Below are 72,089 nucleotides of genomic sequence, written 5' to 3' on the forward strand. Positions count from 1 at the left end.
GGCCTCCTTTTTCTAACTGGTAATTTATTAAGAAAAAAGGACCACATCTAAAGCAAAGTCAGTCTATGAAAATCCAAAGGATGATTAACAGTTTTGATTTCTTAATGATTTCTTATGAAAATACTTAAAACAGTGAGACATCCATTCCCCTGGTCTATTGAAATGAATGTGCTATATAGCAAGATCAATTACATAATCCTCTTATATTAAAAATATCTTATAATAAAAATAAACTCTCATGAGCATAAGGAAACTCAAACAATAGTTCCCTAATATCCTTATATGCAAATCTTTACAAATAGGCACATTTGGTATGATTATTATAAAATTTTATAAAAACAAGTAGCTTTGTGATATTTCACAAAGAAAAAGAAAAACCAAATGAAATGAAATATCTTAGGTTTTCTGAGCTATGGGGTAGAGGGATGCAGTTTACTGTCTATGAGATTTTTATGCAGATGACTGTAAAAGTTTTCCATGTCTAACTATTCTAACTCACAACCTAGCTAGACAGGCTATGGAAATAAGAGCAGACTTTGCAAAGACCATCACATTTCATCACTCAAATACTTACTGGTACAACCAAATGCTTTCTAATTGGGAAAAATCTTAAGTACAGTATAAGTATACTTGGATTAAGAAAAAAAGACAATGTAAGGAATTATTGCCTATGGTGTGGAAACAGTATTATTAATACTAACCATTTTTTTTCACTAGCCACATTAATGATAACCACTTCTAGATATGGCTAACTACCAAGTCAACAAGAAGTACAAAACATTGTAGGTCCTACAGAACCCTTGAACAAAACAAACAAGCAAAAACAAAATGCATTTTAAAGGCTCGCTGGTAAGAGGTATACCAGTGTTGAAGGTGATAGAAAACTCTTTGCTGTGTGTTCTGAATGTATATTACACATTGTGAGATATCAGATGGGAACCATAGAAAGAGAAAGCAGTTGTGAAAATATAACTTGAAAATATGGTGAAGCATGTATTTGTTTTCTTTTTAAATTCTAACAGGAGGAAACTAATTTTTAGACTCGATAACATACACACACACACAACCATTTCTTCTACCTCCTAATTATGCATTAGTTTGGCTGGCTGCCTGAAAAAATACAGGCAGTCAAAGGCTTAAATAAATGGACCCCTGTATGTATTTAAATGACTAGATATATTGAGCTTCTTTTTTCTTTTCAGAATTTCTCAGAAGATTCTTGCTGTCAAAACGGTTTTTGACGAAAATTTTATCTCCTGTAGTCTAAACATATACTAAATCTTTCTTAAAACAGCAGCAAGTTCTTAATTTCCAGTAAAACATCCACAGCTCTTTCTAGAAACTGGAAGGAGTGGAAACAGCTGCAGACCTACTTTGGTCAAACACTTTTTTATAGAAATATATATATATATATATATATATATATATATATTTTAATAGAACCAAGTGATATAAAGTGACATACCAAGGAAGAATGTATTTACAAACAGTAAAAATAAGCTACTGTGTAAATAATATGCACGAAAATGATTACGATGCCTTTGTAGACATTCTGTAAGAGGTAGGTGACAAGGGGGAGACTGCTCTGCCATCTTCAAATGTCCCCTGATCCTACATTCATCAGTGTTTTTGTATTCTTGTAGGCCCAGGGGATGTTCAATAACTCCCAAGTTTTTCTATATTCCAAGGTCACCACTGTCCCATGAAGCAGTGCACATCTTTATTTGGTCGCTGAGAGCAGATTCTGCCCATAATCGGACTCCTGTTGACAATGACCCTGAAGTGTGACTTTCCGTGCTTTCGGTTGACCTCGTGTTCACCACGACTGTGTCAGTGATGAATCATCCAGTTGTCTTTGCAGAAGATCATAACCACAGGCTAACATTTCTTTAGCAAACATTGCTTAAATGCAGAAGGCCTCTGAGAGAGAAGACATCCCTTTGCTAACTTCCTGTTTCCATCCTGGCACTGCACCGTCCTGGTGTGCCAGCCCGTGTCACAGGTTCTAGAACAGGCGAGCCAAGGGCCCGTCACCCACTGCAGCTGTGGAGTAGGCGATCCCACTTTATTGCTGCTGTCGCTAGTGACAGAGTTTACTTTTGGAGTGGACTTCTTGGGAACAAAAAAACTGTAACGGACATCTAAGGCTTTAGTTGGGTCTGTTGCAAGAATCTGTACGATTAGAATTTCCTTCGTGGCTGAGTAGCCCATCCCATGTAAGAAGTCATCCCTGTGGCTCCAACCACTATAGTTCATGACTGTTCCATTGATGTCAATGATGGTTTCCGAAGTGGAGATCATGTACTTTCCATTGATAAGGTACTCACCGTTTTTCTTCTTCAGGGCTAAGTAGGCAGTGAATCTAGTCTGGTCTTTGGCTTTGAACTGTCGGACTTTAATGTGAGTCGCGCCTTCCGGGATCCTCACAACATCAGTGTAACCCTTGCTGGAAGCAGGAATGTCCACAGGGGAGAGAGAAAAAAAGAAAGGGGAGGAAAGAAAAGTAAGTAAATGTTTAACAAACGGATAAACAAATAGAAATTCTCTAAAAGTCTCACCTTACCTTAATATAAAGTTTTAATGTATTAAAAAGCTTCATTTTAAATTGCCTTCAAAAATTAATTTTCTTAGAACAAAATAAAATTGCAGTCAGACTATCACATTGTATACATTTGTATTATGATGTTCAAAATTAGGATGATGTTAGCAACCTGCCTTGGTTTTAAAAATTATACTACCTTTAGTTAAAGATTTACACAAAAATCACACATCCTTATCAAATCTTATCATCTTTACAAAGCTACTTTAGGTTTTTTCTGGCACAAAATGCCCGTAAACACAAACCAGCAAAAATCTACCCTCAATTAATCTCATAGAAGTCTTTCAATGAACGTTCCTCAAGCTTGTTTGCATATTAAGATCATGTGAGGATCTTTTAAAAATTCCAAAGCCTACAAATTTAAATCCCCAGACGCCAGAACAGTTAAATCCCCATCTTTCAGGATGGGTCATAGGCAGCAGTCCTTTTAGAGTTCCCCACACTGTTCCAAGGTGCAGACTAGTTGGGAAACCACGGATTTAATTATTTGTTGGGCTATAGACAGGTTAGAGGCTCTGACTCCATTTCTACTAAAACTCTGGATTTCCTGGGGCAAGACAGAAAATAGAACATAAAATTCTTTAACTGCGTAACCGTAGCTTACCAGAATCATCAAAGGACAAAAGAATCCTTAATGCCTTAGCAAATTTCCCTGAAAGCTTAGGGTCTGCAAAGTGTTATGGTCAATTGAGCGATGCTTTATGGTGAGTGACATATGAGGTAGATCTCTAATGACCCATCATCTGCTCAGGAAAATGGGCAAAGGCATAAATATCTCTGATACCCATAAGGTTGCAGAAAACACAAGGACAGAAGGTTAATTAAGCACCAAGGGACTAGACCAGTAGGGAGGAGTCATCTTTTGCCCAAATCTTTGCCTAAGTAATTTCACATTAAGGTCCTCATATGTTTTACTTTCCTAGTTATTTAAATGGAAACAAATACTTTACTTGTGCAGTTTGATGGATGTGTGTGAAATTTAATTATTCACTTCTGAATTCTTACTAAAGTTTAGAGGATACGGGATAACGGATTCATATATGTAAAATCCAAATGTGTTACCCACTCAAACATTTCCTCTGAATTGGAGACGAGGCTTATCCCCAGGGAAGGCCCCTTTCTATCGGGCATCTGACCTACCATGATGGCCAGACAGGTGTCAGAGCTTCCTACTGTGTTGAAGAGAGAAGACGCAATGCTGATGATGCTGCTTATCTATTCAATTTGATTCATTAGCTTTTTTTTTTTTGTTGGTCGCACAACTTAGCTTGCAGGATCTTAGTTTGCCGACCAGGGATTGAACATGGGCCCTCAGCAGTGAAAGCCCGGAGTCCTAACCACTGGACTGCCAGGGAATTCCCTAATTTGATTCATTATCTTAATTTTTCTAATACATTTGGACTAGATTCTGTCAGAGGATTTTTTTTTTTTTTGAAGTATCTAATATTAAGAGATGAGATGTTTCTACAATGGCTTCAAACAAAGCCAGGAGAAAACATTCCATCTTACCTAAAAAGTCTATAACGTGGAGATGTTTTAAAGTATTTGCACAAGTTCACTCCAGAGCTAATGAGTGGCAGTTCTAGGCCTCTCGACTCACACTTTATGCTCCTTTTACCACGTCCCCATTGCATGAATCCCTTTCCTCCAACAACTGTACTTCATAACAGTTAAAATAAGTTCTGGTGACGTTCAGAGTTTAAATGATACCAAACAGAGTGTCAAGAAAGCGAAGAATATAGAGTAAGGGAATTAGATGGGAGAGCCTTTTTTTTAATCCTGTTCTTAGAGTCTGACTCATGTTCACGAGAATCGCTGGGAACTCTTAGCACTGCGCAGGCCTCAAACTGAGCTTCCAGAGCCACTGGGAAGTATGAGGATTCATGCCCTGATTTCTTTTCTTTTTTTTAAACATCTTTATTGGAGTAAAATTGCTTTACAATGTTCTGTTATTTTCTGCTGTATAACAAAGTGAATAGGCTATACATATACATATATCCCCATATCTCCTCCCTCTTGCGTCTCCCTCCCACCCTCCCTATCCCACCCCTCTAGGTGGTCACAAAGCACCAAGCTTCTCTCCCTGTGCTATGCGGCTGCTTCCCACTAGCTATCTATTTTACATTTGGTAGTGTGTATATGTCCACTCTCTAAACTTCGTTCCAGCTTACCCTTCCCCCTCCTCATGTCCTCAAGTCCATTCTTTACATCTGCATCTGTGTCTTCATTCCTGTTTTGCCCCTAGGTTCATCAGAACCATTTTTTTTTTCTTAGATTCCACATATATGTGTTAGCATAAGGTATTTGTTTTTCTCTTTCTGACTTACTTCACCCTGTATGACAGATTCTAGGTCCATCCACCTCACTACAAATAACTCAAGTTATTGTTTCTTTTTATGGCTGAGTAATATTCTGTTGTACATACGAGTCACATCTTCTTTATCCATTCATGTGTTGATGGACACTTAGGTTGCTTCCATGTCCTGGCTATTGTAAATAGTCATGCTCTGATTTCTTGATGTTTTAGTAAAATAGTTTCCCTTTGTACTCTTTATTCATTTTCTTTGCACCCTTCTTGGTATTATTTACACTTTAGACATTAACCAGCTTCCTTGGCTACCATGAATGAATGCAGATGTTTTCATATAACTATGAAGTATGAAGTGTGGCTGGCAAGGCAGGGGAATCTTCTTTTCTTCAGGGCTAACTCCCCAGTACAAGAACAGTACCTGCCATGAAGGAATACATGCATTCTTACATACTAAGCATGCTGCCATGGAAGGGACATTCTAGTGGGGTGGGGCTTAGACCCCCAAACAAAATATGTGACAATATTTGTTGATTAAGAGCTGTGAAGAAACAGAGTAAGAAGATAGAGGAATGACAAGGATGGGGGAGAGATGCTCCTATTCACTTATGGAAGCCACCACCTTTTTGGGGGGCGGGTAGTGGTGACATTTAACAGACATCTAAAGGAATTCTAGAGGAAGCACTGCTTATTAAGTGTTAAAAATTGTTCCAGGCAGAGGAAATAGTGCACATGCTGCCACTTGCCATGTTTGAGGAGTGTTGGGAAGTCCAGTATGTTAGCGCAGAGCAAGGGAAGTGGCCAGTGTAGAAGGGACTCAGAGCGGGGCAGAGACCAAATGTTTTAGCATCTCACAGGCTATGAAGAGATCTCGGACACTGACTCTAAGTGAGAAGGTAGCCATTGGAGGGTTGAGCCTAGGAATGCCACCATCTGACTTAGGTGATAAAGTGATGGCTCTCTCTGCTTTGTGAAAAAGAGTCTGTGAGGGGCCAGGGGCCAGGAGACCCGTGGGAAGACCGCTGGATTTGTCCAGGCAAGAGACAATGACTACCAGATGGCAGTGCTTCTGCTTGTGCGGTAAGGGGCAACCAGATTCTGGACATATGTTGGAAGTAGGACTGAGAGAATGTGCAGATGGATGGATGTGGGGTGTGAGAGAAAATGAGGTGTGAAAGATGACGCCAAAGTTTTGGTACTAGGCAGTAGAAGGATTGAGTTGCCCTTTACTGACATGAAGAAAATTGAGGGAGGAGTAAATTAAAATTAGGATCATATTTGTGAAGAGGTTTGAACTTAGTGCAGTAGTTTAATATGCATTATCTCATTTGGTCCTCACAGCAACATTCACTTGCAAGATAATTACTATTATTTCCATTCTACTCTCAAGGATGCTAATTGTAAAGAAGTTGAGTGACTCTTCAAAGATCACATAGCTAGTGAATTACTGAGCCAGAGCGTGATTGCAAATATTCCAGCTCCAAGATCAATGTTCTCTTTTATCGATCACACTAGGCCAAGATAATTTATATAGGATACTCAAACAGGTCATTTGTACCACATACTATAATCTTGGTCAAATCAATTTGCAAGCAGTTATGTGGGATCCTGCTTGTTGCTATCATGAATGTCTTCCTTCCCCTTTTCAGGTGACATCAAATATGCGGATATTTGTTGTAAATAAAAAAGCTTAATGCTAAATTTAGCATTATAAAAAGAGGTTTATAAGTTGATGTAGGAAGGATACACAACATACAGTACATAAGGTAAGGTATTATTTTTTAAAAAAATAATTTTATTTCTCATTTGGTTCCTGAATTTTTACCCTTCTTTCTTTTTTGGTTTCTTTTTTTCTTTTTTACAAATGGCCTGTGCATCCTATTTTTATGACCTAAGCTATAGCCTCTACTTTGGCATTTATCAGCCAAGTAAAACTGGGTAAGTCTTAAACTTTCAGAGTCCCAATTCCCTCATTTGTAAAGCAAAACGTTAGACTGGATCATTTCTAAGGAGCCTTGAACCTTTGAAATATATTAAAACACAGGATATAATTGGACTTGCAGGGGTTTTGACCTAGATGGCCCAACACAATTAGATGAATAATTATTATATCACTAGCAAATAGGATTAGTAATGCATATTTTAATACAGAATAAATTCTCCAGCCATACTTTTTTTTTTTATCATATCAAAGGTCATTTCTAGTTTTTTACATTACCATGGCATGCGATTGTTTTAAGAAATTCTTATTGTTGACTTGGTTTGTATATTCCTCTCCAGTTAAAGACAACACAGCACATATATCAGGAATACAGGTGAACCTGACCAAGACCACTTAGCATAAGAGTGGTCTGGTGAAGAGGAAAAACAATCCTGCATTCCAGCAGACTCTTTAGCTGACTCAGCCATCCTAGCTGATAGTATAATATTTCACGCCAGAAAGTGGTAAAGCAAGAGTGTAATCAGGACCATAAGAGGAAGCAGAAAACTGACATTATTCTTTACAGAGTAGATATAAACCAGGATAGCTGTCTCAAAAACAGGCTTGCCATCTACACTACTGCAGATAACTTACATTTTGCACTGAGAAATGTTTTCTCAATAAAACTACAGCCTAATGAGAATGCATTTGTAAAAACACAAAACAAAACAGTAGTTACGTTGGAAACCAGCCATCTCTTCCTAAATGGTGTTTCAGAAATAACAGATCTGCAAGATATGGCTAAAGTGGAATGTCACAGACTTTTTCTTTGCCTTTTTCACACTCTGTAAAACCTGGACCCACGGCTACTGCAGTTAATCTGCTCGCAGAGGTGCCATGGATTTCCAGTCGGCATGCAGAGCTCATTTCATGTCCTCTCCTTCCCTTCACTTCTCATATTCATAATGTGTAACTAGGTCCTGGCTAGATGTCCTCCCACAGATAGCTTATGATGTAACACGAGTTCTCCTTTATCAATTTTGCAAGAGTCTAAAGCTTCGTTCAGATCAGATAAGGGCAATCGTTCTCTCACGTTACCTTTTTTTATTGAAGGTTCCAATCACCTTTGTGCAGCTGGAGTTGTCTCCTCCACACACTCCGCACTTGTCATACTGCAGCTTCGAGCCAATGATGCCGTCACAGCCCGTCCTCACGCACTTTCCCCGGACGCAGACGGAATTGCTGTATGGCCTGCATTCCGTTCCATCGGTCACCTGAATAATGAGAAACACGTTAGCAGTGGGAAACACTTGGGCCTGCGTAGGTGGGTTCTCTGATAAAATTGCAAGTTCTAATTTGGGAGTTTTAAGTTTGATTGGAATGGTTAGTACTTTGGAAACTAAACAACCAATCAAAAAAAAAAAAAACAACCCATAGTTTCCAGGAGTATCCAACTGAAAAATTCTTGACATATTGGCAGAAAGAAGAACTGGGATAGATTGGGGTTATGCCCTTTCTCTCTTCTTTATCTCTTGAGCTTAATTCCGAATGTGTTAGGAGACCCGAGGTCCTAGTCTCCATTTCTGTGTGGGTAACACGTTCCCATGGTATAGTCTTGCCTTTTTATTGCTAGAAACAATCTTTCACTTAGTGTGGGACTGTCTGTCACTTGTGTGGAGAGCAGAATACGAGCAGGCTCACAAACGCAGACATCCTTTTTGTTTACACAATTGTTTTTTGTTAATTAATTTTATAGTTGATTTACAATGTTGTGCTAGTTTCTGCTGTGCAGTTAAGTGAATCAGTTATACATATGCATTATATCCACTCTTTTTTAGATTCTTTTCCTATATAGGTCATTACAGAATACTGAGTATAGTTCCCTGTGCTATACTGTAAATTCTTGTTAGTTATCTGTTTTATATATAGTAGTGTGTATGTGTCAATCCCAATCCCAATTTATCCCTTCCTCTCTCCCCTCTTGGTAGTTTGTTTTCTATATCTGTGACTCTATTTCTGTCTTGTGCATAATTGTTATTACTATAACAAAATTGAAAATCTACACTGGACAGTCACAACCTTGTAACGGTTGGAAAGCATTCCCTATTGTGTTGAACTGTGAGACACTGAAGTAGAGACAATTTTGTGTAAAAAAGAAGTCTGGGAAGGTCAGAGAAAAGTACTTACTGGAAGAGACTGAATATTTTTGAAAAAAAAGAATTAGCATATATTTAATAAGCTAGTTACAAAATACTATGTATATGGACTCAGTGGTTTGTGCATATAAGTATGTATAAGTAACATATATAGTCATATGTGTAAACATACATATTTTGTATTTGTGTATATACAAAACTCTTTCATATAAGTGTGTGTATATGAGGGTGCATATGTGTATAAAGTGAGGTAGGGTATTCTTCAACAGGTTAACAGCTCTCTAAATGATTATATTTCCAGGTAATATTTTTGCTTTTATCTCTCTATAATATTTTTAAATGAAAATGTATTATTTTTCAATAAAAAGATAAAACATTTTAAATGTTACATAACTTGGACATTAACTTATTTTTCAATAATATGTCATAAATATCTGAAGACCAGTTACAGGGATGGTTTTAAATATAGCACCTATTTGCAAATTAGATAAACTGTTTTAAACTGCCGCATAATGTTGCTTGTGAGAAATGAAACTTCAATAAGTTAGAAAACGCTCTTCTGTGGAAAACAAGGGATAATTTCACATGCATATATTATAAATGTGTATAACTAAAAGGACATTGATTCATTTTAAAGGTGCAAGACATTTTAAAGTCTAGGTCAGGGATGATGATCTTGAATCTATCTTCATGAATCACCAAAGAAATTCTTCAGTAAAAGATGACAGAAAAATAGAAAACTTTCTTGTTTTATAGTCCCCTTTACAAATGTACCTAGGGAATACTATTTTGAAGTTAAGTTTGCAATTCACCTTCTTGACAGAGAGTTACACTTTTTCAAAAATAGCTTTTAAAACATTTACTTGTTCTGTTTACAAAATCCTTTTGATTTATTGTAGCAAGTTTGAAAATATAGAAATTACAGAGGTGAAAATGAAACCTTCCAAAACCTAGCCACCCCCCCCAAATAATGACTGTTTACATTTGGTATGTGCAGGCTCCATTCTACCAAATAATTTCCACCATGGACGCCTACTGTTTCTGGACCGTCTGCATGCAGTTACCTTTGGAGAAAACACTACGTAGTAGCCAGTGCCCTTAGCTCTGCAGGTCAGTTTGCACACATCTCCTGGCAGGATGCCTGCATATTTGGGAACCCATTCCACAAATGTTTTGACTCCTTTTGCATCAGACTGATATCCATTTTTGGCCTCACACTGCTCATGACGAAAAGATTTACCTAAAAATCAAGCATGTCACATTATTACTCTCTCTGTTCTGAAACTTAGATATATTCTTGTTCATTTAAATACATTTAAGGAGATGATAGATGATATATTTTTTTTCCAGAGTCTCTCTACACCAGTGTTGAAGGATTTTCATCTTCAACACAGAGTTGAAAACAGCAATTATTTTCTTCCTACTCCCTGAACACTCAGTTGTTTATAATAATAATTTAAAAATCACTCATGTATTTGTTATTGATTTGCATACTGGTGGAACTGTGCAGTACAAGATTAATAGGCTATTTCTCCAGCCTCCGCTATTTAATACTGCTAGAATACAAATTACACCCGACACATGATGGTTGCTGACACTTGGGAGCAGCGTACCATTGGCTGGGCAGGGTAAGACACTGCAGGAGCGGTAGATGGCCCTCTTCCCTGTGCAGTAACGGCCATTGTTTCTGGGCGCGGGGTTATTGCAGTGGCGATAGGCAAACTGTACTCCTCCCCCACATGAGCGAGAACACTGGCCCCAGGAACCCCAGGATCCCCAGCTGCCATGGCTCGATGTCTAAAACAGAAAATAGAAGATATTTTAGCTGAGAAGGGAGGAAAACATTCAAAATGTACATTTGGAAATCACATGCATTCAATGACTCAGTGGAATGTACATTTGGAAATCATTTGAATTCAGTCGCTCGGTGGACACTTCATCACAGTTAAATTTTCACTGAATTTAACATGGTCACAGGTATTGAACACTCTGGAATTACAATGTGATTCCAAATCTTGGCAATCCACCTTTTCTGTCCCCTACCCCCCAGCACTAGAGTGTCTGAACACTTCACCCTAAGTACTGAGCACACTGCAAGGGTTGCTCGTGGCTTCTTTGGACCTTCTGATACCGCACATTTCTGTTAATAACCACCGAACCATGGTTCACTTTGCGTCCACCCTGATATTGCATCTTTAAAGAACTGTGTGATGCTAAAGATTCTGTATGATTCCAGGTTGATTATGCTTCCATCTTTTCTCCCTCTTTAGCACTGAAGTTCTGCAGTCCCTTTGTTGACATCACACGTCCCACCTGTGACAGATCCTCTGCCACATGCATAAATGTATCTGACCTGGGCTTGGCTTCATTACACCCTGTAAAGAGGAAATGGGACAGATACTGAAGAGCACCCACATCACAGGGAATGAAGAGTCCTGTTATGACATCCCAGGTTTATTGCTATAGAAACACGGCAGGCAGCAGGAAGCTGAGAGACTCCAAAAGGAAGATACTAGAAATGCCTTTGCCGAGGGGATTCCTGAAGAACTTCCTCTGGTTGTATGTGTCAGGGTATCTGCGTCAGGGTATCTGAGGATGCTTGCTTGTGTGTTAGTCTTGAAAGGCACAGGCAACACGCCTATGGCAACACTCTTCTAGGGACTTTGAAAATGTTATGAGTGAGAGGGAACAAATGCTTTGCTTGGACCTTGACAGTGAAGGTGTCAGTTGCTGACATGAAGCTGGACCGGGTGCACAGGAAGGGAGGAGGTGTCTCCCTGGAGCAGGTGTGGCTATTATAGTTCCTGAAGTTAGATTAACTTGCCATGAGGGGGAAAGCGTGACCATTTTGGAGTTCACCAAGTATGCATGAGGACCACGTGTCAGCTTTGCTGTTACTTCCTTACCGAATTTAAATAAAGGTATTCCAATAACTTTACGAGCAGTTTGAAAGTAAACTCCCAAGCGGTAATTTGGGGCCCTACGTGGGGTCTCAATTAGACAGAATCTGGGCTGTCTACTTATTTGCTACAGGATATAACCTGAGATCTGCATTTTCTCCAGTAACTGACAGCTGGGGATGGCTCTTGCAGGTAAAGGAGGGAGCTGTAAATAGATACCTCAAGGAAAAATATTTTAACTAGGAAATAGAGCCTTCTGTGGCCAGTCCCCACAGGTGTCACAGGAAGGTACATCAGACCTTAGGTCTCCAGGCCCTGCATGACAAGAAAATCACTTACTGAATAATATTTTTTCTTGGTCTTGTCCACACACTTGCCCTGCAGGCAGATCCTCCCTTTTCCACATGGTGTCCCTTCCACGGCTGGCAGCTTCTTGGTCAGACACACCATCTGGCCCTGGCGCACCACGGCGCACCAGAGGCGGGCGCACACGTCCATCCCGGGACACACCGAGTACTCGGGCCCGAAGGTCAGGTTGCACTGCTGGCTGGCGTCATAGGTCTGTCCCGGCAGTTCCTCGGGGCCCAGGATCTGCTTGCGTGGCAGGTCTAGCAAACAGTTACCTAAAAGAATAACCAAGATTGACCACTGTTCTGTGTTTCTGTTTCAAACCTTGAAAATTATGGATCTGAAAATGCAAGGCTCCAGCTGGTGCTGAAACACGATGCATCTACAGATCTGCAGTGTGATGCCCTGGGGAGGGGACTCCCTGTGGATGAGGCTGAGCGCCTCTGTGAGCTCACCAGCACCCACTAGGATTTCCCATGGATGATGTGCTCTGGGGCATACATAATGATGTGCAGTGGTTTGATTAAATAAAATTATTTCATAATAATTAGCTGTGAAAATAGTCATTGTGCTGAGGGACTAACAGAAACTGGGTTGGACCTAGAGGAAATAAGATAGTGGGTATAATAACAATAACAACAACAATAATAATAAATAGGTGTTTACAACTTTGAGAAACAGAGTTTGTCCTTGCACCCTTTCTATATCCCTTTCTCCACTTCCAACTACCCCATTCTTTTTTTTTTTTTTTTTTTTGCGGTACATGGGTCTCTCACTGTTGTGGCCTCTCCTGCTGTGGAGCACAGGCTCCGGACGCGCAGGCTCAGCAGCCATGGCTCACGGTCCCAGCCACTCCGCGGCATGTGGGATCCTCCCGGACTGGGGCACGAACCCGTGTCCCCTGCATCGGGGGGGACCCATCCCCCATCCATGTCACCTTTCCATTAATTCCATAAGTAATAAACAAGTGGATGCCTCATTCATTCCTGCACTCAACCAGCATTTGCTTAGCACCTACAATGTTCTAGCAAACATACTAGATATTAGGGATACAGAAAAATGACCCAGATCTGCCCCTAAAGGTCTCCCAATAAACTGAAGGAAATAAAGTCTTTCTCTTAGACTGAAAGAATTTTAATAAAGAGCTTTCAAGCATCACATATCAGGAGCAGTGGGAGGAGAAAAGAAAACATCTTTGATAACTTGGGACTAGGCCCATTTTTTTACTCTTTGCATCCTTTTTCTCCCCTTTGTATCAGTTATTGAATGCAGTTGATATTTGTTGGGTCTTTGGAGTGTGTCTGTCACAAACAAGTTGGTGCTCTCAGTACGTAGTGATGTGGGGATTATAAAGGGATGGCGGGGGAGGTCAGTAGAAGCTGACATAGAACAGTGCAAATTCAGAAGCTGAAATGTGCCTCACCTTCCCCGAAAAGCTTCCCTAAGAAATCCCTTCCCAGTGAGTTAACTCCTTCAACTTCTTCTCTTCATACAGGAGCTTACATATTGCCCATCAGTTCTGGTGTTTTTCTGTCTACTTGATTTTAAGATTTACACACTGATTATTAACAATACTAAAAATAATTGGGGCTTCCCTGGTGGCGCAGTGGTTGAGAGTCTGCCTGCCGATGCAGGGGACACGGGTTCTTTAAATGTATTAGCTTATTCAATCTTTACGAGAACACTATGAAGCAGATTCTTTCATTGTTTTATTTTGCAGATAAGGAAACTGAGGAATATAAAGATGGATCAGTTACCCAAGGTCCCATAGCTGTTAGGGTTTTATGCTCAGAGGCCCATCCTGCCTCTGCTGAGCATGTGGATAGATTGCTTATTTTATTGCTAAAGGGCAGGCATGTGTAGGGATCCTTTAAATGGTAGCTAAAGGAAGAAACAGTTGGTCTAAAGTTTAATTCTGGCAAAACACTAAATGGCTGAGTGTTCTTGGCCAAATTAGTTAACTGCTCCCTAATTTATTTTTAAGATCTGTGAAATGTTTCTCTCCTCACTGTGACACTGGAAGGGTAAAATTAGCTCACAGAGCTATAAGGGGGGACCAGAAAAATAGAAAACAATCCTATTGGTACTATGCCCAACATATTTAACAACATTTCAGATGTATTCAAGTCATTCTTTTTATTCAACAAAAGAAAACCATGTTTAAATCTTACTTTCCACTGAGAAATGGAATATTCAGCACATTTTAAGTATACTGCAAATGTTTTTACAACTACACTCAAGTTTCTTCAAAGCGAATACCTTGAAATTTGTCAATCTGTGTTGGAGGCATTATATGAAAATGAATAAAGAGCAAAGTTCCTACTTAACTTCTGAGCCAGAACGTTTGAAGAGGTAAAGCTTCTTAAGGCAAGCCAGAAAAAGCATTAAAAATCAGTATCCAGCCAAAGAGAACTTGGGGAGAAAAACATTAAGTTAAAAGAAAAACATCAACAGCAAGTCAATAGGAAGGAATGATAGTAAAACCTCACTAAGCTTTGTTTAGAAGATAAAGTGAGATGAGGCCCTTTGGAACTCCGGGAAAAGCATTATCTTCCTTGCTACATAAAAAAGAGCCTGTGTAAACCAGGGAATGCATAGCGGACTGCTGATGGTAGAAGACTGTCAACAGATCTCTGAGGCAGCAAGAATGCTTTCCAGTTCTCCAAAAGTGCTGTTTGAAGAAACTTTTCTCTTTTTTTAAATTTTACTGAAAAGCACAGACTGTAAGACTGGTTAACTAAATATTAGCTGGGAAGTCTTTAACATGTGTGGGTGCATGTGGCATGGGTTGACCTCGTTTCTCCCATGCTGAAATAACTCAGCACCTCTCCGTGGATATGCGGTCACTGATACCTCCTCTACCTCCCTGATGATGTATGATGTGTGAAAAGAAACGTACAATGCAATTTGGAATCGGCTTATGACAAAGGAGGCTCCAAGATGTGGCCTCTCTTTATGAAGCTCAATACCAAAGTATAAGTTTTAAAAATGTATAACATATTTACTTGGCTATTAAAAAAGAGAGATATCTTAGCTCTATGGTTTTCCCTTAGAGGTCATTTGGAGATGAACTTTTCTTACTTAAAATAAAATGACTTATTCAGATTTGCTATTCATTTATTACTTTAATGCTCTCAACATTAGGATTTGTTGCTGCATTAGTTTCTGTTAACAGTGAAATCTACAGTCTATCCACTCCATCTATGTGTTGAATTATGTCCTTTGGCAATAAAATAGGTACAGACAGTGCTACCAAAGGGGAGACTTGGGCCAAGGGACAACCATAAAAAAATCAATATAAAGCCTGATTTCGAATCTCACGATATGAAATATTTAAGATTTAAGTAATAGTGGGTCGGATATACACTTTTCATCTAAAAAATATGTACAATTTGGGGGAGGGCTGAGAGAGGAAATTGATCAGTCTTTTAGAATCTTTTATATTGACCTCTAAAAGTGTCCAATCTATTGTTGACTTTTCTTAATCTGTTTTACTTTTATTCTCAACCATATCTTCACATATTTTAAAATTTATCTTAGCCTGAAATCCTGTCTGGGCTTTGCTGCTGACAGTTTGTCTGTTTATTCTGTTCCACAAAATTGCCAAGTTCTTTTTCCTTTTCTCTCCTCCTCTTTCTCTCCCTCCCTCCTTTCCTTCCTTCCTTCCTTTTGTTTTAACATTCTGCGTATATAGATGGATTGTTTCTAAAAGAAAGACAATGAAAATGTGTGCACATCACATATTTGGTTTCACCATCCATGTTAAGTTAAATGCTAAGTTAACTGTTAGGTTATAAGTAAAGTAGAAAATTTAAAAAGTAAGAGCCAGTGATCTGAGATGGATAAATAAAGGAAAGAAAGTGGTAGTCTCTCTATGGCCACAAAGTACACTTGGGGTGATGGAAGGTATGCCATGCCTCCAGGAAATGGAGCAGAAAAATCTTTGTTTTTTTATATCTGACTTCTAGCACTGTTTGTCTTTCATATTAATGATAAATGAAACATCAGATGAAGGTTGGTTGTTCTTTATTCTTCTCATTCCCCCGACCCGCCCCGTTTCTAGCACTGTAGTTATTTCTGTCTTCTCTTCCTTTTTAATACACGCACACTGAAAATAAGAATTGGCCCAAACAGGGAATCCCCTGGTGGTCCAGTTGTTAGGATTCTGCGATTCCACTGCCGGGGGCCGGGTTCGATCCCTGGTCAGGGAACTAAGATCCCGCAAGCTGCATGGTGTGGCAAAAAAAACAGAAAACGAATTGGTCCAAATATCCTTGGCCTAGGAAAAATCAATGAATATAACTAATGAAACTCATTCAAAGAAGGCTCACAACATTGCAAAGTTTCTTCTTTTAGCATCATCTCCCTGGTCTTGCAACTCTTTTCTAAGGTCTTTATTTGCATGTTTAAAAGAGTCACTGATGCATTATGGGTTCAGTGACGAATAAACTAACTTGGGCAATGACAAAGGCACAGACAGTGGTTGCTGACCAAAGTAATTCAAGGGATCTGTTTGTAGTACACTGTTTAGCAGATGTGATGCCAAGGAAATTCGATTAAAAATTCTGTGTTAAAGGATGAAGCATAGCTTTTTAAACATATGGGTCACTGTGGACTTAAAGAACATGTTTTACTCACAGACCATGTTAAAGAACATATTTACTGTGAAAATAAAGAGAATACCATCATGGGCCTTGAATTTTATGAGTAGGGCCTTAAAAACTGAATGTTAAGATCTTATTACTAGCTTCACTGTCTACACTTAACAAAGGATTCAGAGAATTGGTTTTCTAATACCACTTTCTCTCCAAAGTTCTGTGTTCAGTAAGTGGCTGTAAACTTAGCTCTTTAAATATGAATTTTTCAAAGCTGTCTTTAGATTTTCCTTAGCAGCCTGTGTCTTGGGTGTTCTTGAGCTGTGTCTGCTTAGGCAGTGGTCCTTCTTATCACCTGGCACTGTGAACTGAGGGATCCAGCAGACAGGGCTATTGTTTTTGGCTTCATGGTTACTAAACATTTGAGAAAAGAAATTTAATAACTGTTTTTGCTGAACAGTTTCTCTGCCAGTGCTTACCTTTATTTTTGAGGATCATACTCCTAGCCAGCTTGCCTAGAGCTAACTTGTATAAACACGGCAGGAAGTCTGCAAGTATCTTGGCCAGGCTGAGTTGGAGGAGGTAGTCTCCATAAGACATGGCTTCTTCCTTTCTGAATCACAAATCTGCAGGCCCAGTTATTTTAGAATGTGCACACTGACTTTTCAACCATAACCTAATTGCTGCATATTTCTTGTTGGAACTAAAACGGGAAACACTCAATATTAGGAAATTTAAATTTGGCAGTGGTAGAGTGCTACACGTCTGGCTACTTATGGCTAATAATTTTAAAAACAAATGAAATGATTCAAATTTAATTGTACTCTAAGACATCATTTCTCCAGCATTGCTGGAGGTGGGAACAAGACAGATAAGCTATTACATAAATGGATTCTCTAGGTAATGTAGTCTTTAGACACCACCTAAAAATTGTATCCATTTTGTGAGACTATCTACCTAAAAACATCAATAGCTTTGCTGCCTTTTATATGAGTGTCCTAATTTAACCTTCCTAAATAACAGAAAATCACTTCTTTTCTGAGTATCAATTATTGTATCCTGCTGAAATCTTGAGGGATTTCAGCAGGATACAATAATGGGGTAAGAGGGTTTCTGACCTTCTGGAACATGGTGCCAGACCACTGTGCTTTTACTGTTTCAGGGCTACTTTTTACAGCTCTTCTGGTTTCTCTCTTATTGTCAAATGATTTTACTTCTTTCTCTCAGCTTACCTGTCTGGCATCCCCTATGCACCCAAGTGACTAATTTTTTTTTTTTTTTTTTTTTTTTGCTCTAAATAGTTAGTGGCCTAGAAAATTAGAACAGAAAAATAGTAGAACTATTTCTACTACATATGAATGAATGGGCTCTGCTTGCAAATGTGAGTAGCTCCCTACGAGTAAATTGAAAAGGTTTGATGATATGATATCAGCTTAGTCTTCGAACAAAGATGTATTCTGTTTGCGTTTTTGTTTGTTTCTCCATCATCTTGGGCTTTGACTGTCCCCTTGGTTCTCTCCTAAGATCTGGAGTTGAAATGTCAGAACTGCCACCATCTGAAAATCCTGTTGATTAGTTCCTATTGTCATACTTTGGCTTTAACTGACTTAAGTCAGCTTTTGGTTGCAATCTAAACGTTATTAAATTATTTAAATTCAAGTGTAAATGAGAGTGCTACAGAGTGTATTGTAGCTTCAGTTCTGCGTCTGTTTTGAAATGAATGTAATTGAACTTTGCCACTGTGTCACAGCTACAGTGCCTTTCTTAGATTCTCATCATTCTGAAATTTCTTTACCCACTATATGCTACTGATAAAATTGAAGTTTTTGGTGGGATGGGGCAGTTAAAACACAAGACTGCCTAACCAACACATTCAAAAGTGAGAGAGCCTAGGCATGATGAAAGGAATGAATGAATGAATATATTATGAGAATTTCCTGTCCGACAAATGTTGGTAACTGAATTTATTTATTTATTTAACATATAAATGGGGAATTCAGATGTGATTTCCTCAGTGCAAATGAATAAGACCTATTTCTAGCAAAAGTATGGTTTTGGCTGTTATCTACCATGAGATCCTTTGGAGTAGACACAGAAAGATGTATAAAATTTGTTGTAAAATTTAAAAAAATCTGAGTGTAGATTCTTTTAAATACAGAAATAATGTTTAAAAAATGAAAACAATACTGGGAGCGTCTTTACTGCATGGAAAGTAAAATCATGAATTCCACAAACATGAAATAAATGAATCATTCCAGAAATATGGCAATAGGAACAAAATTCTGCACAGCATTGTAATTAGCTGACCTAATACTTACACAAGGAAAAAAAAGTTGGTTCAATTTTAGCCATAAGTATTTGCTGCCTTAGCAACTAAATCTGTTCATTTAGTGATTCAAAGTTTAGCTCAACCTTTTGGAATGAGTAATGTGTGATTTTGAAATGAAATATTAATGTTATTCCATTTTTAGGAAACTTGAAGAAAAACAGTAAAAGTAATACTAAGAGTGGAAACTAAGATTCCACCCAAGAGGAACGTTATTAGATATGGACTTGATCAATGTAGGTAGGCAGGTAATTAGGTAAGCATTCACTCCAGGACTCTATCAGCATTTAATCAGCATTTTAAACTGGGCTAACTAAACAGAAAATTACCACTTTATATTAGTCTAGGAAAAACCTAATACATTGATTCTTGATATTGTTTCTGAATCATCAAGATATTAGGCCATCATTTCAACTAACAAAGAACATTTATTTTGTATTTAGGGAAATTTTAAAGCAAGATGGGTGTGGATTGTTTTCAGGAATAGTAAATGTAAGTAGCTGAGAGTAACTAAAGCATTACCAGTTCACCATTAACATAGCAAAAATGAGTTTATGAACATTTTGGCTACAAGATAGCAAAGAACTGTGTAGTGGAATTTCTTTTTGTCTGAAAAAAACTGAATTTATTAATTGTTGTGTAATTATGTAGCCAAAGCTCAAGATGGCCAACTCACTATGAAGTTACAAAAAATTCAAGCCATAAACTTTGTGGAACAAGGAAAAACAGCTATTGGAGATTCTGTTTATCTAACTTTGAACCATACATCATGAGATAAATTTGTGAACAATTATCATGATCAAGAATTTCTGTCACATTCACTTCAACCACCAGTTTTAGAAAGAGACATGTTTTAAGAGAAAAAAAAAAAAGGAATGAGAAGATGTCCATTTCTGTAATATGAGAAACTTGAACTCTGTGGTCTCTGAAGATCTCTTCCAACTCTACCTCATCTCTTCTCCTGTGTTTCTAATATTTTAAGGTAACAAGGAATGCTAGGAAATTAGCAACAGCTTGTTTCAAAGATTACTTAAGGGTCAGAATTTATTATTTCTAAAACTGTGACTTCCTTAGTATTTTTATATAATTTACAGCACTAATCCTAGATTTGCAGAACTTAATAAAATGTGCTGTGCTCTTGAACTGTACTTAGGGGATAAAGCCAAGGATTTTCTTTTGAAATTCTTAAACTGTTTTCTCACCATTCAGATTGATTTTTCTATTCCTGTTCTGCAGTTTTCACTCCACTTTCAGGAAAACAGGCTGTCAGGATGAAACCAAACTTTTTAGTGAATGCAAATCTAAAGAGCTTCCACTTTTGGTTTTATGTCGCCATAAAGAGAATCTGACAGAACTGTCACCTACATTTTAACCACACCCCTATAATAAGGATGTAACAAATAATTCTGAGAGTCATATTAATAGCAGGGAAGCAAGATTATCTGCCAATGTTCTCACAGTAAGCTAGTGGTGAAAGAGGGAATAAAAGCCAGGCTTTCAGGGCACTGGCTAGGCATTCTGTGTGGTCTCCCACATTGCTTCTCTTTGAACTTTGTAATTCAAAAGCAAAAATACCATTGCCATAATGCCACTGAGGACGTTGGCATTACACACAAACAGACAGTCCCCTTGTTCCTTTTTCTGACACTTTCTAAGCAACCACTGTCTTAGAGGGTAAGGTGAACATCACGAGGACATAATGAAGTACAACTTGCAATAATTCCAAGTTTTGTTTCTGAGCCTATGGAACTATACATACCATGGCCATCATCCAGGAATTCTGTGATGGTGGCTGAGGTGCATTTGGACCAGGGCTTGGATGCATCAATGCTGGTTAGGATGGAAGACATTAAGCGCTTATCTTCTGTGGAACCGAAATTTTCTTCACAGAATTTGGAATCGTCATGAGAGAGGCCAAGTAGATGTCCTAAGGGACAGAACAAATGAAGTGCAAATAATGAGTGATTTTTGTATTTCTACTTTTCTGTGGCAATTATACTCGCACTTGACTTTTTTCCTCCCAATTGTATATGAGTTTATTTTAACTGCCTTTTCACACAGAGCCTGGACCCCCAGGTAAATTAAAGCTGCATGTAGTCAGAGTGGTCACTTCTGGTGAATATTTAGAGGAAAACTGAAAAATTACACTAGAGTAGATGTTCCTATAATCCATCTGGATCACACATGCTCAAGGATATGTAGAAACAGGCCTTATTTAGAATCTAGAATTTGCAAGGCAACTGTGGGATTATGTCATAGCCCTCACTACATATTATTTTGAATGCTTGTCTAATTTTCCATCTTCTCTGACAAACTATAAGCCGCAGGAGATCAGAGAGCATCCCCCAGCCTACCCCCGCCATCCACTGTTGAAAAAAATCTGTATTTAACTCAATGTTCTGCAAGTTGCAAACACTTAATAGATGGTATTTGAATGTCAGTGACTTCTATTTTCTTGGCCAAGTAAATAGGTAGCCATAAAAGAGATGACTAGAGGAGAAAAAAAAAAAAAAGATTTCAAGTAAATTTCTGTTTCCATGCATATGTAAGCTTGCTTCACTCCCATTTCTTTTAGTTATTTAGTGAGTTGTGAAGGTATACTAGTCCCACAAGTAAATGGTATATTTTGAAGATATACTCACTTACACTTAAAAAATGTCTAAAGCACCAAGATGCCCATTACAGAGTGTTAGCACTTGGAGAGAAAGAAAATACTGAGAAGGTAAGTGATTGTCCACAACTACTCAGGTGGTGCTTGTGCTTAAGTCTACCAAACACGCTCTGTGCAATCCCACACTGCCTTTCCCATTCTATCAAGCTAGGTATTATTTCACAGAGTACATACCCCATTCTTATAATCTGACTAAATTTTTTTGATTACATAAGATTAATTTTCACATAGTCTAAAGGTATAATGCATTCTCCAATAAATTTAAAATATTGTTGAAAAAAATCCAGGACAACAGTTTGGAGAGACTCTAAAAAGGTAGACAAGTCATCCTAGTAGTGTTTTCTGCAAAGCTTTATAGAATCATACACAAACCACCAAAAAAGAATGTGGAAAATACCACAGAAAAGTGATTACTGCATTCTCCTTGGGTTCCTAAATGCCAATGGCAGGAACTTTGTCCATTCTGCCAAGAAAAAGTCCAGTGAGCAACAGTAAAACACAACAGAGATGAAATTTTTTATGCCAAACTACTGCTGGCCAACTTGTTAAATCACTAACACCTCATAACAAAATTGTCCACTGAGCAGCTGGTTGATGTTGTGGTTGAAGTTAAGTGGCCAGGGCTCGGTGACCTTCTAAGGCTCCACATTTTGATGCTATTTATGCAGTTATGTACTTCAGTAGCATTTACTAGGCTAGTCAGTTCTCTGTGGGAAACCCTCTCACCACCACTCACTTTCTATTTGGTCAGGAGCATAAATGCCCATCATGGTATGTAAAATATCTTCCAAGTAACATGCAAAAGAAGACTGGAAGCAGCTCGTCCAATTTTGGGGTGGTATGTTGAGTTTTTCACCGCACTCACAGAAGAATAGAACCTTTCATTCATGTCCTATTCAAAACTGCTAGAAGTTACTTAGTACATCACACACTGTTGAGAATGTAGAATGTTTATCAGCTAACACTGTGGCATTAGTGTGGAAGCTTCATACTTGAGTTTTTTCCCCCCTGGCATAGAAGAGAAAGGGAAAGTGGCCTAAGGGGACCTCTATAATATGAATCCAGGTTTTCTACTTTAAAAAATGTGATCTTTGCACTTGATTTCATAAGATATTTATATTTATTTAATGGAGTAATAGTCTTTTCCTCCAAATGTATCTAAATAAATAGCACTTTTTATATGCCTTTGTATTACTGCATCAAGAGATATTCCCTTCATTTGGAGGCTAAATTTTAGATTTCCGATTTAAATACAAGCCAGGTGGTAAACACCAAATTCGCTTTGAGGGACCTGGGAGAGTACCTCCATTTTTTCTTTTATACAGAATGGTGAAGGCTGTAATGTTAAATATCAATCATCTAAGCAAAGCAATTTATTTTAAGATATTTTGGTCTCTTTTAATGAATCTTTTGGCATGCTCTCTGGCCCCTAAATTGCTAATTTATCAATGTAATTTACTTGTTGCTGAAGATACATACAAGAAATGCTTAGATGGCCATCAGAAAAAATTGCCATTCTGGGCATGAACACATCTCAGTTCCACTTTAACAAGAGCTGAGACGAGATGTGAATTTTGTAAGATCTCCAAGAGTCAGTCAGAAAGGGACTGCCTGAGGGTCAGTTGAGAGAGACAGACTCCTTGGAGGGAGGAGGAAAGTTCTGTTTTCCATGAAGAAAGCTTGTCAGCTGGCTGGGAGAGGTATGCTCTCCCAAGGACAAAGAGAGTCATGGGCAATGTGAAGAACGTTTAGGCACCCAAAGAAACAGGCAGCCAGTGCCACAGGAGCTGGAACCAGGGCACAGCAAGAGAGACCCATGTGATTTCCCTTCAGGAGCTGAAGAGGAATTGAAATGGAAGAACAATGTGAGTGATGTCTGGAAGCTCTTCTGGAGAGACGTGACAGGCATACTAAAGGCTGTGAGCGGCCAAAGAAATGGCATTTTCAAATGTGATTCCCCCAATCATTAAGCTAGGACACCTAATGTCAGTCTGAAATCTGCCAATATCTTTGAACCCTGAAATGACAAGTTACATATAAAAGCATATGCTATTTTCAAGGGACACTTACATTAGAGATCACACATTATGATATTCAAAGCTTATTAACAGAGAAAATTCTGGAATCTAGGAAATTTCAAATGTAATGTCATGGCTGACAACAACACATTTTAAGGAAATGCTGTGAAGAGCTTAATCAGAATTTATCACGATGTCACTGATTGCCTAGGAGTGACTTTTCCAGTGAGAGACTGTTCCTAAATCATCCACAGAAATGTTTAAAGATTAGAGATTAAGGATTTCTCCCACAAGCAGCCTTGGGCAGGATTAGTGCAGCTGAGATTTAAACACGTGTGCCACAGAGAATAAAACAATGTTGGAGAAAATATTGACAACTTCTAAAATAATGTATTGTTTTTTAATCAAAATGTATTTTATGATGAGTTTTTAGAGCAATGCAGACCAGAGTTAGTTGAGGGGTGAGGTCTTGGAGGAGTCAGGGCAAGGGGTTCCAGAAAGCCACAGAGAAAGGCGATTCTTTCCCTTGAAAGACAGAGGAGATACTTCTTTCTCTAGTCCAGGTATAGGAAAAGAGGAAGATTCAAGTCAATTTGGAAAAGGTAAAGGAAGAGATCTGAGGAAGTTCAACCAAGCTACCTTAGTAAAATAGGATGTGAAAAATCCGAGTGAGAGGACAGGGCTGATATGGATTAAGGACCACAATTCAAGGTCTGGGTTTAAAGCAGAGGTCCCAAAGACTCACTGCAAGGAAGCATTAGCATTTGTATTTGGAACGATTTGTAAACAGTAGACGTGCAAAAGATTGAAGAGCGGTTTGTTGGCCTTAATGAAGTTAGGCAATCTTATTTACAATAATATCTTTCTTAGTGAATCTTTAGTTCTTGACTCCTGTTATTGGAAGCCATTTCTCGCCTAAAATCCTGACAGAATTAAGGACTAAACACAGCTATGTAGTGGGTGAGTTTGTTAATGGCATTTGTATATTCACACACTAAATTTTTTTTTTTTAAGTATTACAGAAGTCACAGTAAAATTTAGAGAGTAATGCAGGGGTCCAATTCAGTATTTTCCCAAGTGATGCAGCCTCCAGCATTGTGTGTTGCTGTTTGAAATCATTAGTAAAACTCAAGGTGTAAATTAAACGGGCTTCTGTATAAAATACTGACCTACTATTTTTTTAAAAAAATTTTTTAACATCTTTATTGGAGCATAATTGCTTTACAATGGTGTGTTAGTTTCTGCTTTATAAAAAAGTGAATCAGCTATACATATACACATATATTAATAGATATTAAATCATGTCATAAATACAACAGTCCTGCTGAGTGCCCGTCACACAAAATAACCTCAGGAAGGAGTTTATTTGAATTATGCTAAGGAAATGGGTTTCATGGTAAATTACATTAAAGCAAAGTCTGTAGGGTAGGAGTCTGAGTTTAGTGTTAGCTCAGAAATAGCAAACAATTAGTCTCCTGATAATTTTTCTAGGACAGTAATCGTCTTTTAAAATTGGTAAATGGGTGACATTTCATTAAATAAATTTCATCTTGGACATTCACAATGTAGATTTAAAAAGCATCTTGTCTCCTTAAATTCACAAGTGAATCTGGTGTTCTAAAATCTGAGATAATGGACACCCGGGTAAAGACACATTACTTTAAAGGAAAATGTTGGTTCAGCTTCTTATCCAACTCAGTTATTACCGTACAACTAGGGATGACTTATAACATTAACCTCAGGAGGGAAATTGGGTTGTTTTTCTAAACTTTGGTCTGTAAATTAAACAGAATTTCAAGCTCTTGTCTCCTGACCCCAAACTGACCAATAGACAAGGAGACACAGCACCACATCTTTAAAAAATGTCACAAGAAGCTCTGTCATGTGTTTACTTAAGAAAGCACTGCTCAGATGAAGCATCTGTCTCTTAATGACGTGATGTTTTTATTTTTACTTAATTTTCCAGTTAAGATTATTGAGATGCAGGAAGGTCTTGCCAGAGGTTGAAAAGAGAGTCAAAAGCTCACATGGGATCAGAATCTAGACTCCTTGGTGAAGGAAACCAGGAGCTCCAATAATTGGATCCTACGTGTCTATTCAAACGCAAATCCTTATGTAGCAGTGATAAAACTTTTAAAACTTCCATTTCAAAACATTAAACATAAACGCTAAACGTTATATCAATGATGTAATTTAGAAGGAAGAAAACAAATTTTTTCACCTTATAAATAGCTGTGTCAATAACCTTTTGAATCAAATTCAGGATTATCTCCTTCAAAAGGAACACTAGTAAACCATTATAGGATAGTGTCCAAATCTTGGGCTCTATAGCCAGATGAACTGGGTTCAAATTTTCCCCGAGCAGTATACTAGTTGTTGACCTTAGACAGGTTTTGAAACTTCTCTGTGTATCAGCGTCCCCTCTTGGGTGACTCATTAATAGTACGTACCTCATGGGATTTTGTGAGGCTTAAAGGATATAAAAGATGCAAAGTGCTTAGAATACGTGCTTGACAAACATAAATACCCAGTGATAGTTAGTTAACTTCATTGTTCTCACTAATATCTTGGTTTTGTTATAACTTTACTTATGGGTATTCTAGTCTTTGATAAATTTTGATATTACTAGACACTCTTGATTTGTGAGAGAAGGCAAAATTTTCTATTCATAAAGGAAAAATCACTCATTAAGTGTGTGATATATTTATTTTATGCCACCTTCAACTTGTTGGCTTTCCACACACATGACAGACAATCTACAGGCCTCCCCTAGAGAAATACGAATTGGGATTTGATTTAAAAACAAACCAACTGATACTAAACGCTAAATCTTTCAATGCTGCCTCCGGACATGGAGCAAAGACCTATTCCCACCTTTCATCTGGGGGCCAAGAAAGACACAGTGTGGCATTGCTCCAAACTGGACAGAAAAAAACGCTCAGTTCATGTTGATTAAAGCTATGGGTTTGAGGGTAAATACCAAATTTAAACCTAGCTTCCTTTTACCTCACATCTCACAGTCAGTCCTGACATCTGATTCTGTGCACTTGGCTTTGGTGTATGGTGTTTCCAGGGCCTCTGCAGCTTTTCAAAACATGGGCTCGTTTAATCTAATCATCGGTGGGAGCAGAGTCACATGCAGATCAACATAACCAGAGAACCGCAGAGAATCACTCCAACTGCAGCAAAACATGTGCAGCCATACTGTTGTGTCTCGACCACTTCCTAAGCCTCCAGCTGAATATTTGGCCCTGACACTTTGCCTGATTTTAGCTTAGGAAGCATTTTGGAGACTTTCATGGTGGAGAGATTCACTTAGCACATTTTATAATCAACTACTCTAAGGTTAAGCTTCGACCTGTTTGCAAATTATGGATTTCATTAGTCTAAATAAAATCAGATTGCTCCCCCTAGCACATTAGAAGCTGGCCTAACATCAGTAAAATTATTATGTTGGGAGAGCCATGTGTACAGCAGGTGAAATCTTTATTATTGAAAGCTGATAATAAAAGTTTGACAAGTTAAAAATATAAACTCCAAATGTAAACTTACATTCACTTGAAACTTGCTACAGTTCACATTTGGATTGTAAAAATTCTTACCTCCACCCAAGGTCCAGGGATGGGGGACTGCGTTCTTGATAGTTTCAAACAACTTTCTTAAACGTCCTAACAATTTACTCAGTGTTGACGTGCCCCTCACATAGCAAGATGGCAGGCAATTTGTTACTGTCTAGGCAGAGTCTAGACGCATCAAACTCTATTTTCCAGAAGCCTGTATTGACATCAGTTGACTATGCATCTCCAGAATCTAGCTCTTTTTTTGGAAAGAACTAGCAGGAAAAGAGAAGTGCTCCCGTTTACACGTGGCACGTGAAGAGTCACTTTTCAGAACTGTTCATTTAAGTCACTTCATTATGACTTTAACATCATGGATAGAAAACGTACAAGATAAGGACTTCAGGCTTGCCTCTGTTTATTGACATTTTACATAATTCTCAATGTAGGGGCATTTTTTGATGAAGGGAGTAAAAGAACAAAAAAACTTTTTATTCAACTATAATGACTTTGTATTTTAAACCACTATGTACAGAAAGAGGAAGCAGTGAGTGGGACATTCCATGTGAAATGGAATTTAAATCTGTTAATAAAAGTATTAATCAAATATATCATTTCACTTCTTATAGAAGAAATAAAGTAGAAAGATCATGGGAACAGCCTGGAAATTTTCTCCACAGCTTATGTTTTGAGCACAGGAATGTATTTACACTGTATGCATGAAGCAAATTGCTCATTTTGGAATGGACTGAAGCGAATTCAAAACACTCTGGCAAAACTGAGGTTTCACAACGTCATTTTATCACCATATGTAGCCTGGATATGTAACCTCCAAATTTGGAAAGTAGTAAATGTCTAATAAAAGGGAAGGGAGGAAATTACATAAGAAGAACAGAGTAGAATTAGAATCCAGAGCATAGTTAATTCAAGCTGATGGCTTCAAGCAACAATCTAAAAATAAAGCGCTAGAAACAGAATAGCAAGCTGCACTACCCAAGATCACACTGGCTGCAGAAGCAAAGCTCTGTAATTGTATACAGATGATTAGGAAATATTTTGTAAGGTTATCTTTACAATTTTTAAGGCTTATACTTTATGACACATGTTCACAATATTTAGGCGAAAAGTGAAATTAAAGAAAAATAAAGCAATTAGAAAACAAAGTGAATGAAAGCCAGATCCCTTTATAAAAGGGAAATTAAATCCATATCCCCCTATTCCCAGACCTTAAATTTCTCAGATTAGGGCACATGTAATACAAAAAGGGAAATTAAGTAGGCACTGTTTGATTGGAGAATGAATTACAGAGAATTCTAAAGACGTAAATAGAAATGATCCAAACAAGAAATTAAAGGGAACACAGAGCATAGTCAGACATCAAAGAGTTAGGTATGATTTTTTTTTTGCAAAGAAACCCACATTTCTCCCACGTTGTTCTCTTATAAAACTATGTCCACTATTCTTGTATTATTAAGAAATACCGTATGCTAACACATATATATGGAATTTAAGAAAAAAAATGTCATGAAAAACCTAGGGGTGAAACAGGAATAAAGACACAGACTTACTAGAGAATGGACTTGAGGTTATGGGGAGGGGGAAGGGTAAACGGTGACAAAGCGAGAGAGAGGCATGGACATATATACACTACCAAACGTAAGGTAGATAGCTAGTGGGAAGCAGCCGCATAGCACAGGGAGATCAGCTCGGTGGTTTGTGACCGCCTGGAGGGGTGGGATAGGGAGGGTGGGAGGGAGGGAGACGCAAGCGGGAAGAGATATGGGAACATATGTATATATATAACTGATTCATTTTGTTGTGAAGCTGAAACTAACATACCATTGTAAAGCAATTATACTCCAATAAAGATGTTAAAATGAAAAAAAAAAGTTCTTATTGTACATATACAGTTTTAATAAAATGTTCTCATGAGCAACTGGCTTCCTACCTCTCTGACTGCTGCCTGCCTGCATAACCTCTTGGTTTAGGAACTCAGGAGGGCTGGGAAAGATGATGCTGGAAGGTTCTTCATTCCAGTCCAGTTGCCTTGGGGATCAATGCAGCCTCAAAGAAGCTGCATTTACTGCCACAGTGGTTTTTTTACAAAGAAACCAGAGGCTGTCAATGTGTAAAAATGGATCACTAGAGGATTGAAGGAACAGCCCTTCCTTCATGGAATCTGTAATCTCTTTTTCACAAGGTCAGGATTTAGGGCTCATGATCTCATGGGCGGTCGATGCCACAATTCCACTCTGTTGCTTCTTTCTTTCTTCTTTTTTTTTTTTATTGGAGTAAAATTGCTTTACAATGTTGTGTTAAGTTTCTGCCGTACAATGAAACGAATCAGCTCTATGTATACCTATATCCCCTCCCTCTTGGACCTCCCTCCTCCCAGATTCCTCGCCCCACCCACCCCCCACATGTAGGTCACCACAGGGCACCGAGCTGAACTCCCTGTGCCATATAGCAGGTTCCCACGAGCTAGCTATTTTACATGTGGTAGTGTATTTATGTCAAACCTAATCTCCCAATTCATCCAACCTTCTGCTTCCCCACCTGTGTCCACAAGTCTGTTCTCTACGTCTACGTCTCTATTCCTGCCCTGCAAATATGTTCATCTGTACCATTTTTCTAGATTCCACATATATGCACTAATATATGATATTTGTTTTTCTGTTTCTGGCTTACTTCACTCTATATGACAGACTCTAGGTCCATCCACATCGCTACAAATGACCCAATTTTGTTCTTTTTATGGCTGAGTAATATTCCATTGTATATATGTACCACGTATTCTTTATGCATTCATCTATTGTTGGACACTTAGGTTGTTTTCATGTCCTGGCTATTATAAATAATGCTGCAATGAACACTGGGGTACATGTGTCCTTTTTGACCTACCTCCCAGGGTAATGAAAATAAAAACAAAAATAAACAAATGGGACTTAATTAAACTTAAAGGCTTTGCACAGCAAAGGAAACCATAAACAAGACAAAAAGACAACCCTCAGAATGGGAGAAAATATTTGCAAATGAATCAACAGACAAAGGATTAATCTCTAAAATATACAAACAGCTCATGGAGCTCAATATCAAAAAAACAAACAACCCAATTAAAAAATGAGTGGAAGACCTAAGTAGACATTTCCCCAAAGAAGACATACAGATGGCCAAGAGGCACATGAGAAGATGCTCAACATCACTAATCATTAGAGAAATGCAAATCAAAACTACAATGAGGTATCACCTCACACCGGTCAGAATGGTCATCACCAGAAAATCTACAAACAGCAAATGCTGGAGAGAGTGTGGAGAAAAGGAAACCCTTTTGTACCGTTGGTGGGAATGTAAATTGATACAGCCACTATGGAGAACAGTATGGAGGTTCCTTAAAAAACTAAAAATAGAACTACCATACGACCCAGCAATCCCACTACTGGGTATATACCCTGAGAAAATCATAATTCAAAAGGACACATGTACCCCAATATTCACTGCAGCACTGTTGCTTATTTCTCATCATTCCTCTACTCAGTGTGAGATGAACCAACCTCTACCTACCCAGGGCTTAGAACTTTTCTTATGGAACTTCTCTCACTCTGAATAATGGTGATTAATTACTGGTGTACTTTTTAAGTCGTCTCTGTGTCACTACAATGGTCTTGAGTATTTGAGTATTTGAACTAATTCTTCTTAGCTTTGCTGCAAAATCAGAATATTGCCTTAGGTGGCTCTTGTGTTTCTCCCACTTATTCGTGCACATACAGAGATATGTAATAAATATCAATGAAGGATCAACGTTAGGCTGTATTTTTTATCAGTGAGTTTAATAGGCATGAATAAGAGAGAGGTGAAGACATAATCCCAGCCCCAAAGCTCAAATGGCATTTGTGTTTTTAAAACACTTGCAGACATACCAGGTCTTCTAGTGCAGCCACCAGAGACCCATGCCTCATTCATTATTAGTTCACTTTCTAGGGAAGAAATGGAGACTCATTGTCTGAATCTCTTTCCTGAGATAAAAGAGACCATGGAGACAGAGCTGGGATTCCATCTTGAAGCTAAAGATGCTCAATTAATAAAGTATTAAATTGAATTGTTGTCAGTGATGCTATTGGACAGTTATTTACGTTAAGATGTTATGTTTGTGTTTTTTTGCTTAGATGGTAAGAAGAGTGTCAGTTAAGAGCATTAAGATCATGATTAATACATGTGAACTGGCATTTAAGTGCTGATTTCTATTTTACTGCTCCAATATACTGACTTATACAGTTACACTTTTGATGTGAAGTTATTTTAAGTCCCAAAAGAAAACATAGCAGCCAAAAATCAACACATTGTGAAATGTTCTTTGCCTACTAAAATTATGGGAAAAAAGTTTAATTTCTATTTTAAAATTATGGTTTTAGCTTAAGAAAACAATCTGCTTAATAAAATACAGCAAAAAAGTACAATAACTATCAAGCCATACTTTGCCTCCAAAAAGATAATGCTAAAATGTGACACATTAAAAAGTAAATGAACTACTACGGAGCGGCTAGGCCTGTGAGCCACGGCCGCTGAGCCTGTGCGTCCGGAGCCTGTGCTCTGCAACGGGAGAGGCCACAGCAGTGAGAGGCCCACGTACCGCAAAAAGAATTTTTTAAAAAGTAAATGAACTAGTTAATTAAAAAGATAAACAGAAGTGTATATGGATATAAATAACAGCCAGTATCTGTAACTTACCCAACTTGGTCCCTGAAATAATTCAATGAAATAGGCATTATTATGCCTATATTTCAGATATGAAAACTGAAGCTTAGAGACTTTAAATAATCAGACCAGCATGACACAGGTAGAAAGTACTTTAGCAAGAACTGAGCCCAGATGGGTATAATTCTAACATTTAATCCTAAGTACTAAATTAACTTCTTATATACCTAGTAGCTAGGTCAATTATTAGGAAACACATATTCCTAATTGCTGGGATATTTTTCATATTTAACTCAGTCCTAAATTTCTAGTTTTAGGATTTAGATGAGTTTCTTAATGTCACCAGGTAAGTGACATTTTAAAACCAACCCTGGTAACTGTTAGGTTTTGTTTCATTTGCTTTGCTATTAAAAACAAGACAGGAATGTTGTCCATAATCTATTGATTACCTTCTCCAGGAGCTGACTGTTATTACTCACAGTGGAATAAAACCTGATGAATTTCTGTGTAAACTGATTAGCCCTGGATGAATCAATAGAGTAACTTCTAAGGCAAACATCTCTGCATTCCATTGTCAACTGTGACAAATTTTGTCTGAGTCCTTTATGGATGCTTCAAAAGACAGTAGCACTAGCGAATTTCTCTTAAACTTTTAAATGGCACTGACAGAAAGGAAATAACTTCTGTGTATGCCTGACTTTGTTTTCCTTCCCTCTTATTAGTTAACCCTAAAAGTACAAATATAAACAAATGTAATCCCCAATGCTGCATCTGAACCAGGAGAAATCTGGAATTAATTGCCAAGTATTTTGGTTCCTGTTGCAGCTGTTACAAGTGTTTGATTTGGCCAGGGAAGAGAAAAGACACTGCATACCAATTTCGTGAGCCACGGTGAAGGCTGCATGGAGACCATCATCTTCAATCACAGCACAGCTGCGCTCGGGAGAACATATGGTCCCAACGTCTGCCATTCCCAGGGTGTCACATGAGTGATGCCCACACAAATCCTGCCCAGGAGAAAGAAAGAAATCATTAAAATCAATTTACATCCAGAAGGAGCCACCTTGTAGAGCCACTTGCTCACTCCAAATGTCAACACTGGGATCTGTTTATGGTATCACCTGCTCAGCTCTGGAAACCTTCCAAAGACAAACTAATAGCATTGACTCTTCTAAGCTTCTCTGGGTCCCAGAAGCACAGAAGGGACTCAATTACATTTTAAAAGATGTCATAAGATTGTGGCTTGTCCATTACAATAGCAGTCGCAGCCTTAACAAAGCTGTACTGTGTATATGCAGGTACATATGCCATGGATCACTTTCACATACAGTCACGCTTAGGAAAGCCTTAATATTCTGACCTAAATTCCTGCTAAATTTATTAGAAGCCAAGTCTAATAATTTGTTTTCCATCACAGGGGCAAATTGCAATCACCTATTTATGGCAGAATATAAATTTCCCAGTAATTTGGGTAAGAAACTAAATTTTAATCTATAAGGGTAATTCCTCAAAAGATCATCTCTTAATTGCCAAATTAAGTTGTAATTTCATAGGTTGTGTCTTCAGAAATGTATACACTCTTTCCCACAGTGTTTAATGTAGTGTTTTTCAACCTGATCAATTCTCAGAAAATATATGTAATATACTGTATTTATATAAATGAGCATACATGTTCTCCTGGAGAGAAATTGCATAGCTTTTAAGAGATTCTCAAAGGGGAACATGATCACACCTCGCTAATGGTTAATATGATCAAATTAGATGAAAGAGACATCAACAAGACAATTTTAAATCACGAAGCATATAGAGAAAATATAAGCCAAATTTTTTGACATGATAGATTTGTAATGATAAGCTTTCCATTAAGTGCTATTTGAGTATTAATGGACATTAGACTTTCTTGTATTTGACTCCTGTTTTCAATGAAAATTAATTGACAGTATATATATTTCTATCCAAAGCAAAAGCCATAAGTGAATAACTGCAGAAGAATTTAAAAAAAATATTAATTACTGTGAAAAATGACTATTTACTAGTTGAAATAAGTGTTCTCTCTGTTGCAGTTATTATCTTTGTATCTCCAACTACCACAATGCCTGACTTATAATAGGAACTCAACAAACATTTGCTTAATTGAGGTGAATTCTGACATATAGTCAGATGCAATGTAGACCTCACATAATTTTATTTTTTACTTTTTTTTTTGATGACATGGAGCTAATATTTTTATTCTCCCAGGACAAAGAGAAAAGATAGTTATCCTATACAGATTTTTGCCTTACTGAACATTGTCACATACCTTTAATATGCTGTATGCTAGCAAGACCTCAACAGACTGCAGGAAGCCAGCACGAGATATTACTACTACATAACTAATGCCGCCTAGTCAATGTCAACACACTCTTCTAACTTTTCTCTGCATAAAAAGCTGCATAGAAGTCCAGTTAAGGTGAATAATATTTAAAAGGGATACCCTACGATCTCCCTAGTACATTTTCAGGTCCTTATTGTGTTCCGTATATTATGAGATCCCAGCTGTGATGAATTGCACTGTGGCCGCCATATTATTATAGCTGCAGACAGTAGAAATCTCAGCCAAGTAGCCTTGGTGAATCCAGTCACCAAACCAACAATAGCCTCCCAATGTCTCCTGGGTATCCTCATATGCCATCCATGGGATCTCAAATTACAGCTGTTGAGAACAAATTAGTAGTTTTTAAAATTGAAATTGGAACACACTTTTGCATAACAATCAGTCTTTGAGATAATTATATAGTACAATACATGTTTTAATCCATTTTTCCCCCAGTCATTTTAGTAGCTTTAAGACCAAAGGCCCAGGTCATGGTTTAAGTGAACTACTGGACACTGTGGGTTATTTCTGCACATGCATATTTTTTTAAACCGTGTTTTATGTTTATCTTCACAATTTGGGGTTCAAATAACAAAACCGAAGAATTGTTTCCCCTTCTTACTTCATTAATAAGCTCGGATGAACAGCCACAGCTAATGGAAATGGCCCTCTTGTTCTGAATAGAGTTTAATGTGGATTCTTAATCTCTCTCTGTTTACTGCTAATCAATTGCTCATTAGAGCCCATCAAACCTCCTTGTCATCCTTGAATTGCATTAAATGCATTTGGTCCTTTGCCACGGAAATTTGTACATGTGACAAAATAATGAACAGAAGCAGTTATTTTTTTAATCACACTGATTAAACCCTTGACTGCATAGCCACAGACTATATTTCTGTAACTGTAATTATGTAAACTGGCAACCTTTCCACTTCACTCATGCAATTTCAAACCGTGGCAGCTCAGTTATGGTTTCTTCCTCAAGTTATAAAACGAATGCCTGTATTTCTTTGGGAGGCAATGTTCACTCCATTACATTAAAACTCAACTTGTGCATCAAATTATTAAGAATACAGCACATCACATTCATGTCTATTTTTTGATGGTGATTTATAACAACATTTACAGGTGCAAACCTTATTTGAAATTCATAGAATTTTTTTTTTTTTTTAATTCAGAGAAAGGGTAAAGACACCATTGGGGCAATAGCATTTATCTATCTGTCTGTCTGTCTGTCTCTCCGTCTGTCCACCCATCCATCTATCTTCCAAATCTGGAAGCAGGGGATACTAAAGAAATGTAAATCACATACAGTAGCCACATAAGAGGCAAACAAAATAAAAGTGCTCTCAAGAATTCTGCTTAGTCAGTGTAAATCTGAAGAGAAGTTATATCTCTGCTATGTTAAAGATGGTTCTTTTTATGCAGGATTGATATCTTATCATGATATTGATATCGTGTAGACAACAATGCAATGGAGGATTTAATAAAATGTAAGGGTTGCAAGAGCATGCAGAGATTTAACTGGTAGGTTTGTGGTGTGGTCCTGGCCAGAAGCCAGGACTGGGACATTGTACCTAAAATAGAGTCAAGATAGTCAGCAAGCCCAACGAAGACTTGACAGGGCGGTCACTGACATGGTGACTAAGGGTGGTCATTTAGAGGATCATGAATATGGCCGTATCTGTGACTTATCGTGAAGTTTAGGAGGACTCACAGTACATCAGATCTATTCTTGTGGATGGAGTGGGGTCGGGGAGGGAGCCAGCAAAGTCTGCTACCTTGAGAAGCAGGTGCCCAGAAGCTAATACAACTTGGAAAATCCCAGTGGTCGGTACTGGGTGGGGAAAATGAACCAAGCCGATATGAGTGTGCAAAGTGGAAGGCATAACAGGAGACGCAGGATTTCTAGTCTTGATGGGAGATTGGTCTCTCAGGCAGCATAAATGCGCTGAGGGAAGGAAGGAAACGTGAAGGCTGATAAGAGCAGATATCATCACAGCTGTGGTAACGGCAGCCAAAATGAAGGCAGGGTAACTTGTATGGGGGAATCTGGAGTTAAATAGCAGCATCTTCTATTTCTGCAGATATTACCCCCTGGTAAGGACAAGCTCAGAGCTCAAGGGAAGGGCAGAGAAGAGGGTTTAACTAGCCTCAGGTATCTACCTATCTGTCTACCAGATTCCTAGTGAAGAGGGATTTAGGGTTACCTAAACAGCAGACCCCAATAGCAGAGATCTTGATTTGGACCTCAGCAGAAACTACATTAATAGGGTCTGTTAGGCCAACCATGACAATGACCCATGTTCTGCAGTCTCTGTCCATGCTTCTGGATACAACTAGGTAACACAAAAAACATGGAGCTCTGCTGGATTAGGGACCAAGGGATCCAGGTACACTTATTCCTAAAACAATTATTGTGTGTCCACAACCTGCCAGACACTGTGTGAAGTGCTGACAGTGTGGTGAATAAATACAATAAGATCTGATCCTGACCCTTAAGAAACATGATCTAGTGAGCAAAACAAGACATGTCAAGAAGGAAGCAGATTGAACGGGTTGCTGAGGGAGTTCAGAAGAGGAATTGCCAAGCTCTCCTTGGGGGAATCAATAAAGGTGTTTCAAAGGAGCTCACTGGATCTTGAGGGATGAAAGGGAGTCTGACAGTGTTAGAGGAAGGGTATTCAAAAAAGGAAAGACTCGTGAATATATCAGGGGTGGGGAAAGGCAGGGTCTGTTTTGGAAATGACAACATGTTTCTTGTGGCTGGAGTACAGGATAGACCTGGTGGAGGATGAACAGGGGAAGCTGGAAAGGTAGCCTGGGCCCGGAGTTCCAAGATAGGGAACTTATCCTGGTAAATATGAGATAAGAAGAAGAGAAAGGAAAGATGGAGCACATTGGAGATTGAGGGGAATAGATGCTCAGAAGAGTCGTCGTTCTGGAGAATGGAGATGGAAGCTGAGAAGAGATAGTGATGCTTTAAATTCAACTCTATTAATTAGATTCATTGTGTGAATTATTTATATGCTTTGAGACTACTTTCCTTCATCAATAGCATTAGGAACTTGGACCAGGTGGTTTATGGGTTTGTTCCAGCTACACACATGTTGAGATTAAGGGAAAACACTTCAATTAACAGATGGAGAAATTAAAGCTCAGGGGTCATTAGTGTCCAAAATCAGAAGCTTGAGACTGGTGGAGCTGCAATTCAAACCTATATCTAAACACTCCAATTCCTGAACTTACTTCACCAAGGTGCAGTTAAATCATCACCTGTGTTTCCCCCGACATTACTCTTATCTTTTACATTCATAATCTCTACTTGGTCAAGCAAATTCCTTGGTTTTAACAAATAACACAGTCTTTCTCTCTGTGGTATATATGGTGAAACTCAATAATCTAGAGGCACAGAAAAATACAAAATGCACTGAGAAAGAAATTGCAGAAAGCAAGAAACTGGAAGTGATGGATAAGAAACCTGGTGACATCATTAACTTGCCTGTCTCTCACCTGCCGCATCAGATCAGTCACTGTAAGTCACTGACTCCATCTACCAAATGCCTCATGTAGATGTCCTCTCTTTCTTGTTCCTTCCATTGTTCCCTCCTGCCTGGACTATCACCTAAGGTTTCTAAATGGTCCTTTCGTCTCCTGTGACTTCCCTACCTATATGCTGCAGTCAATTACATTTTAGAACCCAGATCTTATAGGATTCCTCCATTCCTGCAAAACTTAAAAGGCATGCCAACCTCAGCCTGGCATTTAAAACCTTGCACAATGCAACCCAGGCTTCCTTGCCAGCTTTAACTGCACCTTTATGATCCATTTTGTCCACTATTTCCTGCATATCTCCCCAACTTCTTTGGCCCAAACTTTAGCCCCAATATTCCTCCTGCTAGAAGGGATTAATTTACTCAAATCCACTTCTTTTTAACACTTATTGACTCGACCCCTGCCTCTCTACTTCTAATGCCACTGCTTTAGTTTAGACCATCTTGAGTCTCTCCTTGAAGATTACCGAAATAGTCTGTAAAGGCTCCCGCAGGCTCTAGCCCAACTACTTAGGCCAGAAGGCTCATTCAAGAACACCCCTCTGATCACTGCTGCTTTCCTTCTGATGCTCTTTCCATAGACTCCCACTGAATTTAATTTACAGTTTAAACTGTTTATGCTACCGACTGAATCGTGTTCCCTGCCACTGTCTAAATTCATGTATTGAAGCCTTAATCCCCAACGTGACTATATTTGGCGATTGGGTCCATCAGGAGGTAATTAAGGTAAAATTAAATCATAAGGATGGGGCCCTGATCTAATAGGATCAGTGTCCTTTTAAGAAGAGATGCCAGAAAACTCTCTCTTACCCCTGCCCCCTCAAACACACCATGTAAGCACAAAGTGAGAAGGTAACAGTCTACAAGCCAGGAAGAGAGTTCTCACCAGAAAGCAAATAGGCTGAAACCTAGATCTTGAACTTCCCAGCCTCCAGAATTGAGAAAGTAAGTTTCTGTTGTCTATGGAGTTTTGCGATGGTAGCCCAAGAAGACTAATACACATGGAATAGAATTTCTTCTATAAGCTGGTTGTTATCATCTTCTCTAGACTAACCTATCACCTTTCCACTCTCATACCATCTGTCCTATCATACCTAAACCCCTATATTTCCCAGAATTACCATGCTGCCTCTGGGCCACTGCACTACTAGTTTGGTGTGTCTGCAATGCCTATTTCCTCCTTATAGATCTGGTTAATTCTCCTCTTTCTTCCAAATTGAACTCAGATGGGTTAGGCTACCTTCCAATGTACTTCCATGACATTTAATGACCACATTTATTACAAAAGTCATCACACTGTATAACAATTATTCATTTCCTTGTCTGTTTCCTAGAATAGGTTCTTTGGAAAGGGGCTACTTTTCAAACCTCTTCATCCCTCTTTGCCTATTAGAAGCATATTGAATGTTTGAATAAATTTGCTGTAATATTTTTATTTTAGAGACCACTAGACAGGACGAACTTCCCTCTCAGCCACCTGTCAGCTGTTACTCTGAGAAGTTTATCTCTGTTTCTCTTTGTATGAATGTCCTTATCTGTCAACTTATGATAATGTCACTATGGTTGTAGACCGCTGAAAGGATTAATTATAAAATGGTTTATGACTATGGATAGCATCTTATGAAATGTTCAATAAAAGGTGGTTGAATCCAAATCAAATCTGCCCATCCTTCGAGGACCAATTCAATTCTACATTTACAATGAAGCCTGTATAAAGATACACAGGCAGAATTGATTCTTCCTTCCTTTTTCCTTTCTAAGCCTTTGTTTATAGCTTAGTTACAGCATTTATTAGCGTTTTCCTAACATTAGCTGATTTATGCATATATCTGCTTCCTCTCCCCTTGTGATAAGCTGGGCTGGGCAGGGACCAGGTATTTTCCATCTCGCTGCTTTCAGCTCCCTAAATGAGTGTCTCACACTTAGGAGACGCCCAGAGGCAGGTGCTGAAAGTGAGGAAGACAGTATGTCCTGTGTGCTGTGGTTTACTGTCTCTCATATAATAGACTTCAGATTTTAGGTAATATTCTTCACAATTAATTTAGATATAATTTACTTACAACATTATATTAGTTTCAGGTGTAAAACATAATGATTCAATATATGTATATACCGCAACCTGATCACCACAGTAAGTCTAGTTAACATCCATCACACACATAGTTACAATTTTTTTTCTGGTGATGCAAACTTTTAAGACCTACTCTCAGAAATTTTCAATTCACAATTTATTATTTTTGTTATTAATTAATTTATTTATTTTTTGCGGTACGCGGGCCTCTCACTGCTGTGGCCTCTCCCGTTGCGGAGCACAGGCTCCGGACGCGCAGGCCCAGCGGCCATGGCTCACGGGCTCAGCCTCTCCGCGGCATGTGGGATCTTCCCGGACTGGGGCACGATCCTGTGTCCCCTGCATCGGCAGGTGGACCCTCAACCACTGTGCCACCAGGGAAGCCCCACAATTTATTTTTAAAACGTCAACTTGAGCTGCTGAATCTGCTCCCAGTCTTCCCATTTCTTAGACATTTAGCCTTCTATTGGTTAGAATTGACCTATCAGCTATGATCCCTTGATAAGGGCTTGCTTTTGAATTTAAATGGGATTTGAACTCAAATATGTGATTGAAATAGTCGATTCAGTCTACAAGCAAATAAGAAAAAGCACATCCGTTTCCTTCTTCCAAGCTTCCAGTCTTCCTCTAGGGCCCCCTATTGTCATAACCTTGCAAGGAGCCAGCTGTTAATTCTGGGTGGAGTCCCCACCACAGCATTATAAGGCAGAATGCAGATTAGGAGTTTGGGATTGACATGTACACACTGCTATATTTAAAATACATAACCAATAGGGACCTACTGTATAGCACAGGGAACTCTGTTCAGTACTCTGTAATGGCCTAAATGGGAAAAGAATTTGAAAACAATAGATACATGTATATGTATAACTGAATCACTTTGCTATACACCTGAAACTAACACAACATTGTTAATCAACTATACTCCAATATAAAATAAAAAAAAAAAAGGCAGAATATAGAAGTGAGGTGTTAGCTGACACACAATTGCCTGTTAACTGGCACACTGATGATTAATGAAAATGAATGAACCTTTTCTATTATGTAGTCTCGTAGCTGGTTCAGTTTCAATCCAATGCTTTCAAGCCATGAAAAAGTAAAGCTTTCATTAAGCTTTGTTGTGCAGGGGTGAGGGAATGTTAAACAGACGAGGTCGGGCAAGTTCAGGGTGGTATGGTCACAGACAGGAAATGTTAAACAATTTCCCACTTTTTTTCTCAAGCAGGTAGGTGTTTTGTTTCTAAAGGAGAGTGCATCATCTCCAAAATGGATTTAGGAGTGTGCCTTTAAGGAAACTATCTTAAAAGAAAAGAGGAAGCCAGGAACCAGAAAAGGATTCTGGAAAGCAAACATAAATCCTGGGGAGATCAGATTTCTACTGTTTGATGGTAGCAGTGGTATGAATTCCAGCGTAAGTGCCACTCTGGAATGAAAATGGCTCCTCTTGCAAAAAAGTGACTGGTGCTATATTTCCCTAATTAGGACAGCGCCTTGTGCTGGGGTACAGTCCTGACAGTGAAGCCTGTTAGTTTGATAAATGAATTACTAGCACTATTCTGCTGATTCCTAGACATAATGCTCAAGGTGCCCTCGGCTAGACAACATGGGTGGAAAACATATCCTCACACATTTGCTTCATGCCTGAAAAACAAGTAATTTAGGAGAAGACATCTGGATACAGAATTTGAACAGTGCTCAGAGCCCATCAAAACATGGATTTCATGGCTTGGCGTCTGGCTGCTAAGCAACGTACCTCTTACATTCAAAACAGAGATGTAAAAGTAGATCCTGGTGCCAACTCCGGGTATTTCTCATTGAAAAAAAAATAGCCATGAAAGTTTTTCTTTAGGTCCCAGATATCTGATTTCCATGAAACTGAAGATCTCAGATCATTTCTCCTCTAGCTCTCTTGGTTTCCACATTCTGAAGTATTAGGCAGAGATTAACATTATATTTTAAAGTACTCTCAAATGAATGCTACATGAGTCTTGTAATATTTTCCTCAGCCCCCTAATTAATTGCGTTTTTAAAATTAGGTGCATACATTCATAATCATATGCTCTTCAAATATTTGGTTCTCATCAAGTTAGATGTATATACCAGAGGGCCAACCACAAACTAAATGAGATTTACTTTACTAAAAGTATGCTTCTGCTTGGCAAGGAGGCCAGGGAGGGCCCATGTAAAATATTTTCCATGTGTAGACTAGTTTGAAAAATGAATGTTCTTATAATACTTATTAAAATTAAGATAGATGTTAACTTATTTCCCCCTTGCTTTATCTATTTAAAGGAACTGATATATTTCAAAGCTTGGAAAATAGGAATCGTTAACTACCCAAACAAAAAACAAATCCAGAAAAAGCAACAGACAGATCATTTTGAATCACTGACTAGTTTTCCTTTTTTTTCTAAGAAGCAATTAGGAAAATTATGGGGCAGGAAATAGGGAGTATTGCGGTCTTCTATTAATGTTTATGGAATGTGCATTTTTATTCCAAAATGAAAGTGAACCATGAAAATGTTCAAAGTGAACACTTTGCAGTAGTATGCCTACAAAAGTATTTTTTCTTCAGTCTTTAGAGAACTTCCTTCCATAAACTCTCTGAAGCCTCCTTCTTGGCAGCCCCTAGTGATGTAGCAAAGCAAGAAATCCAGACATGGAAAGTTGTGAACCAAAAAAAGAAAGAAAGAAAAAAAAAAGACTTGGAAACCAAATAAAAAAGGGATAGTTTTACAGGAGAACTTCACTTCATATGGAAGGCTACAAAAATGAATGTTCTTCCGTTTTAAAGATTAATGTTGTGCAGAAAAATTAAAGGATGGTTTCCAGGAGATCACTTCATGAAGAGAAAGGTTTTCCATTGTACAAAGCACTGTGCGTTGCCCACTTCTCCCTAAACTGCTGCCCTCCGGCATCTTTATTTACATGTGGTTTACATCTGTGTCCACCCTGTGAACCACAAGTGTTTCTCCACTCCAAATTTATCAACACTTTTCCTTCATACCAGAGGTGCCTTAGTAAAAATAGGAGAATTAGGTGGTGGAGCTATGTGATTCTGAAACCTCCTGCAAGCCATCATTGAATTTCCTGTCCTAGTTCTGGTTGCTCCCTTTGCACCATGATTTTGCATAATATTTCAAAGCTTCTAATCCTTCTCTCTATCCTGGATGGATCTCAAACACTTAAAGAATGAGCTTTCAAAGTCCATTCTTACCAGGCATGTGAAAGCATGACTCAAACCCGCCAATCAGAGTACAGCTATGAAAACTGAGGCTCAAAGCTCTGAGCAAAACAAGCTCAAAACCAGTCCAGACTCTGTATCTGAATGTCACACTTTTGTGACGGTCTACATAGATATTGTGTTCCTCCCAGAACCTCTGGGCCTATAAAGATCAGTATTTTTTCCCTTCCTGTAACCCCCTTCCTTAAAAGAGGGAAATCCTGGGAAAACATTCCTTCATGTCTTGACTCTTTGCCCAGATCTTTCCGCACTGGGGCTTCAGAAACATTCATCCAAAACCCAAACATGCAAGCTGGATGTGACCCTTGACTGGCAGCTGTGGAGGACGGAGCAGTTCTTGCCATGCATTGGAGGACTAGGCAAAGGAGTTGCTAAGGAACCTCAGAAGATTGGGTTTCTATATCCTCCTGGCCATCCCCAATCCCTTCCATCCAAGGAAGCAAGATTCCACCAAGCTGGGTATGTAAGAACTCCATTAGGAAGCCAGACTGGAAAACAAGTCCTTCCTTTGGAAAGCCTTCCCTTGACTTATGTCTTGAAAGGGGTTCAAGTAAGAAGGTATGGACGTTTACAAAGGAAGATGGTGGGTAAAAGTGACTACAGTGAATGAATCATCAGCCCTTGCCATTAGGTTAGACAAAGTTATATCTTTGGGTTCATTGGAAAGTAGATGATCCCTGATTCCAAAGACAAACTTGCTTTCCCCCTTTTCTCATTTAACGACGCACATTTCCCCAAGCATTCTAGCTCCATTTTACCACATTTACGCATCTATGACTGCGTATCTCAGACTGGAGACATCCTGCCTGTTGGATTGATTGTGTGAGCAGGTCTTGGTCATTTAAGGCTTGAATTGCTCCGGCTCTATCCCGAATACGGGAGCAGATCTGGAGGCTGGCTGGGTTTCCTGCAAGAAGCAGGGAAGAAAACCCATGGGGGCAGGCGGTTTGTGGGAGAAACAAGGCTGTCAACAAGGCTGTCCCGTTGACCTACCTCCGTACTCCGGGGCTTGAACCACTCCCCCAGGCGGGACCTACCTCCCGAGTAAACAGGATGGCCGCGTCGTAGTGTTCCTCGTGGTCAGCCCCCAGCTGGTTGTGCTGGTGCTGCCATTTGCAAAAGTTCTTGAGCGTGGCGGCCGCGTTCTTGCTCACTTCCAGGCTCTTGTCTTTGTCGCCCAGCACCACCACCTTCACCACGACCAGGCGGATGTGGTTCTCGATGCTGGCGTGACTGTACAGCTTGTTGGCGATGGAGGCCAGGGTCAGGAGGTAATGCTGCAGGCCCTGGCCGTACATCCGCGCCATGGACGCGTCGGCCACCAGGAGCAGCTCCACCTGGCGGGCCCGGGAGACCGAGCGGCGCCGCCGCCGCCTCCACCACGTCTGTGGTCTCTGACTCCCATCGGACGAGGGAGCTGACTGGTCCGGGAGCTGCAGGGCCAGCGCCCAGCGTCGGTCCGGGCTGCTGTGCGCCGGGGGGCGCTCACGGGGCCCTGGCGGGGACGTGGGGGTCTCGCAGCTGGTGCGAGGCGGCAGGGCCTCAAAGCTGAAGCCCTCGCGGGTGTAGACGTGCAGGATCCGCGCGGACCCGTCCCCGTACACGCGCCCGGCCTCCGCCTCCGCCCAGGGCGCGCGCAGCAGCGGCTTCAGGGTGTAGCGCGCGTGCTTGACCGCGAAGAAGCCGTCGAGACCACCGCAGAGGTCAAAGACAGCCAGAGAGCGGGGGCTGCCGTCCACCGTACCCCGGTAGAAGCAGTGGCCCCGGTGGCGCCGGGTCGCGTTCGGCCCGCCTCCTGCGGGCACAAAGCCAGCGGCGCCCACCGAACCATCCCGCTCTAGGTCCAGGAGGAACCTCCGGCCGCCCGCGTAGATCAGGTAGCCCACCTTGCCGCCGCCCGAGTAGAGCTGGTCGATGTTCTGCACAAGCCCGTGACTCCTGCGCTGCGGCGCCAGGGGGTGAGGGTGCCCGGGAGGCTCGGCCGGCTCCTGCGTCTCCTCCCCCTGCCGCCGGCTGGGCTGGGCGGCCGCAGCAGCAACCCGAGGCTGCCCGGCTTTATCCTGGGCAGGTGCCGCGGCGGGGCCGGCCGCGACCGGGGGCAGGCGGAGCGCGCACAGCAGCAGGGACGCCCACCCGAGCAGCATAGTGCGCTGCCCGCGGGGAGGGGCTGCGCGACGGGGACTTTATGGGGGTTTGTTATTCGCTCTGGAAGTTACCGGGGCGGGAGGTGGGGACACACATACACTTGCTTGCAAGGTTGAGTCAAGTGTCGGAGGGAGGGGGACCCGGCAGCAGCGCCAGCCTGTCCCGGCCGCGATGCCAGCGTGCGAACTTTTCTTTGTTGGTTTGGAAAATGTTTGGATTCGTGCTCCCGAAAGAGGATTAAAAAAAAGAATAAAAGAAAAAAAAAAAGAAAAGAAAAAAGAAGAGAAAAGAAAAAGAAGCCGGGTTGTGGAGAAAAGGGGAAAAAACCCAATCCAACCCCAGCCAGGATTGGGGCACCGAGAAAAGTAAGGAAGGTGCCGCGCACCAGGCGGGCAACTGGTGCGTGCTGCCTCCAGCCCCCTTGCTGCTCGGGACCCGCCGGCAGCAGGGGTTCCAAGCTCCGGAGCCCGCTTCCTTTCTTATTTTGTGGGTTTCCTTGACTCTACTGGAACCGGGAGGAAGGGAAGAAAGAGAAGAAAAAAAGCCATAAAAATTAACAGAAAATTAACAGAAAAACAGAAATGCAAGGGGCGGCCTGCGGCGAGCCAGCGAAGCTGCGCGTCCGTGTCCCTTCTGATGCAGTGTCTTCCTGCCCGCCGTCATCCCCAGTCGGCCGCTGCGAGCGCGGAGAGCAGCGCGAGCGCTGTGAAGATGCGAGGAGGTGGAACAATGAATTTATAGCGGCATGCCATCCTGCAATGGCAATTTCAACAATTCGTCACTGCAAGCTGCCTCTTAAAGGGAGAGCTTCCCCCACCACTCCCACCCTTCCTGGTCCGCGCCTAATCAGATGGGGGAGGGCGGGCCTGGGGGGTGATCGAGGAAAGGGCGACAGCGGAGGAGGAAGGGACCCGGTGAGGTGGAAGGAGGGTGGGGGAGGGAGCAAGGGCGAGGGGGAGAAAAGTATTTGAGTAAGAAAAACAGAAGATTTCTTTGGCCTCATTTAAAGCCACAGCGGCTGGGGTTTGTCTGATATTTCACAACCAATCGGGGTTGGCTAACCTCGGCTTACCTCATCTCCTGACGGGGTGTTTTGGTATGTTTTTAAAGTTACTGAGACGTTTCAAGTCTCTCTCTGCCCCCTTTTCTCCTGCTTTTCTTTCCCTCGGTAGGAAGTTCCTGCAGCACGTTTTTGCCCTGTGCACGCCGGTGCGCTCTGGCCTCGTAGACCTTGCCAACCGCATCCCTCAGCCAAGGGCTTTCAGCTTCCCGTGCGCCCCCTCGCCCCGCTCTCCCGGTACCGGTTTCCTCCCTCTGCATCCCTCGGACTCTTCGCTCTCGTTCTTGGATGCACGCTAGGTTCGGTCTTCGGGTGACTAACTTTTCCGAGCCACCAGCAGAGTGGCCGCGCAGGCGGAGAGCCGCGGGCGCTTCCTGGCGCGTCTCTGCGCCCCGAGGGCTGCGTGTCCCCGGGACAGGGCCGCGGGAGGCCTGGGAACTCCGTGCCTTTGTGTGCGAGCCGCGGGCTCCCCGCTTCCTCAAGCGCGCCTTTCATCCTCGCCCACGATCTTTCACTTAATCCCGGATGACTGGAACTTCCTTTGCTTTGCTTTAAGAAGGCAAGGGCGGGAGGGGGGGAGAGTTAACTCTTGAAGGGAATTGCGCTTATTTTTTTTTTTCTCCCCATAAGATTAGGAAAAAAAAAACAAAAAGTGCCCACACTTTTCTTTTATTCCTTCGTCTAAAATGATATTTAAATGATAAATACCCATATATGTATTTATTTCTCCTAAAACAACCACCACCACCCTTGGCCCTGACCTACTATCATTCTCAGAAATTCCTTTTAGGTGAAAAAGAAGACTTTGGGGGGGAGGAAGGGCGCAGGCTGGTGTTTATTAGTATCTGAGTGGTATTGTTACTGCTACTTGGTTTCTCTCTCCTCTTTCTTTCCTCAAATTATCAACTCTAGTAGAAAAGAAGGAAAATCCTACTTTCTAACCACTACTGATAATGGTTAGAAGGTCTACCGTAGGGACAAGAGTACCTTCCTTCCCCATTATTCCAAGACGAATTAATGAATACATTATTGAAAAATTAATCTGCTATATAGTTAGCACATTTCTGTCTTTCTACCTTTGTTTAATTCACAGAGATGCATGCCAAGGATAGCAGGGGCACCTCTGTGCACTCCAAGCTGCTGGTGGTTTTTGTATCTTTGTTAAGAGATCTGATGACTATTTCAGGGAATCGGGAGGGTCCTGAACTGGCTTGAGGTCCTCCGAGTAGCAGCGATGAACCCGGGAATCCCAGAGCTGCCCAGCAGTGATGCCCATTGCCCTGTGCCTGGAGCACCCTCTGGAGTCACCTGGAAGGAGGGGTGAAGCGTGTTTTGAGAGTTAGTTCTCACTTATAAATGAACTGATCATTGGGGTTTCTGGACCACCCAATAACTTCTAGTGGATTCTGAAATACCTCAAGATCTGGGAGGAAGTTCTATTGCTGAAGGCCATTGCCTTTTAATTCCACGACCCCTCAGTCTCTCAGTGGTCAGCTGTCCAAGACCAATACTACCAGTTGAATATTTTGAGGAACCAGAGACATTCAGAAACAGGAAATAAAGGAGAACCTAGTTCCTGAAGTCTTCCTGTTCCCCCAGTAGCCTTCAAGTTTGTACTGGCCATTCTCTCTTCAGGGGTCATTGCCTGTGCCTTTAGATAGGATTTGTTATTATTATTATTACCAATTTCAGTAAAAAGTAGCCCAATATTCGTCACTAAATACCATCTCTAAAACAACTTGGATTCATTAATTTTAACCCTTTCATCATTGTTAATCTCAAAGGATCCTTTTGATAGAGAAGCAGATGGCAGTGGTGTAAATTAATTAATTATAATTATTTGAATTCATAGATTTCATATAGTTAGCATTTAAAGAAATTCCAAATGAATTTTCTTCTTAGTGAATGAACATCTTTCTCCTCTCTCAGAAACACTGCATTTCTCACATGAATCATGCCTCTGAATTTTATGCCTTCAATTTTAATTACATAATGATATTTGTACTCAGGTAGATTATTCAAAATTTTAGAAGTATGTTGAAGAACAAGATAGATACAGATAAAGCTCCAAACATGAATATCAAGTACTAAATATAAACATAACCACATATTCACAAGGACAGGAACTAATACAGCTTATAAATTTAATGAGTAAATTCTTACATATTCAGAACATTTCTAATTGGATATAACCTTTTTCTTTTTCTGTGAAAGTAACTTGGGCACTTTAGGAAGTTCATTTGGTAACACTTTAAAAATATTACCCTTGTGGATTAGGATGAATATTCCACAAATGTTCCAGAAAAATTAATGTCAGTCTGTCCAATAATATACTTTGCACTGGCTAAAAGTAGCCCGTGTTTTTATTTTCTTTTTAAAGAAGAAAAAGAACATGTATGAGGAATCATGTTTAGGGGGACAATTTGCTACTTCGTTATTTCATTATTCCAAGTGACAGTGTTACTTGTGCATATTTAATGAGAAGTTTCCACTGCATTTCTAGAGTATATGACCACACCTGATGTGTAATTTTACATTTCCCTAAAGGAAGAGAGACTTTCTACTCCAGAATGTTACAAATTGGAAATTATTTTAGAGATTATTATCTAAGAGTTGAGACCAAAGTGAGTTGCCTGGGAGTCAAAAGTCCACTAGTGGCCAGCTCTCCTGCAACCTAAATTCCTTCCTCCTGATTTGATGGGCAATCCACAACCTCTCTTAAAATCCACCCAATGTAACAAATATCTGTCGAGGTCCCACTGCAAAGTGCTCTGGAGGTTCTCTGGAGACATATGAAAATGAATAAGTCATGATTAATGTTCAAAGATGCTGACAGTTCAGAGGTGGAGCCAACTGTACCAAGAGATACTTGGACTGCAAACTGGAAAATGCAAATAGAGAGGGGAAAAAAGCAAGAGAACAACTTCTGCAGGTGCTTTGAGCTGTGTATTTCCAGTACAGCTTCATTTCATAGGATGTGTATATTCTTGTAAGTAGTATTTTCTCAAATTTCCATTTGCTAAAGTGTCATTTCCTCCCCTCCCCCATCTATGATTTTAATGCTAAAAATGAGGAAATAACTGACAATAAAATATTCCCCTCTAGTCAAACACCTGTTCTTTACCTCCCAAGTAGGAGAATGGCAGCCTGTCAACTCTGTAATAGTTTTCCTTTCCCACATCAGGATCCCTACCCTAGGTCTTGCTGTATTTTGAAGTCCCTGAGTATCAGGTCCCTGAGTGGCAGGATGCTGGATGCTGGGAGTGAAGCAGCTCCACTACTGCTTGAGGCCCTGTATGAATGCTCTAAAGATTCTAGGTCAGCCTTTTCCTCAAGTGCCACTCAACTTTGCAAATTCCAGTTCTCAGAGGACTTGCTTCAAAACCAAAGGTTATTTTAGATACCTCATATAAATGTGTAATCATGCAGGATTTGTTCTTCTGTGACTGGTCGATTTCACTTCGCATAATGTCCTTCAGGTTCATCCATGCTGTCCACATAAAATAGTCAAACTCATAAAAGCAGAGTGTAGAATGCTAGCTTCCAGGGTCTAGGGGGAGGGGGAAATGGAGCATTGCTCTTCAAAAGTATAAAGTTTCAGTTATGCGAGATGAATGAAATCTAGAGATCTGCTGTAAAACATCGTGCCTATAGTTAACAATACTGTACTGTATGCTTAAAAATTTAGTGAGGGTGGATTTCATGTTAAATATTCTTAACATGAATGAAACAAAATGAAAACCAAAGGTTACACTTGGGGAATAGGGAAAGGAGTGTATGCTATCTTTGATATGAATCCTAAATTTTTAGAGGGTAAAACTACTACCTAAACTATGATTCTCTTGCGGTATGCGGGCCTCTCACTGTTGTGGCCTCTCCTGTTGCGGAGCACAGGCTCCAGATGCGCAGGCTCAGCGACCATGGCTCACGGGCCCAGCCGCTCTGCGGCATGTGGGATCTTCCAGGACCGGGGCACGAACCCGTGTCCCCTAGCTTCGGCAGGGGGACTCTCCACCACTGCACCACCAGGGAAGCCCTATCCTTCTCTTTTTTCCTAACCCTTTACCTCCCTCTCCATCTCCTCCTATAATCTACAATGGTGTACACATCAATGTACATGCACGATCTCACACATATTAGACACACAACACACAGCAGCATGTGTGCACCTGTGCACATGCTTCGCCCTAACTCGATTTCCCATCTAGGCTGTACTGATGTGACAAGGGGATAGAATGTCTTGAGAAAATAGGAGAGGGTATTATGCCAGCTCTTCCTTTCCCCTTGCAGAGAAAACTTTCTTGAGACCTTCATTGTAGAGATTTTATTTTTTTAGGGAAATATACCACACTTCTGATAAAACTCAAAACCATTTTCTCTGGTCTCTGCTTAGGACATATTACAGAATGGTCTATCTCTTGTGACAGATAACATATGCTTCAGAATCAGTGTTATTTAATTTTATAAAGAATAAATTTTGGACAAAGCTAGATTTTCATGTTTTTATATGCAGAAATTTTGTACAGTATAAAAGTCTTAAAGTGAGTAATATACATGGTATTACTTAAGACCTACAGGTGCTATCTGTAAAGTAAAACCAACAAGTGTTTTTATGCTGACCAGCTGTGAAATGTTGTTTTAGCTTTTCTCACACAAATATGCACATATTACTTTCTTTTATGAGTTACTCAAGTCCTTTTTTTTTTTTCTTTATTTTCCAAAAATCATCTCAAAATCAAACGTTACTGGAAACACATGGAAAATCAGGAATTTCCAGCCTAGAGTAATTTAAAACATTTGAGGTTTTTATTTTTTCCTTCATGATGACAAATTTAAGCAAAGATTTCAAATTGCGTAATGAGTAGTTGTTGCCATCGTAATTGTAGCAGGTAAGAATTGTTGTTCCATAGCCCTACAACTAGTTTTTTTTGTTGTTTTTTTAAGTAAAGTTTACATGGTAGCAACACTTTGTTCAACCTCTGCAATATCACAGTCTCCTTGGAAACCAGTGAATCTCTCCTTATTAAAACTATTTGCCTTATTCTAATCAGTAAAGTAAGAAGCGGAAGTTAGTCCAAACAAAGCTGATAAACATCAATTGGTTCCCGCCTCACTCGCCCCTGGCTAGTAAGGAAATGAAGACAGTGGCTGCCTAATCAATAAGCTTACCTTCCACCCATGCTGCTGGTTGCTTAGACGGTTTAAGAAAGAAATACAGAGTATCATTTCTCATGATTATCCATAGACTAATACATTCCTGTCCAACACATACTTTTCTTAGACAGGTACTAGCAGGTGGAAGGAGCAGTTATCCTGGTTATGATCCTACATGAGGATGGGGGTGCAGGTAAAGAGCTTGCAGTGTTTCCTTATTTTACTTCACAGGTGTCCCTCTTCCTATACCCCTCTTCCCAAGCCCCGAATCATGGTGGAAACAGGAAGTAACAATGCTGCTCTTACTTATTGACTTACTGAATAAAAATTTTATTCTCAGTTCCAGGAAGGAGCCCATTCATGACAATCACCATCAACTCTCCCTCTTTTCTTCTTCCAGTTAGTCCATTCTGAACCTGTTGGAAACTCCCCTTTCACCTCTACTGACGTGACCCAGGGTCCCAATGAGGTCGTTATCTCTCATCTTTAAGAATAAGAGTAGATGGGCTTGAGGCAGCAGGAAGAGAAGAGGAAATAGAATTTGATCGTGTTATAGTTGAGGGAACTAATCTTTGCCCAAATTTTTCTGTATTTGACCCCAAAGCCAGACTCTTACTTTTGCTCCTTCATTTTTCTCATTTCGGTATCCTCTTTCAAGCCATCTACACCCTTTCCAGTCTATATACGTGATGAAGAAAGATTCCCCTTGTCCTTCAGGCATTTGGGGCATCACATTCTATTGAGAACAGAGCTAGGTAGGAAAGAATGAGGTTGCGGTGCTGTCACTCATGAAACTCAGACCTACATTCAAAATCATCTTCTCAAAGGAGTCCTCACCAGATCTGTCCACAGTCATTATCAGACCTTGATGGTCCATGTCAGTTTGGGCCCAAATGTTTTAAGTGACTGTTGAATTATACCTGAAAGAGCTCTTTTGACTCATGACTTTAGAATTAATTACCAGTAGTTGGTTGTGAATTACTAAACACATATTTACAATGAACTATATCATCTCTAGCCTGTTTTTCTGCATCTCAGATCTTCATTTGTTTCTGCCACAGCAGTAATCAAATCGGTCAGTATTTTATTCACCTACTTCCTTGTGAGACTTATTTTAGAAAAGTGGGTTGAGGAAAATGATGCAGGTTGAAACTACATAAGGCAGAGGCATTCACAGCAGGAAACTATCAAGTATGACATAAAGAAAGCCTCTCACATACGTTCCACAGCTAAATTCTACAGAATTTTCAGAAAATCTAAAAATAATTTTTAAAAAATTAGTAGTCAGAGGATTAAAGGGTAAACTATGCCAACTGGACTCTCTGCTAGCTATCAGCCAAATAATTTATTCTCCAAAAAATGCAAAACAATGTCTTGAGACTATGAGGTGTTTTTGTTTTTGTTTCTCTCCTTCTGCTCTATCATAAACCTTGTGTTTGCCTTTGATCATTGACAAGTTTAATGGTTGGGTTCCTCCTACATAAGTAAACTTTTTGCATGCCAAAGATAACTCCATGTATCAGAATTATTCTTGGCCTCTTTCTCTTCCTTCTTTCTCTTTTTCCCTCCCTCCCTCTCCCGTTCTTTATGTCTGTTTTTTCCACTAGAATGCATGCACCATGAAAACAGGACCTATGCTTATCTTTATCACCTTATAACTCCAGTTTCTAGCTTGGTAACTTGCAAATGGGAGGCATGAATAGATACATGGTAACTATGCAAAACATCTATGTTAACTATTTTTTTAAAGTATTTGTGCGTGTGTTTTTTGATATTTGTCTGTCACCTTTCTTAACCATTCTTTCTCTAATAATAAAACCACACCTTTTCAGGGAGCCCTAATCCACATGTTTGAGTAAAGCTGATCCCATTTCTGTCCCCTTCCCACAGGTCTGGGCACTTGACACCAAACCTGGCAGCTCAGAGCTCCCCATAGACCTGGCCATAGAAATTGGTCCCAGAAAGAGCTCTGCCCATTGTATTCTCACTTGGGACATTTGCCCAGGTCATTAGGCAAATATACTTTTCTTTCCATGATCAAAAGCTATAAGGACCCTGTACTAAAAACAGAAATCTAACTGCTGTAAAACACTCACAAATTCTCAATGTTCTCACACAACTGAAGTTTATTCTAAGTGTATAATAAACACCCTCAAATTCTCAGTGTTTTTACGTAATCATATTTTCTCCTTCGATATCACAGTTCTTTGTGGGTTGATGGCAGGTGGGAGGCCGCTCTGTGCAATCAATCAAGAATTCAACCTTGTTTCATCCTGTGATCCTACCCCATTCTTCACCTGTTGCCTCTGAGGCTGACTTAGAAAGGGAAGAAAGAGACGGTAGATAAGGCATTCTTTCTTACTTGCCTCTTCCAACAGTGGCATACTTCATTTCTGTTAACAGTCCATTGGCATAACTAGCCATAGGGAGTGACCCAGATGTAAGGCAGAGGGAGGCAGGTGTGAACCCAAGAAGAAAGGGGGTGAAAACAACATTTAGTCAGTCTCTGATAATTGCCATTTATCTTAGAGATGCCACCAATGGAAAAAGATTAAGAATGAAGCCAAGCAGGGGTGAGAAAGAGAGCAAGAGGGAGAAAATAAGAAAGGGGAGAAAGAAGACAGTAACATTAGAAACCTTGAATTCACAATGTCAATAAAATCTTTATTTTTGTTTATGCTAGTTTAATTAGAAATTCTGTCACCTAAAATAGAAATAATCTGATGAACACACCCCTGTTTTGCTTGCTACGCTATATGTAGGCCTAAACACAATGCTTTGCATATGGTAGACAGTCTAAATATTTTTTGAATCACAGATTATAGGAATGAACTCTCAATATTAATATATTTTTCTGATGTTAGCTGTCAAACTTATACTAATAAATGCATCACACAGTCTATCATTATATTTCCTGTTATTCTCTTTCATGTCGCTGATGTGTCTCATGATGATCTGTATCAAAATTTTCAACACTTTTTATCTGGGTTGATTCACTTATTGCAGAAATTTTCACATTTATGATTAGTTAAAACTGAGACTTCAGTTGTACTTCTTTGATTCTAAATCTGTTTAATCCTATTAAACACTGCAAATGTCTGTGAAATTCTGGAACGTAAGGACACCTAACATCCCTCTGATGTGTGCCCTGAAGAGATGCTTGGCTCCCTGCCCCCTCTCTGTGCTGACCCCACAGTGTGGAAAGATAGTCATCACGGGACTTTGGTAATTAGAGGAAACCACCAGAGCCAAACATCATAAGAAAATTCTTCTACCAAATCATGAGGCACGAGAGTAGCAGAAGATTTACTTTGTGCCTACTTGCTGTATGGTTGAGCACATCCCTCCAAAACAACAGCAAGAAGCCAAAATGCCCAAGTTTCTATCTCAGCCCAGGCACTGTCTGTGATCCTTTGTAATTTAGAAGTCACTTAGCCCCTTTGTTGCACCTGTTTTTCATGTGCCAAACAGTGAAGATTGTAACACTTACCTTCCTGGGTTCTTATAAAGATTAACAGTTTAAATATGTATGAAGTGCCTGGTGCACAGTAAATAAATAATATATTACTATTATTATTATTATCCCACTGTGGCAGTTGCGGATTTAGTTTTAACTCTTTCATGTCCATTTATATTTTGGCTCAGAATGTGTCTCTGACTGTCCTGAAAGGAGGTTTTGAAAGAACATCACAAGGCTGTGAAGAATAAAGATATTTAAAACATTCCAGGTGCTAAATTTGGAGAAAAGCCTGATGCAAAGTGGAAATTCCAAAAGGGTTTAGAGAGAAGTATCTTCTAATGGTCATTATTACCTCTGGTGTCTGAGTGTACGGTAAAGAGGAATTAAAAAAAAAGAACTTTATTTTTTCCATTCATGTCTTCTTGTGTTTATATTCCCTGATGGTGTTGAAGTCATTTGTGTGCTTGTTTTTTTGTCCCTCTGCCACGTGCTAGACTGCCATCATAGAGTATAGGGACCATCACCCCCATCTACACCTACCACCAGATCCTAGCACATCAGACCTTATAGTCTCTCGACAAACATTTGCTTTAATTTATTTCAATTAAATTAATCTCCTTTAATCCCACAGGGTTTAAGTGAGGAGAAATAAAGCACAAAATATTTAGTTTCTGTTTCTTTTCTATAATCTTGATCTCAGTTCAAGGAAAAGAGAAATAATTGTAACTTATGAAAGCAATCATGACCATCTATAACTCAGTCTAGTAGAAACTTCTAGAACCCCATGTTCAGAAGAGAATATAAATGGTGACAAAACGGTACAGGTTTTTGGTACTTGAGGGAAGACTCAATGACACTTATCTTTCCCATCACATGATATAATATATGGGACCCTTAGGGTTGGTGGACATAATATTCACATTTCCAGTTTCTTGGTGGTTCCTGGAAGAACTTAGTTACATAGTATACAGCAATTCATAATTTGGAATGTGGTCAGCCTAGGTAGTTGCCTGGTATTTCTGGTTCTGGGTTTTGTTTGTTTGCTTTGTTTTGAAAAGTCCTTATCACACAACAAAAAGCTAAGGTCAAGAGATTAAACCAAAAATGAAAACCACAACTTTTTGTTTCTTTAAAAGAAGCCATCCAAATCCACAGAATGTGACCTTATTTGGAATTCGGGCTGTTGCAGATTTAGTTAAGATGAGGTCATACAGGGTTAGGGTGGGTCCTAAATTCAGTGACTGGTGTCCTTATGAGACACAGATACAAAAAGAACAAACACACAGGGGGAAGATGGTTATGTGACGATGGAGGAGATTGAGCAGAGACTGGACTGATTCAGCAGCTATAAACCAAGGAAAGCCAAGGATTGTGGGCAACTACCAGAAGCTAGGAAGAGACAAGAAAGGACTCTTCCCTAGTGCTTTTAGAGAGCATGTGACCCAGCTGACACTAATTTTGCACTTCTATCCTTCAGGATGTGAGAAAATTAATTTCTGAGCCAAATGTTTTGACCCCAAAATAAAAAATAATTAAAAAACTGAAAACAGGCATTTATTGTCTGTTATTTAAAACAGACGTTTCTTCAAAGGAGGTCACTAGTATTATTGGTGGTAGAAGTGAAGAGAACACAAAGTGTAAAGCAGTTGTACTTTAAGACAGAAAATAAAATGGATAGATTTGAGAAGGGAATTCAGTCAAGGCTCAGATCTACCATGAAAACAATTTCACTTATGTTGCCCAGAGGTATAAGAAAAGGAAATAGTTGGGACAGTGACTCCAAGTGATTTATGCAATGCAGTTTACTCAGCAGTGAGATAAATATTTGGAAAAAGCTGCAAGATGGCAAAATGTATTAGGTACAAAAAGCACACAACTGTGGGTCTCCATTAAAATAAGGTTGAAGAGAAAGTCAAAAGCGCAAACAGAACTACAAACGGTGAAGGCAAGACAGTGGCAATTGGACTCAGCATGCCTAGAGTAAATGTTGGTTTGAAACTTCCCGAAGCATTTTAGTTTTTGACACTTGTGAAATCAACAAATGCCTTATTTGACTCATTGCCCCAGAAGTGTTCTCTTGAAGTGGAGAAACTCATAGTGGAGAAATAGCATGTTCAATAAAGAAAATTTCTTCCTAAATATTCATTCATTCATGAGATGGATAGGAAAACACAAGGATTTAAGGAGGCCAAGGATAAACTGACTCATTTACTTTTGTGGCAGAGTAGCATATTTTGGGATTAAGACTCACTTGTTTTCCTGTTCTGTCATTTCCCAACATTAAGGGACTTGAATAAGAACTGCCTTAATGTTTATTGACGTTCCATTAAAAACAGTGTAAAGCATGGTCAAATTCTTTTATTTTTTTCTTTCAAAAATGTCCACAAGTACTTTGTGCTAAGATGGCATTTTAAAATGTGGCTTCTCAATGTTTTTCTTGGCATATCTATAGAGTAGAATACTTTGTCTATACTTTCTTTTTCTTCATGTTTTTGTTGAAACAAGGGGAAAAAAAATTTCCATCCTCTAGAAAGCAGTGAATCTCAAAAATTTTGAGATCCCTTTGTCCCTTTAAAAATGATTGATGACTCCTCAAACTTTGGTTTATGTGGGGTTCTCAGTATATGATTATATCTACTGATAGTTAATAATAGAAAATAGAATTGAAAAAAATATTTGTTGATTCATTTGTAATAATAATAAACCTATTACATGCTAACATAGGTAATATATTTATTAGAAATTAGAAATCTTGAAAATAAAAAATGTATTTTTAAAGTATAAAACTATTTTAATTACTTTCATTGTTCTGGGCCTAGGTCTTCATTTATACATGTGACTGAATGACAACACAGAAGGGCAATGCCATTGGGAAAAAAAAGTTTAATTTACTCATAGTTCCTTAGAAATGACAGGCACAACTTGCATCACAGGACCACTGGAGGAACACCAGGTTTTAGTCAGGAAGCAGAAGCAGGAGCTTCTGGAGGGCCTGGAGGGCCAAGGCTATGACCTTTCTCGGGATTTTCACAGGAAGGAGGCAAGGCAATGCAGGGTCAACAGTTTAGGAATATCTAGTTTGCGTAATTTCAGTGGGCTTTGAGCTATAAGTGTGGGCTTCAGTTGCCTGGCTTTAGTTCCCTGGGATGATTAAGGCAGAGGGAATTGTCAGCTGTAGTACAAAGACCAGATAGAGGATCTTCTGTTGTATGAGGGCCACATGATAGAGGAGGTGTGGCTTTGTGTTGGTTGGTTTGCATATCAACGGTATGCTCCCCAGCTGAATCCCTGAATCACCTTCTACCTCTAAGAATCTGCTAGCCCTGGGAGGTGTAGTCTCTCCCCAGCCAGAAAGGTTTTTCTTAAGATGTCAAGACATCATAATATACAGAAAAAAAAAAAAAAAAAAAAAAAATATATATATATATATATATATATATATACACAAAATACATCCATAAACTCGGCATACAGTTGAAGATAGTAATTTAGAAGAAGGTATTGAATTCATCAAGGTGCATCTGTCTTAGTTTGATCAGGTGGCTTTATAGAATACCAAAAACTGAGTGGCTTATAAACAACAAACATTCATTTCTCACAATTCTGGAGGCTGTTTAAAATCAGGGTCCGGCATGGTCAAGTGAGCCCAAGAAAGACTCAGTCACATTAAATAACATTCTGAAGGTCACACATAGCTAATGAAGTGGCAGAGTTTTTTGAACTGAGTTTATTTTATTCCACTTTTGTAGTTCTAACCACTTTGCTATACTCTACCATATGAAGTGACTTACTTTAAAAAAAGGTTAAAAAAAATCCTGTTCCTTCCTAAGCTCTAGATAGAAGCTTGTTAAATAAATACCTTTCTAAATGTTAAATTTTAATGATATATTGGAAAATATTCATTGACTTTCTTTTCTTTTTGCTGCTCAGTCTGTGGTCAGATGGGCCACAGACTTCTTATTGTATTCACACAAGGTGCAAGGGAGCTCTGTGGGGTCTTTTATAAGAGCACTAAACCCATTCATTAGTGTTTCACCTTAATGACCTAAACCACTCCCAAAGGCCCCACCTCCTAATGCCATCACATTGGGCATTAGACTTCAATATGTGAATTTTGGGAGGACACATTCATTCAGACCATAGTAACATCATATAGAGACAAAAGAGCAGGCAAAAGATGTGGGTATCAATCAGGAAGGATCCAACAGACTAAGTGAACAGAGAGGATGGTTGAGAAGAAGTATATAAAGGGAAAATATTTTATGTTTCCAGAATTCATTAGATCAAGAGTTTACTCTGAGTATCAAAATGAATTAATAAAAATAATTTCTATTTGACTTATTACTCTTAATCTTCCTAACATAAAGGATTATATAGTAAAGGTTACCAGAGTGAGGGGAAACCCAGATAAATATTTAGCAGACTTTTGGTCAGCAAAAAATAGGTAACAGAAAACAGTGGGTTAAGATCTTAAAAAGATAGAAGGGAAAACATTGTAAGCCTAGAATTTTATACCCAGCCATATTATTTTCCAAGAATGAGGGCAAACTAGAGATCAGAAAATTTTTTCCAAGGCTATGAAACTTTGCCATCATCCAATAGGCCCCTATATAGGAATGGTTAAAGTACAAAAAATAACAAGAAGAAAGGTCAGCACAGAGGAGAAGCATAGAATACAAGATAAAATGATAAATGCAAAATTGACATAATATGTTGATTAATATACTGAATTTTGACATAATGGCAAAACAGCACATTTTGTATGCTTTTTCTTAAAGCATTTATCTAAAATAATAAAAATGGTGGAATTTATTACGAACTTTAATAAAGGAGCCAAACTGAAAGAGCTCTCAAGTGACTAAAGATGGGACAATTTCAGCAACAAATGAAGTATTATTGGATTATAACCCAGAATGTATAATGAATATCCATGAAATCATGTGGATACAAATATACTATTGAAAAAGTAAAAAGAAAAGAGACAAATTTCCCGCACAATATGTCAATATAGTGCCCCTTACGTAGATGGAGCTTAGCTCTCCAGCCCCTTGAGTATGGGTTACACTTAGTGATTTGTGTCCAATGAGTAGAATATGGAAAGGAGAGAGAATGCCTACAAACTCTACCGTGCCAGGTGATCCAAGTCAATAATCCCAGTGATAAGTAATGTTGATAGTAAATATCCTTGATACGATGTGATGAGAATGATACTTCATCTTTCATCTCTATAGTCTTTCTTCCAAAAACCTATAACCTCAGTGTAACCATTAGAAAAACACATTGAGAAAGTGGAGGGACTAATGTTGCTAAGAGCATAGAAAGGAAAAGAAAGAAAGGGGAATTGTAAAAAAGCCCAGAAAGGCATTTTAGTGAAACATAAATGTAAATATAGAAAAAAAAAAAAGAAGAAGAAGATGAAGGCTGATTCAGGCTCAATTGGAGGGACAGGTAGAACTAGTGAGCTTGTAAATCTTTAACAGTGAAGCGATAGGAGACAGAAAATGGTCAAGAAATGTGTGGCAATATCCAAACAGGATTTAACTTCAGTGTTAAAAAGAGAAAATTGCCCTGGCCAAGCTGAATGGAAAGACAAAATAAACAGATTTTGTGAATGGTAATAGTGTTTTTATTGAGGAAACCAAATTAAAGTTTGAGTGCCTATCCATGGGACAGGACTCAGACTAAGTAGGTAAGACAGGGATTTCTAGTATGGTTCATACATGAAGCTAAGGGGAAATAACTCCATTTTTAATTTTTTTAGAGTAATCCACAATGTTGTAAAGAAGACGAGCCTGGGTATAGAGTCACCATAGGGAGCCCCAGGTCCCAGAATCCAGTTTCCTCTAAAGAGGAAGCTTGGAAGAGATGCTTTGACCAGATAGGGGTGTGGTGAGAGAATTCCTAGAAATTACTACAGGGCAGAGCTGAGGGCTATTTTGCATCAAAGAGATCATTCTTTCCCTAAGTTTTCTCTTGCTCTAATACTTTCAATGAAGCACTTGTCTTAACTACAGGTGGTTTCTCACTTACAGCAATTTGACTTATAATGAGTCACATGCTCAGTGCTCTGCCAGTTACTCAGAGCCCTGGCAGAAGGCTAAACACAGCTACATCATTGGCACTGTCTGCTTTCTGACCTGCATCAATACATAAGACCCTATGGCTTGGGTTCTTGACCTCAGATGGCCTCCTGATAGCCTCTACAGCTCCCTCTGCCTGGGTTCTCTTTGGCTCTTGGTCTCAAACACTGTCAGTAATCAATGACAATAATGTAGGATCCAGTATGTAAAACTTTTCTCTCTAACTTCGAGTACACGTTCCTTCATTTGGTATCAATTGATACCAATACCAAATATTTACTGAGCACTTACTACAGGACAGTCACTATAGTAGTCACTTTGGCTAGGTGAGTGTAATTAATCAAGAAATCTATGACGAGGACACTATAAATTGTATTTGCTTATAGGTGTATTAAGGTTTGAAAATGATGTGTAACTTGGACAAAGCCAGAGCTGTTACATGGCAGAGCTGGAACAAATCCAAGTTTCCTGACTCTAAATCTTATTTACTTATTGTACATATATTTTCCCTCCTCAGGAGGACCTTAGTTGTTCACTTTTACCCTTAAAATATTTCTACCAGTTATATCCTCAGTAGAGACTAGGTATTTTTGTGAGTCTAGTTACTGTATTGTTCACATATACTGACTCTATACACTGTTAATACTATACTATTCACTGCATACTTTTACGATTTAATGACCAGTAATTACTTTTAATAGAGAAATGGATAATTTTCCAAAAAATTGAGCCTCAGCTTGTTGATTAAGAAATATCCCCTTATTAACATTATATCTGAAGGAAAATCACAGTTAAATGGAATCATTTAATTTATAGCCCAAGTGAGTGATGAGCTATAAATTAAAGGACTGTCTTATATTGGTCTAGGAAAAAAAATAGAGTAGAAGACAAAGTTTTTGAAAGAGAAATTTCATCTTCATTTTTGATTCTTGGATATAGATAGTGTGAAGTTAACCTAAGATCAGAGATTCAGAAATCTAGCCATTTCCTTGTACCCTGTGGTTGTCCTTATTAAGGATAGCTCTTGTTGGTGATTCTGATGGTTTAATATTCAGAGGTGTGAATGGACTGTCTTCTGAGATCAGCTTGCTGTCTACCAAAAGAGCCTCAGAGAAAACAAGCTTTGGTGAATTTTCATGGTCTAAAATTGGATCATTAACTTTGCAGATAAGAAACTGTGTCTTTCATGTCCCTAGCTCACCCTCTTTTCCATGCTGACAATCCTCCTTGAGATGTATAATACTTTTCTTGGCATTTTAAATTTACTGATAAAACCAGCGGCTCCTCTAGTCCTGGAAAACATTTCAATCCCTCTCATCATGTGTTGAGTCTAATAACGGGCCCAGCAGAGAGTCATCTCTTGTACTGTCTACAGTAGTAAGTTTTAATATGTACAAACATAGAAATGTGTGTACTCCCCCTTCTCCATACTACTAAGTTATTTCTTTTAGAGAACACTTAAAAAGTTTTCTAAAATAGAATAAAATACAAACAATTATTCCTCATGAAGATTTATTGGTAAACTATATGAATTATGTAACATTTTAAAATGTTGAGAAATACATGATAAAATTAGTACCCAGAACATCTTAATAGTAAGGCGTTTATAATTTTGTGTATTTTATTCTAGACTTTAATTTTATCAATTGTATTTTTATCATATAGATTTTTTTTAAATGCTAAAAAGCTTAGAGTTAAAAAATAATATTCTTGGGCTTCCCTGGTGGCGCAGTGGTTGGGAGTCTGCCTGCCGATGCAGGGGACACGGGTTCGTGTCCCGGTCTGGGAGGGCCCCACATGCCACGGAGCGGCTGGGCCCGTGAGCCCTGGCTGCTGAGCCTGCATGTCTGGAGCCTGTGCTCCGCGGCGGGAGAGGCCACAGCAGTGAGGGGCCCGCGTACTGCAAAAAAAAAAAAAAAAAAAAAAAAAAAATATTCTTATGCCTCCAGACTCAGTAGTTCTACTCCCCAGAAGCGACTATTTCAAAATGTTTACCTGTTTCTTTTGATATTTACTTCCATATTTCTAGGTGGTATGTTAATAATGTTCTTCTTAATTATTTTTAAATTGAAGTATAGTTGCTTTACAATGTTGTGTTAGTTTCAGGTGTATCTCAAAATGATTCAGTTACACATATACATACATATATGTGTGTGTGTGTGTGTGTGTGTGTGTGTGTGTATTCTTTTTCATATTCTTTTCCATTATGGTTTGACTCATCATCCAATAACTTCTTACAGTGGCTAGAGATTGATCTCCTCCATAGCCCTCCTATCCATTTCTTCTCCCTACATGCAACCAACAGAGTTAAACAAAATCTTAGGTGAACTCAGTAGTTTGTGAAAGTCCTATTTTCTCAATACATAGGAAGCAAAGTTGTTGGCTGAGAGTGGAGAATATGAGACAGGGTGGCCTAGGAGAGTAGGAGAATAAATTGGTTAATCATTTCATTTCAGTGTGTTCTTGTGATGGTATGGGATAGAATGTAAATACATGTGGCCTATCTTGCAGCTTAAAGAACAACAGAAATCATTTTTATCTAAAAATGAATTTTTGTTTAGCTTAAATTTTATGCTAAATTGTATATCTTGGCTAAAAATAAATAAATGTATTATGAATTCCAAAGTTGTGGCATTTCTAGTTGAAGTAAGCATATTCACCTTTACTTATCATTTAAATCGACTAAAGGCAGACTAAGTTTGATTATAATAGAATAATTGTATTGATATTTTTCCTAAAGTTTCCTAAAGTATTGATATTTTTCCTAAAGTTTGATTATAATAGAATAATTGTATTGATATTTTTCCTAAAGGACTAGGTCTGGGTGAAACCCACCAAAAATATAAGTGTTTTGATTATTTAGGGATTTGAAGTAGCCTGTTTATGAGGTAGCTTGCTGTGCTAGGAATAGCTTGGCCTTGGGGTTGAAGAATCACGTGTTTGGTTTGAATCTCAACTCTGCCAGGTAAATTTCCTCATCTGTTAAAATGTCCAAAATAATATTTTTCTTATCTATTAAAATAAGAAAATTACCAGTTTCCATATCTATTACAATAACATTTCCCTTTTAGCAATGTTGGGTGGAGTAGAGGTCATTTTTATATAGTACCAGGTACTTTGGAGGCCTTTAATAATTAGAAATTGCTCTGCCTCAGAATTACAGAATAGACATTCTGTGGAGTATCCCCCTGGAGGATATGCTGAAATTTAAACTCTGCTCAGGATCAGGATACGACCATTTTTACATCCATGAAAATAAACCATTCACAGAGCAAGAAGGATGTCAAATACCATGTATGTAATTCTTGCTACACAAAGCTTATTCATTATTTCAGTTTATCTTCTTTTGAACCAAGACATCACACATATGAGGTGCTTGCCTGTGGTCATTTCTTTCATTGATCTGTGATGCACTGGACATTTATAGATAATTGATATAAAAGAATCACCATGCCCATGGACTAAAAATGATGATGGCTTTCATGCAAAAAAAAAAATATTCGGGCTTCCCTGGTGGCGCAGTGGTTAAGAATCCACCTGCCAATGCAGGGTACACAGGTTTGAGCCCTCGTCCGGGAAGATCCCACATGCTGCGGAGCAAATAAGCCCGTGCGCCACAACTACTGAGCCTGCCCTCTAGATCCCGCAAGCCACAACTACTGAAGCCCACGTGCCCTAGAGCCCATGCTCCGCAACAAGAGAAGCCACCACAATAAGAAGCCCGGGCACCGCAACGAAGAGTAGCTCCCGCTCTTCGCAACTAGAGAAAACCCGCGCGCAGCAGCGAAGATCCAACACAGCCAAAAATAAATAAAATAAAATAAATTAAAAAAAAATGTGTTCGGACAGCATATAAATGTAATCAGTATCTCACTGTACATAAATATATCAAGGTTTGTCCTGTATAAGAATTACTAAATTAGAAATGCAGTTTCGTTAAACTTCAAGGTTAAGTTTGAGCCTGGAATTTTAATGAACTGCAACAGATACCGAGTGTGCCTCATTATCCTGTAAACGTATTGGAATGCACATGTCAATAAACCATTGTTTATTTATTTATTATGTATTTTCGTTATACAGTGATAAAGTCTCCCAAAAACGCATCTAGGGGAGGAATTGCATATGGTATGTCATTTATATTTAAAGCCAAAACATTTCAACGTCAATCAATCATGAAAATGTTATCCAGTTTCATTTGTGCTCCGGGAGATAGACTTTCTTCTTGACAGTTGATTTACCCCTCGTTTTAACAACTCTTCATATACTTCCCTTGCACATTTACTACGTCCTCTATCTAATCTACAACCTCTTCACCTACTATCTCTCCTTTCCACACTGTCGACCCACACAAAAAAGCAAACAAAATAAAACAAACAAATATAAAACATTAAACACTCCCAGAGTGACTTGTTTCCTTCCTCACCCTTTTTGTACTGCGTGACCTTCTTAAGGTCCTGGAATCCCCCAAACTGAACATCATTAGCCCAGAGCTTGGACAAAGTAGGTGGACAGTAAATATTTATTAAGTGAATGAAGGAATTGTGTCAACAGCCCCACAAATTCCCCCTATTATTCTGTTTTCGGTTAATAGCATTGGCATCCATTCATCTGTTGCAGAAAACAACAACAACAGCAACACAACACAAGGATTCACCCTCATTCCTGACTTTAATTTGGTCAGCAAGTCCTGGCAATTTGATCTCAAAAATAACTCTAAATTCATCTCCTCTTTTCTGTCACTTTTGTCATATTATCTCACCTGGGATGTTGGGGTGAGACTGATCTCATCTTTGTCTGACTCCATCCTAGTTTCTTTTCTACATAGCTTCTAGGGTGAAGACATTAAAACATATATTAAAAACCATAGTTCATGAATCCCTATTGACTTATTGCATTAAATATCTTGAGAGTTTCCCATTTCTTATATGAATAAGTCTGATATTTTCAGTACCATATAAAAGTCCATCAAAACAAGGCCCCAGATTATCTCTTCACTTCACTACTAGCTTTTCTTTCATTCATCCCATATTGCAGTCAAACAGGATTCCCCTCTTTTTTAAACACCCCTTACTCTTTCATTGCCCCTGCACCTTTTTACTTCCCGTTCCTGCCAGTTTAATAAGCGTCTTTCTCTTATTTATCTGGATAAGATGCATTTAACCTGAAATTACAGCTGAAAAATTTTGTGATATGCACTTGACTCAAGGAGAAACCAGTCTTTCCTCTTTTCTGCACCCACAGTTATTTCAAGGGGTTGTAGTTACTCTTGACATTCCTCTGGCCCCCATGATACTGCTCATCTCTGTGGAAGAATTCATATCCTACTCTTCTTGTACCTGTGTTAGTTTCCTGTGGCTTCTTTAACAAATGATCAAAAACTTGGTGGCTTAAAGCAACAGAAAGTTGTTTTTTCACAGTTCTGAAGGCCAGAAGTCCAAAATTAGTATCACTAGGTCAAAATCAAAGAGTTAGTAGGGCTGCACTTCCTCTGGAGGCTTAAGGGGAGAATATGTATGTTTCTTGCCTCTTCCAGTCTCTGATGGTTGTCAATATTTCTTGCCTTGTAGCCGCTTCACTGCAATCTCTTGGTCACCTTGCCTTCTCCTATTCTGTTTGTGCCAAATCTCTGTCTCCCTCGTATAAGGATACATGTGATGGGGCTTAGGGTCCAATCCAGGATAATCTCCTCATCTCAAAATTCTTAACTTAATCACACCTGCCAATAACTTAAAAAAAATAATGGATTTTGGGAACCACTATTCAATTCACTACAGTCTATTATGACCTCCAAAGTTTCATGTCCATCCCACACACAAAACACACTCACACCATCCCAACATTTCCAAAAGTCTCAACCCATATAACATCAACTCAAATCTCATCCCCTAAATTATCTAAATCAGGAATATATAAGACTCTAGGTATGATCTATCTTGAGGTAAAATCCTTCTCCATCTCTGGACCTGGGAAACTAGAAAACAAGTTATCTGTTCCCATAATGTAAGGGTGGGATAGACATAATCTAATAGTTATAGAAATTTCCATCCCAAAAGGGAGAAAATGGAAGGAAGAAAAGGGTCACTGGTTTCACACAGTTTTGAAATCCGGCAGGACAAATGAGATTAGGTTTCAAGGGCTGGGAATAGTCCTTTGAGGAATAGAGGCTCTGGTTTCTGTATCTATGGCTCCACCCTTTGGGCATATGGTTCCAGTCTCTGTGTCCATTGCTCTAGCCTCTACACACATGGCTCTGGCCTCTAGAATCAAGGATCTAGTTTTGGAGTTACATTTCCTTTTCTTGAGGGGTGACACATGTTTGCATTTGAGTAATTTTATCATCCTCTTTCCTGCTTCTAGGATTTTGGGAGTCTGACAACCCTCTTTCATTTTGTCCTGCCTGTTTCACTGTCAATGCAAGCTGACAGTTTTTTGCTGGTATAACTTTCTTTAAAACTGTTGTGGTTCTCTGGTGTATGTCATGAGGATTCACTCCATTAGACAAAAGTGTTCTCCAAATACCTTTCCTGTGTAATCCCATTTCTATTCCACCTTCTGCTGAGATGGCAAAGGAGATCCATGAGTCACATGCATAATCTCTTCACCACGAGCAAAAAGTTGTCCAGCCACACTTTAGTCCTTCTCTCCAGAACACACTTACCTAACAGTGAATCTCCTAATTTTAGCATCTTTTGCAATCTGGTTGAGCTGAGAATATTCCCAGTTATCAAGTACTGGTTCCTTTTTGTTTAATAGTTATTTTCTCAATTTACCTCTTTCCACTCATATTTTACTACAAGCAAAAAGAAGAAAACAAGTTCCATCTTCAACATTTTGCTTGAAATCTCATCAGCTAAATATCCAAGTTCATCGCTTACAAGTTCTGCTTTCCACACAACTATAGGCCATAATTCAGCTACATTTACTATTGTTATATAACAAGAAATGCCTTTCCTCCAGTTTCCAGTAACATTTTTCTCATTCCCTTCTGAGGTTTACCAGAAGTGCCTTTAAACATCTATATTTCTCCCAGCCATTTGTTTAAGTCAATCTAGGTTTTTCTATCATGTCTTAAAATTTTTCGACCTCCTATCCACTACCCAACTCCAAAGCCACTTCCACATATTTACTTTATTTGTTACTGCATCACTACGCTTCTTGGTACCAAAATCTGTATCAGTTAAGCTTCCACCAGAGAAACAGAATAACGGGCTATATATGCAGTAGGATATTTACTGTAAGGAACTATTTTATGCAATTATAGGAGCTGGATATGTCAATCCAAAATCCATAAGGCAGGCTTTCAGGAAGGGCAGGATGAAACTCTCAAGCACAGTCTGAAGCTGCAGTCCCCAGGCAGAATTTATTCTTCAGGAATGCCTCTTGTTTACTCTTGTTTACTTCTTCAACTGATTGAATCAGGCCCACCTAGATTATCAAGGATAATTGCCTTTGCTTAGAGTCAACTGATTATAAACTTTAAGAATCAGTTACTAAAGGAGGTTACAAAAAAACCTTCACAGTAACACCTAGATCATTGTTTGATTTGAATAACTGGGACTATAGCCTAGTCAAGTTTACACATAAAACTGACCATCACAATACTCTAGAGTTAGGACAACTTCTAACATGTAGCAGGCTCTCATTTTACTTATGCTGAATAAACAAATGAATGCTGCCTCACTCTATGAGCTATACCTCTGCTCTACATGACTTTCTGTAGAGCTTGGATTCTATCGTTAGTTTCTTCATGTCATCACCAACATATTTCAGTCTCTATGACCATGCCATTTCCCAGTCTTGGATCAACCCCACTGCACAATTCTCTTGTTCCTAATCTCGGCTGACAGTCATGATGCCTTGCGCACTGGTATAGAAAATCTAGTTAAGATAGGAAAGTGGCAACAGTGAGTCCCAAATATTTAATAGATAGAAAGGCATGAAAATTTCAAACAGATTTATTTTTGCTCATCAAAAATGTGTTTATTTGAATAATCCCATCTCAGTTTATTTGAAATTAGTCTATTCCTCCTATTAATTACTATTCCACATCTTAACTCCCTCCCCAAATTATGAATCTGAGAAGTTAGCTAGTGATTGTCACTTCCTACACACAATTTTCCAGGTTCTCCTAGAAAACTTCCAATCAATCAAACTGAAGTTAAATCCTTAAATTCCTCAAGATATGAACTATTCTCAAGTTAGTATTCTAAAATATTGCAAGTACTCCACCTAAGTTTACCACTCCCTCAAAGTTGAAATTCCCACTCTGCACTCTTTGAAATCACTTTCAAAATAAAAATAATGTATTATTCTCTTTTAGTTCTCCTACTTCTCATAAATTACCAAAAATTACCAATGGAGACTTGGTTTGTCTTCTGCACGTTTGTTCAAGTCCCTATAAACCAATTCACCAGGGCTAGACATTGTAACACATTGAAAAGCTAATGTCCTTTGCTATTTTTTCACTAATTTGAGGCTTCAGTTTTAACTAAATGAATTTACTTGAGTTTAAAAATTATCCTCTTTGATACAGAAAATGAAAATAATGTATAAGATGAGTAGTTTATTCTACACTTTGAATCCCAGCTCTTATATTATACAAATCAATTATGTATCTCATCTCTTTGGTTCTTACTCAGAGTATAAATAGTTGTTGAATGAGTGAAATGTTTTTATCATTTCTCAAAATCCTTAGTTTTGTGCTTAGTTTTTTCAGTAGTTTTCTCAATTGTAATTTATCCCTAGTAACTTCTCTCTTTTATGTTTCTTCTTGGCAAATATTCAAGTACCTAAGAGTTCTTAGCCCAGATTTATAAATTGCCTTAAGCATATCAGCATTTTCTTCTCCATGGGCATAATTTTTAATTACTTACTTAGAATTTCACTTCTGATATATCACCTGCCCTCTTAATATTTGCTCCCTTGTAGAGTTCCTATTCATGTGGTCATTCTTATATATTTTTTCTGAACTTTTAAAATTCCTGGTCACTAAATTTAGAATTTATGTTTGAAAGGGTAAGATGCCAGGCAATGTGGATACACTAAGCTGTGAAAACTTCTAATTTCAAATTGGGTCAACTACCCAGGGAACTCTTGATCTTGTTTGGAGTGAACATTTGAGTCAGGTACATTCTGTAGAATATTTTAATCTGAGTTTCTGTTAAATTGACTGAAAACATGCCAAACCATGTGTTGTTCCTGATGTGTTTTTCTACCCTGCCTCTCCCACTGTTACCCATGTTCATCTGACCATAAAAGGCCTTCTAACTAGGGCAAACCCATCCATGTTTGGGTTCCTCAAATATTTCAAGCTATTTTTCCAACTGTTGGGGTTTGGCAAAGTCTTGTCAGCTTTTTATCAAGGTGGTTATTTTTTTTTTCTTTTTAATTTTCAAATCCAAGTGTATTGCCAGGGAAATGCAGTCCATATGTTTCTTATTTATACATAACTCATAAAATAGTTTCTAATAATTATCTTATATTCACGGTATCTGTGGTATCTGTATGCTTTTCCATGCCTGTGCCTTGATCAATCCGGAAATGTTTCCCCTTTTGTATTTTTTTATTTATTTATTTTTTGCGGTACGCGGGCCTCTCACCGTTGTGACCTCTCCCGTTGTGGAGCACAGGCTCCGGATGCGCAGGCTCAGCGGCCATGGCTCACGGGCCCAGCCGCTCCGTGGCATGTGGGATCCTCCCGGACTGGGGCACAAACCTGTGTCCCCTGCATCGCTGGCGGACTCTCAACCACTGTGCCACCAGGGAAGCCCTCCCCTTTTGTATTTTAACTTAAACATTTTGAACCAAATTTGAAACTCAGATGTGCCAGAAAATTGAAAGGTTGGCAAAATGTATTTTTCATTTCTCTTATTACCTTTAATAGAAATGAACATTTCTCCTTTTGCCTAATTCAACAAAAAGTTAGGTCCTTTCAAGTAACTAACAAGTAACACATGCAAGTAGCACGTGAGTAATCAATGGGGAACAAGTTCTCTGTATTGTGTCCTTAATTGCTAGCCCCATTTATTTTGGAATTCCCCTTTTCCACTCTCCTAAGAGAGACTTTTTCCAGAAACAAACACAATGCTAGTCCTCAAGTAGAATTCACTGAACTTCCTTTCATTTTTTCATCTAAACTAAAAATTTTCACTTGTACTTTAACCTTACTTCTAAAGTCACCAGCACTTGTACTAAATTTTGACTTTTTTTTTCTCCCTTTCATCTTAATTTATCCTATCACCCTTCAACTTAACTTCTGTCCAAAGTGTGTGTCCTCTGAGTTTACCTCTACCTCATCACCATACTGCTGCTATGGTTCTCACCATCAGGTCTATTTGAACATGACCTCTTGTGTCCCTCTCTCTCTGTCCCTCATCCAGCCTCCATGCTGCTACCTGAATGTTTGCAGAATTGTGTTCGGTGCTTTGTATGAAGCTCAGTTAATTTGTCCTAATCCCAAAGACAGAAATGTAGGTTTAAATCTCCACAAATTTTATAGGAAATAAAATTTCCTATTTTAGGAAAATAACTGGCATCCAGTGATCACTATTCAATATTAGCTTGTGTATATTTCAAATTTCTAATGAACAAAATCAAATCCATTTAACTGTGACATTATACAATTATAACCCTAGAAGCTAAGTTCAGGGATAAACTTCAGCTACCTTTCAAAATTCCATAGAAAGTGAGCATGGTATTGTTTATCCATCATCCAGCCAACAGGAAAAACACATTTGAATGATGATCATTCTGGGAAGCTTTACTAAAAGGACTGTTTGCAAATAAGTAGGCAAGGTGTGGGCAATCAAGGGATAGTGCACAGTAACTTGGGATAATAACAGTGGTAACTGTTGGGTATCTGGTATGCATGACACAAA

The 72,089-nt window shown here is 39.1% G+C and overlaps 1 protein-coding gene across 1 annotated transcript; it reads right to left on the reverse strand.

Annotated features, from left to right (window-relative positions):
* Positions 1–1,381: 1,381 nt before the first annotated feature.
* Positions 1,382–46,184, reverse strand: ADAMTS5 (ADAM metallopeptidase with thrombospondin type 1 motif 5). Its single transcript, XM_079921639.1, has 8 exons — positions 44,351–46,184; positions 32,966–33,098; positions 20,913–21,080; positions 12,224–12,507; positions 10,598–10,781; positions 10,049–10,224; positions 7,927–8,102; positions 1,382–2,446 (listed from the first exon to the last, which is right to left on the reverse strand). Exons 1-8 carry the CDS (start codon positions 45,455–45,457, stop codon positions 1,879–1,881), a joined length of 2,796 nt encoding a protein of 931 aa, XP_079777765.1. The 5' UTR covers positions 45,458–46,184; the 3' UTR covers positions 1,382–1,878.
* Between the last annotated feature and the right edge of the window lie 25,905 nt (positions 46,185–72,089).

Source organism: Stenella coeruleoalba (assembly GCF_951394435.1).
Source record: "Stenella coeruleoalba genome assembly, chromosome: 5".
Lineage (NCBI taxonomy): Eukaryota > Metazoa > Chordata > Mammalia > Artiodactyla > Delphinidae > Stenella > Stenella coeruleoalba.

Excerpts from the sequence above, each read along its gene's own strand:
- ADAMTS5 (XM_079921639.1), bottom strand. The coding sequence starts at position 45,457 with ATGCTGCTCGGGTGGGCGTCCCTGCTGCTGTGCGCGCTCCGCCTGCCC. Across the intron at positions 33,099-44,350 it reads CCATCCTGTTTACTCGGGAG|GATTTGTGTGGGCATCACTC; the intron begins GTAGGTCCCGCC and ends TCTCCTGGGCAG. Across the intron at positions 8,103-10,048 it reads ACGTAGTGTTTTCTCCAAAG|GTGACCGATGGAACGGAATG; the intron begins GTAACTGCATGC and ends CTCATTATTCAG.